At 39.2% G+C, this 65,231-nt stretch overlaps 2 protein-coding genes across 2 annotated transcripts in view; both read left to right on the top strand.

Annotated features, from left to right (window-relative positions):
- The window catches only part of LOC116045766 (neuronal acetylcholine receptor subunit beta-2-like), a 21,964-nt gene extending 10,631 nt beyond the window's left edge, over nt 1-11,333 (top strand). The window contains exons 3-8 of the mRNA XM_031293614.2: nt 1,738-1,782; nt 1,895-2,004; nt 3,063-3,589; nt 7,430-7,914; nt 9,380-9,525; nt 10,317-11,333. Of these exons, the coding sequence (XP_031149474.1) occupies nt 1,738-1,782; nt 1,895-2,004; nt 3,063-3,589; nt 7,430-7,914; nt 9,380-9,525; nt 10,317-10,332 (1,329 nt within the window). The 3' untranslated portion in view covers nt 10,333-11,333. The remainder of the gene's footprint in view (nt 1-1,737; nt 1,783-1,894; nt 2,005-3,062; nt 3,590-7,429; nt 7,915-9,379; nt 9,526-10,316) is intronic.
- A 12,857-nt stretch (nt 11,334-24,190) lies between these two features.
- Nucleotides 24,191-60,526, top strand: chrna6 (cholinergic receptor, nicotinic, alpha 6). The gene is made up of 8 exons (XM_031293613.2): nt 24,191-24,966; nt 36,770-36,909; nt 38,423-38,467; nt 40,479-40,588; nt 41,945-42,152; nt 44,861-45,472; nt 46,667-46,939; nt 58,888-60,526. Exons 1-8 carry the CDS (start codon nt 24,909-24,911, stop codon nt 59,011-59,013), a joined length of 1,572 nt encoding a protein of 523 aa, XP_031149473.1. The 5' UTR covers nt 24,191-24,908; the 3' UTR covers nt 59,014-60,526.
- The last annotated feature ends 4,705 nt before the right edge of the window (nt 60,527-65,231 follow it).

Genomic DNA, 65,231 nt, shown 5'->3' on the forward strand with positions numbered 1-65,231 from the left:
GTCCAGAGTCTTCCCCCACCCTCTGACCCAACTCACCACCAGATGGTGATCAGTTGACAGCTCTGCCCCTCTCTTCACCCGAGTGTCCAAAACATACGGCCTCAGATCAGATGAAACGATTATAAAATCGATCATTGACCTTTGGCCTAGGGTGCTCTGGTACCAAGTACACTTATGAGCATCCCTATGTTCGAACATGGTGTTCGTTATAGACAATCCATGACTAGCACAGAAGTCCAACAACAAACAACCACTCTGGTTTAGATCAGGGAGGCCGTTCCTCCCAATCACGCCTCTTCATGTGTCTCCATCATTGCCCACGTGCGCGTTGAAGTCCCCCAGCAGAACTATGGAGTCCCCCACTGGAGCCCCATGCAGGACTCCATTCAAGGTCTCCAAGAAGGCCGAATACTCCGAGCTCTTGTTTGGTGCATACGCACAAACAATAGTCAGAGTTTTCCCCCCCACAACCCGCAGGCGTAGGGAGGCGACCCTCTCGTCCACCGGGGTAAACTCCAACGTAGCGGCGCTCAGCCGGGGGCTTGTGAGTATCCCCACACCCGCCCGGCGCCTCACACCCTGGGCAACTCCGGAGAAGAAAAGAGTCCAACCCCTATCCAGGAGTATGGTTCCAGAACCGAGACTGTGCGTAGAGGTAAGCCCCACCAGATCCAACTGGTAGCGCTCCACCTCCCGCACAAGTTCCGGTTCCTTCCCCCACAGAGAGGTGACGTTCCACGTCCCCAGAGCCAGCGTCTGCTGCCCGGGTCTGGTCCGTCGAGGCCCCTGACCTTCACTGCCACCCATGTGGCAGCGCACCCGACCCCAGCGGTTCCTCCCACAGGTGGTGGGCCCATGGGTTGGAGAGAGAGGTGCCACGTAGCTTTTTCGGGCTGTGCCCGACCGGGCTCCGTGGCAAACCCGGCCACCAGGCGCTCGCTGACGGGCCCTCCATCTGGGCCTGGCTCCAGACGGGGGCCCCGGGCTTCCTCCGGGCAGGGTCACATCATCTCTACCTCGTTTTTTCATAGGGTTTTTGTTATTTATATTTGCCATCTCAAATGATTCTAAATATTACAATTTATAATGTGTTATATTCTCTAACTTATTTTTTATTATTATTATTTCTTTTTATTGAGCTACAGAGTATTGTACAGACAGTGAATTAGTCAAGTCAGTGCTCATTCATTTTTCTTTTTTTTAGAACAGTGAAAGTAAAATTACAACTATTAATCTGTATACATAAAGCATTCGTTACAGAAAAACACAATTAAAGCATACAATGTAAAACCGGAGAAGAACTACTAAAGAACGAAGGTAGAGATAAAAAAATAAAATAAAAATAAAAAAAAATGCATAGTGCATATAAGAGAGTTTCGTTCCTCTATACCCTACCCAATATATTCTCTAACTTATGACCACACATATTTACTCTGGGTGGATGCTCTGCACTCTAAAACTCCTGCACAATAAAACAGAACTCAGCTCTGTATTAAGTCTAACTTTGTGACATTTGTGAAGGTGTTGGAAGGGATGTTATTTTGCCTCAAAATGGTTACGTTATTGTGTCCACTCCCTGAAGGTGTGCTTTCACATTTTGGCTTTGACTTTTAGTGCGTCGTGCTAAAAGCCCTGCCGGTGGACAACACTGTAATAATTCAACCATTTATATTGAGAAGTAAAATCTTATGGACATGATGCTCATTGTTTGACAAGCTGATTGTTGTTTTCTTACAGAATGAGAGAGAACAGATAATGACGACCAACGTGTGGCTGTTTCAGGTACAGTACAATCTTTCTAACTGCCTAGTGCACATACAGTGTTCAATACACGGCATGTACATTAGGCCTATGTGTGTTTGTCTTTGTCAGTTTATAAACGCTCTCTCTGCAGGAGTGGAATGACTACAGACTGAGATGGGACCCAGAGAAGTATGAAGGCATCAAGAAGCTACGAATACCATCCAAACACATCTGGCTTCCTGATATAGTGCTCTACAACAAGTAAGTATGTGCATGTCATTCTACCAAAAAGAAGACCAGTTTGTCTGTATTTGAGTTAGAGGATCTGGTTCTATTATACTGTTTTTAAGTCAGTATAATGAAAAAAAACGGCATTAACATTAATGGATTACAGTATGGTATTAATAGAGGTACAGTATATTTTTCTACAGTATTAAGATATTTTCCACCATTATTGTCATTTGAAGCAGAAAATCTGCTGCTAAAATAAGCCTGTTTTTTCTAAGGGGATTTTGTAATTATCATTTTCTGCATTCTCTCTTCCGGTTAGTAAGTGCTTAACAGTGTGTGAACATCAATATTCGGGAGGGGGGGAGGGGGAGGGGGGGGGGGGGGGGTCCCCATCTCCGGATTGTTGCGCAATCTATGCTCCGATCTAAATGTTCTCAATATGCAGTAGGCCTATAACATTACAATATTTCATGGATGCAAGCCAAGACAATCAGTCTATAGCCTACATGACAACACACACATACGCACACACTTAACAATTTTTGATAATCCGATATGCTATGGTAATCGTAAAGCATCACTGACATAGGAGGTTGCATTGGCTAAAGTTGTTTGGATGCACGTTGTTTTATAACAAGGAGAGGCAAAGTTGTGCATTACAATGCAGACATGACAATAATTGGCACCAATCTGGCGCACTTACAAGAGCAATCAACTGAATAAATGCCAGGTGTAGCCTATCGGAGACTGGCACGCAATCAGTGCACTTGCAAATGAGAGCCTGCAGTATGACCGATCGTGTGACATTATTTAACCATCCATCTACAGCAAATACGATCAGACAGATACATCACTGAACACATACACAAAGCACATTCGCCTAACCGTGCAAACAGGCCATCTCTCAAATTGAAAAAAGCACCACAATGTCTGCTTTTATTATCACTTCAGACATTCATCAGCGAGAGTTTGGGTTTGTCTGATTATTATCATTGCAATGAAGGGGAAAAAAGGCCTACAGTGCTGCCTCAAACGTCTGTGAATCCGTACTCTCTTTAATCTTACATGTCACCCACAACCTTTTACAGTGCTGACGGCGTGTACGAGGTTTCCTTCTACTGCAACGCTGTGGTCTCCAACACAGGAGACATCTTCTGGCTTCCACCGGCCATCTACAAGTCGGCCTGCGCCATCGAGGTGCAGAACTTCCCCTTCGACCAGCAGAACTGCACTCTCAAGTTCCGCTCCTGGACCTACGACCACACAGAAGTGGATCTGATCCTCACCAGTGACTTTGCCAGTCGCGACGACTTCACGCCGAGCGGAGAGTGGGACATCGTCTCGCTCCCGGCGCGCAAAAACGAGGACCCCAACGACATCACCTACCTGGATATCACCTATGATTTTGTGATCAAGAGGAAACCCCTGTTTTACACCATCAATCTGATCATCCCGTGTGTGCTGATCACGTCGCTGGCTATCCTGGTGTTCTACCTGCCGTCAGATTGCAGGGAGAAGATGACACTGTGCATCTCAGTGCTGCTGGCGCTCACTGTGTTCCTGCTGCTGATATCAAAGATAGTGCCACCCACCTCTCTCGCAGTGCCTCTCATAGGTCAGTCATATTGATGTGTTATAAACCATGATACCTCAAGTGGGAAATTATTTTTTTTTAATTTTCTTTATTTCTATGCTATTTTGTGCAAACTCACATTAAAGGTCCTATGACATTCTGCTTTTTGGATGCTTTTACATAGGCCTTAGTGGTCCCCTAATACTGTATCTGAAGTCTCTTTTATATAGACCTTAGTGGTCCCCTAATACTGTATCTGAAGTCTCTTTTATATAGACCTTAGTGTTCCCCTAATACTGTATCTGAAGTCTCTTTTATATAGACCTTAGTGTTCCCCTAATACTGTATCTGAAGTCTCTTTTATATAGACCTTAGTGTTCCCCTAATACTGTATCTGAAGTCTCTTTTATATAGACCTTAGTGTTCCCCTAATACTGTATCTGAAGTCTCTTTTATATAGACCTTAGTGGTCCCCTAATACTGTATCTGAAGTCTCTTTTATATAGACCTTAGTGGTCCCCTAATACTGTATCTGAAGTCTCTTTCCCGAAATTCAGCCTTGGTGCAGAATTACAGCCACTAGAGCCAGTCCCACAATGAGCTTTACTTAGGATGTGCCATTTCTGTGTCTGTAGCTTTAAATGCTATTGAGGAGGAGAGAGGGGGGGCAAGGTGGAGGGTGGGGGTGTGGCCTTGACCAACTGCCACTTTGCTTGTTTTCAAGCCATGATGTCTCTCTCTTTCTCACGGGTGGGCCAAATTCTCTGGGCGGGCAAAGCAGAGAAAGGGGAGGTAACCTTTCCCCTTATGACGTCATAAGGAGGAGATTCCAGATCGGCCCATCTGAGCTTTCATTTTCTCAAAGGCAGAGCAGGATACCCAGGGCTCGGTTTACACCTATCGCCATTTCTAGCCACTGGGGGACCATAGGCAGGCTGGGGGAACTCACATTAATGTTAAAAAACCTCATAAAGTGACATTTTCATGCCATGGGACCTTTAATAACCTCAAGGGGCATAATCCCTTGCTTTCCTGGTAGGCTTTCAATATGAAAAATGTGCAGGAATTGCTGACTATTAATTTAATAGCAACTTAATAGCAAACAAAAGAACAGCAAAGTAAGTCAAGTTTATTTATTTATTTTTAAGCACATTTAAACACAGCTTATGCCAACCAAAGTTCTGTACAACATATATAATAGTATAAAAGAACATTAAAATGTAAAAATAAAAAAAGCAGAAAGAAAACATAACATACCAACGGCAACAATAAGCAGCACTTCACAAATACAGAATTATAGACATGATAGCACATTGAGGGATTAGTGGGCTAAAGGGCCAATGAATACAATTGTGTCTTTAGCCTAGATTTAAAAACAGAAACTGATATCTAGCTGGTTTCAGAGTTGTGGAGCAGCAACTGCTAAGGCTCTGTCACCTTTTGGTTTTGGTTGTGATCGTGGGACATACAAGAGAGATTTGTCGTCAGATCTAAGAGACCTTGGGGCTGAGTGCCGGTAAATAAGATCTGTGATATAAGACGGGGCTTGACCATTTAAAGTCTCGAAGGCGATCAGCAGGGTCTTAAATTGGATTCTAAAGTGAACAGGGAGCCAATGAAGAGAGACTAGCGCTGGGGTGATGTGCTCACACTTTTTAGTGCCAGTCAACATCCTTGCAGCTGCATTTTGTACCATCTGTAGTTGAGTTAATGAAGACTGGGGAAGGCCTGAATATAGGGAGTTGCAATAGTCCAGTCTGGATGTAATGAAGGCGTGAATTACTTTTGTTCATATCATGGAAGGACTGAATTGTGCTTGAGTTTGGAAATGGTTTTTAACTGATAGTAACTATTTTAACAACAGCACTGAATTGTTTGTCAAATATGACGCCAAGGTTTTTTGCATGTGACTTCACATATAGGCCTTTGGAATTGCTTAGTACATGAAAATAGTATTTTTGTTAAAATTTGAACTGCAGAGCAGCAACTAGGTATGATTTTGTTCAGGGGCGCTACTACCCAGTGTCAGAGGGGTATGCAGCAACAATTTTGGCGACATCACCATGTATGGGCTTTAAATAATAAAGGTTTATTTTAAAGTATATCAGTGACATTAACGGTTGCCCGGTTGCCCTTTGCAACCAAGTTGTGACAATTGGCAACCTAATCATCACCCCTGGTTGATGTGATTTGAGTGGTGAGTGGCTTTCCATCTCTGTCTGCACTATTTCTTCCCCCAAAAAGGACACAGTGAATAGGTTGGTCAACAGAACTTCAAACCATACTGGACATTTAGTTTTGTGTGGTCTAACTACTATCTGATGTCATCACTGGTCTCATCTCTACGTGATGTCATCACTGGTCTCATCTCTACTTGATGCCATCACCGACCTCATGTCTGTCTCATTCACTCCTTGCCTGTGTTCTTCTAAGACATATTGTCAAACAAACATTATGTAATAGATTTTTCATTAGTTTTTCCATATCAATAATATTAAGAAATGTATCTGTTGGTATCAAGTGGCTCCCCCTACACTTCCACCTAATGTTAGACCTACCTGTTGCCTTCCCCTGTCTTTCCTGATCCACCATCTTCACACCTGAATGAAATGAACTCACTATTAAATATAGCAGCCTAAATTCCATTCTTAAATCAGCCTAGTGATGGCATCAGATAAGACAACTAGTATGCAGTAAGGTTGTGCTGCTGTTGAAATTACATTCACGTTTTGTATTTTAAATATATATATTTTTTAAATATTTATTTATGTTTCTTCTTGTCATTTATTGTGCATGCTACCTTATATTTACCAGTTGTTATTTGACCTTAATAAAATTGAGATATGCATGCATGGGATTGATACCATAGGGTTTAACCAAAATCTAAATGTAGCTATCAGCAACATTGGTTTGCATCAAGTTAGCAAACACGAGCTGTTAACATGAATATTTACAAGCCTCCAAGTTTGGTAGCAAATATATGCATGATTCCATGGTAAACCAGAGTTATAGCATTAGTTATGTTTTCCAGATTCTTGTCATTTATTGTACATGCTACCTTATATTTACCAGTTTTCAGCTCAGCAACTTCGGTTTTGCATATTCTAAGCTAGCTGTAAACCCCCATTTGGCTGCTACATTCCCAGTGTTAGCAAACGCTAGCTAGTCTGTTAACATGGATATTTGCAAGCCTCCAAGCACAGACGTCACACTTTAAATCCTACCTGTTGCCTTTCACCATACACTTATTTAACTGCTTGACATGTCATCTCCTTTTCCCTCTTTCTTTTTCTATTTTTAGCCCCGACAGCTGTTTTGCTTTATCCATCTTTTTCCATAGACGACAACTCACTACTCGTACCTGCTTGCTCGGCGCTCAAGGCACCGGCCCCCCTGCCCCCCCGCTCCCTCTTCTATGTCAACATTCTGTGATGGAATCTTATGAGACAGGGCGCCTACTCTAACCTGTTAGTCCTCTAAAATGTTATATAATAACATTGAGGAAATGCAGAAATGATTTAGAAATGCACAACAGCAGCTACATATAGATAATACCAAAAACATATATATATTTTATTTTATTTTTTTTACTATTTTTTACCATCGCTTTGGCTACCCCCATGGTGCTGCGCCCCTATGCGCCGCATGTATTGCATACCCACTTTTTGCACCAGTGATTCTGTTGTACTGATGTAGTGATATGGAAATATACGTCCTGAAAAATGTGAGCCATGCGGTGCCTTTATTAGAGACTTATTTGTCCATGTTGGACATGCAGTCAGCAATTACTGTATTTGAGACTCATTATTGATTACCTAGAAACAAATGACAGCAACAATATGTATTTGTTCTTGATGGCATCTTGTCTTTTCTTTCTCTAAGGTAAATACTTGATGTTCACCATGGTGCTGGTCACTTTCTCCATTGTGACCTCCGTCTGTAACCTCAATGTGCACCACCGCTCCCCATCCACCCACCACATGCCTGACTGGGTCAAACACTTCTTCTTAGTCCGCCTCCCCACCTTCCTCTTCATGAGGCGTCCAGGCTCTTTCAACGTTCGTGATAAACTCCGCAGGAAGTATGCCAGTAGTGTCGGGAAAAACAATTCCCAGAGCGGCACAGAAAAGAAGCAGTACTCCAACATCAGACTCGGTGGGATCCGAACAGATGCCGACTCTATCTACGTGAATGAGGACTTGGCGCACAAGTTCTGCTGGAAGGATGATGACATCCCGGATGGGGGTGGTGGGTTTTCAGACCTCCGGAGGACTTTGCCTGTTCAGTGGGATGCGGATGTGGAGGAGGCAGTGGATGGAGTGAGATACATCGCAGAACACATGAAGACAGAAGATCACGATGATAGGGTGAGGACATAAAGCCGTGGTTAAAAGAATAATTAAGTGATGAAAAGCAGGAAGAGATAGGATCAAAGGATGAAAGAAAGGGAAGACAGAATATATTATTGGAAAGAATGGGGGAAGAAAAGAACTACAAAAGCAGATTATGGAGAGGTTATCAGGACTAGATAAGACACGGAACATGTCTTAAATCTTTTAGTATTTGCTTTTGTCCTTCTGTGGCATTATTACAACCTGCCAATCATCTATATTCTTTTCTGAAAACCTCAGAAAACCATGCACATACTCATACAAACACAAACTGACTGACTAACCCTAGCCCCAGATTTGTGGCTTTGGGTTTTTAAACTTTTACCAAACTCGCACACTTAATACATATCACAGACAAGTTTTGCAGCTGTAATTGCTCATGGCAAATTCTTCATCAAGCTGCCTCTCTTCCTTTCGGCTGCAGTGCTTTTAAAAATTATGACCTGATATGCATTTGGTGTCCTAAAAGCTTCATAGACACAGCAGCAGGTAATACAATACTGCTTCTTAATAAGCAGTTTGCTCATTTAGTTGGTTAAAAACATTGTCTCCGGTTGACTTTATTGTCTACAGCTGTCTTGTATTTAAACAAGAACCCAATGGTCTTAAAGGCATAGTCCGGATTCTTTGAAATGGAGTTGTATGAGGTACTTATCCAGAGTCAGTGTAATAGCTACAGTAGATGGCGGTCGGCACACTGGGGAACCAGACAGGAGTATCGACACGGATGCTAAGCAATGTACAGCTGTTGACGGGGGCAGCAGCAAAACATATTTAAGCCACCTAAAAAAGGCCCACCTAAGTGTACACCATTTAGAATATTTTCACCACTTTACCTTGCCGTCAGACAGCTCTTTCCGGCCGGAATTTTTTTATCGTGTTCGGTTAGTTAGTTTGTAGTCTAGACAAAGAAAGAGGAAGGAAACTGCACGGGAGCAATCCCGGAAGTTGAACGTCAAGGATATAGACTAGTTAGTTTGTGTTATTGTGTGACTTTGTGATTTTAAAAGGGTTATTTTGGATTCATTTTGAACCTGTCAAACAGTGGGGAAATGCTACACAGTGGATATGCTCATCTTAAATGGGTCTTTTTATTTTACGGAACTTATAACCCCACAAACTAATGTAGTTAGTTATTGATGTGCTCTGTGGCCTTGGAAGTAATACTAGGTTACTGCTGCTGGTGGTAAGCTGTTTACCTATTTCCAGTTGCTAAACTACCATTGCACAGTCACTGTTAGGGGGAGGGGTCTAGCAAATGATCAATTGTAAAATAGGTGGATTATGAGTACACAAACATTTAGAGCTCATGTTCTTCTGACCCATAAGTTAAAACTTTGCGTTTCCCTGAAGGTCTGTTCCTATACGTGCAAACTTTATAGTGATGCTTTGATCTGTCTTAACAACCTGTAATAATCTAAAGTTGTTGATTTTGTTCCAGATCATAGAAGACTGGAAGTACGTAGCCATGGTGATAGACCGTCTGTTCCTGTGGATCTTCATCTTGGTGTGTGTGGTGGGAACTCTGGGGCTCTTCATGCAGCCGCTGTTCCAAAGCTATAACACACCCACTGCTGATGACACAGAGTGAGTCACATACACATTAAAATTCATCACAACACATCTCTTAACTTGGCAAAGACTGTCATTTAAATGTCCAAAATATAAGTGAAACATACTGTTTTCTGTATACCCGTTAAAAGACTTGACCCCATGCTTCTACACAAAGAGGCTCAACATTTGTATTGTATTTGACATGTCAAGTCACTTTGTATTTAAGCAGTTTTACTAGTAGTAGGCCTTATTTGTTTGTGACATGAAGCTGCAGCTGCTTCACAATAAAAGCCATACTGGTAAGTGGAAAGTTTTGAATCTAAACTGGATCTGCATCTTAACGCTTCAGAGTGGATGAGATAATGGCATGTTATCAACCTGTATAATTGCAACTGTCTGTTGTTGATGCAGATTAATGGCCACTTGGTTGGGATACAGTATGATAGAATCATAAAATATCTTGTCATTTATGATACATGGCAGACTTTATGGCAGCCTAAATCAGATAAAAAAAAGAATTAATTATTGCTTTGACATTTTTCAGTTTGTTTTCTCGCTCTTTCAATTTGCTATTGAATGATTAACAATCGCAAGAATTGATGAGAACCAGAATCAATATGCAAATCGGAAGTGATAATGTCTAAACCATCGACAATCCTTTAGTAGTCTTTTGTGTTCATGCTAACTACTTAAATATTTCTTTTCACTTCAAACAAACCGGCTGCTGCCAGAAACATAAAACATAGCATTCATGCACCAGGTGATTTTTGCAGAATAGAATTGTCTTTGTTTCCATTCACTATTTTGTGTTTTTCTTTTGCTAGGTATAGAGATTTCTAGGATGTGTGGACATGAACTTTAACTGTAACAGCTATAACCGAAAGGCTGCACCAGGTCTGACTCTGATCTGTCTTTGCTCGTTGGATCTGATACATATCTAGCATAACCAATGCAGTCAGCTACATTGGTTGTGTTTGCAGCAGTGGACCTCAAACAAACACAATCATACTGGGACACTTTTCTTTTTGAACTGCATGGCTTCTATTTCTGATGGACTATGCCTCCATCCAAGCTCCGCCTTTATCACAGGCATGGCAATCTTGATATACTTTTTATAACTCTAAAAAGTGTGCAACAAGAATGACGTTGTTATGGAGCCAAGGTAGTGTCCGTGCAGTTTCTGACACAACATACAAGACAGTTTCAGGCTATTTTACCCAGCTTTTGTTTTCCAAATGTAAAGAACAACCACAAATGACAAAGCTGGTAAAAAATACTGGTCATCTGTTGTCTTTGTTTTATTTTGGACTGTCTGTGCTGCTGATGGAGCTCTTTACAGACTCAATGTGAAATGGAGGTGCAAAGGTTCATTACACATAACAACTCATATAAGACCATGAGGTCTTTCTTTTCTCCTCTGCAAATAAGACAATTTTCCAAATGGACCATCATTTCTCCTTTCACAATACAAGCTTTATTGTAACATTGTGCGGGCAATTTGTCCTATCCACCTTTTCTCTTCATAAACATATGAATGCATCATCTCTCTCTTGCTCCGTCCTTTTCATGTTCTGCTTCAGAGCTTTGTGTCTCATCTCCATCCTCCATCTCCCAAGCGGTGTTGTAATTGTTAACGCATTGTCTTATTTTGAAGAATGTGTATTCTCCTCTTGCTTTCTCTTCCTGTCTTTCTCTCACTTGCTTGGTTATTCTCCTGTTTTCTCCCTTTGTGTGCTATATCACATCACACTTGTAGCAACACCAGGTTACATACAGTACTAAGCATAAATATGACACTGACTGTATTCTATTACATGTTAAATAAAAAGCTCTGTATTTTATGTGTTTGTTCCCCAGTTTATTTCTCACATCTTGTTTCTTTACTTAAAGGACCATACCAGTCAGGGAAAATATAGTTGAACCACTCTCTCAGAAAGAGAGAGGAGGGGAGAAACTATTAGTGGAAGAGAAATCATTTTATTGCTTTTGTGGATGGGGATAACTGACATTGTTGAAAGACCCGGCTGAGTCCTGACAGTGCAGGATGAAAGGAGGTGTTCAGTATTCAGAAGGGGGCAGGCAGGATTGGCAGAAGGTGGTATAAGTATTTTTATACTTTTCAAAAGTTGGTATAATGACACTAATGTTTCATTTGTGACATGTTTTATCTGGATGACCTCAAATACATTTTGAACTTTTCCCACACTTGTTTTCATGTGTTGATCAAACAGCAACGGAAGACAAGCAGTTGTGTGTTTTGCGTGTGTGTGAGGTTTTGTCCTGTTTAAAATCAAAAATAATGTTCGTCTTCGTTATTAGTGAGAAAAAAATAACCACTTTGACAATTCATGGAGACATTTTGTTTTGCGAGTACACACACACACACACACACACACACACACACACACACACACACTTGAAATAAAACCCCTTTAAGAGCCTTTGCTCTGGTCAGTGGATCTATCAAAAGAAAGTTGAAGAAGGCCGAATCCACATGCAGGGTCACATTCTGTTAATGGACATTCTATTGTGTTTATATGTGTGTACGAGAAAGCCTCCTTTCTCAGTCTGACAGAAGAGGAAATGTGCTTGACACAGCACTAATGCGCCTGTGTCCCATTGCAGGCACACGTGTGTGTCTGTGTGTTTTAGAGTGTATGTGCCCAAAATGCGAACTCCATCTGCCAACGAAAAGGTAATATCAGGTGAAAATAACACCACCTTCCAACTGTCAGCAGCCTCTGAAGACAGAGCACACTGTTACTTTTGATGTACTACTACTAAATGAACACGCACACACATAATAGACTATGATAAGATTTAACTGGCCCAAATCCTTTATCTCAGCAAAAGTGAAGCACTGATTCCTGAAGTCAGCACGTCAGCAGAAATACTAGACTCTGCTGTGGGGACAGCTATCGACAAAACGCCTATTTACTGTGCTCCCTCTAGTGTGTGTGTGTGTGTGCGTGTGTGTGTGTGTGATATTTACCAGGTGCCCCACCCTATCAATATAAGGTTGACTGAAGCATTAAGGTGACAGATGTGACGTTGCTGTGTCTGGGGGAAAGGCAGAAGAGGACAGAGCAGGCCAGCTGTCAAACTGTAGGATTAGATTGTGAAATGTTATGTTGTTGTGGGCTGCATCAGAGACACATCACCAAGGGGCTGTAAATGGGGGGCCCTTGAATTTGCATATGTTATTTTTATCCATGAATATGACAATTTATGAATGCTTTAAAACTCACTCATAATGAAAAAAGGCTTGCAAAGCATCCCTTATACAATGCAAAAAAAATATTTATTATATTATTAAAAGGTGGTGTCACATTGCAATAGTTTAACAGGGGTATGTGAAAAGAGTTTGGAGTAGCTCAACTAAAGAAAAGTATAGATACATTATGATTTGAATAAAAAAATATAGTGAGAATTGAACATGCACACACATAATAGACTATGCAATTGAGAGTACATAAAAAACTAAACAAGCAGACATCTTAGAACAGAACAGAAAGCTAAGAGTAATTAATAGAGTTTGAATAGTAAGTTAAATTTAGAAGTAATCAAATGGGTATAAGTCAACCATTTATCCATAAATAGTTGAAATACAGTAGTTTGCTAAAAATAGAAAAATAAAATGGATAGCTAAAAGTAGCCTAACGGATACACAGTTGAAATAGTTAGCCAAAAGTAATTGATAAATGGTTAAAATAATAAGCTAAAAGTAATAGATACATGTTTAAAATAATAAGCTAAAAGTAACGGATAAACAGTTGAGATAGTTAGCTAAAGGTAATCGATGAATGATTGCGATAATTAGCTAACAGTAACAGATAAACAGTTGAGATGGTTAGCTAAAGGTAAGCTAACAGTAACGGATAAACAGTTGAGATCAGGGCTCTCAAGTGTCATGCATTGAGCGTGACAGTCACTCATTTCGGTCTTTTGTCACGCACTCCCGCCACACATTGTATTTCTCACGCTGAAAAACTATTTATTATATATTTAATATGCCGCAGTGCCCAAAATTTCTCTGGCGCGCCGCTCTCACTATGGAACCGGCAGGAATCAAGCGCGTCTCCCCTGGAGTTCTTAGTTGAGCCTGCCACTTATCAGCCAATCAAAAAAATCAGAAAATAGCACTATTGTATCTGGGTAAGATTTAACGCAACAACCAATGGAAAAAAGCATAGAGCAGCGTACAGACACTTCCCTAAACGTTCGCTCATTCAGAGGCCAGAGACCCAAACGGGGCTCTGAGTCTGTCAGACGGTCTGAGATCTACCGTCTCAGCAGAGCAATCACGTAATGCACAGCAGACTATGGTGCAGGTAGATTATTTTCTGAAATATAGTGAATATTATAACTTTATTTTTCTCAAAATGTCACGACTCCTCCAAATCTCAGAGAACACAGATATATTTTGAATGTGCACAAAGTTTTGAACATGAGCAGAAATCTTGCTCAAACTTAACAATATTACAGTCCAGGGGTTTATTAATAAATTAAAATGAATTAATGTATCATTGAGGTGAATAATTGACATATGCACATTTAAGGAGGTTACTTCCTTAACAAAAGATGCAAAAGAGAAGGGAGGAGTAAATGATGCCTAGGTGACGTGTGTGGTGACTCAGATATAATTAGAAAAGTCGATCTACAGGAGAATAAATAGATGAAAGCAATACAGAATGCCTGAGAGCCTTACTGCTAAATATTCCATTATGTTTTTATATTTGGATTATAATCTATGTTTCCCTTTACATAAAGATATTTCCAGCATACATTGATTCAGAAAAAGGTAGAAATAGGTGCATACAAATTCACCAGAATGCAGGAAATGAAGTGTTTAATGCTCAAAATTTTCTGGAGGAGGACGATGGATAAATGGTTGAAACATGCTTCTACTTCTACCACTAGCTTCTGCTAGTTAGTAGGCTTCAAATGCAAAGTTGACCAAAGCAACCTAAGCATGTCATGCATTTTAGCTTGTGTTGTGCTTAAGCCAAACTAACTACACCAATGAGCTAACTTGAGCCACTGCTTTCATTTACACTCACCTAAAGGATTATTAGGAACACCCTACTAATACTGTGTTTTACCCCCTTTTGCCTTCAGAAATGGCATTCTTCGTGGCATTGATTCAACAAGGTGCTGGAAGCATTTTTTTAGAAATGTTGGCCCATATTGATAGGATAGCATCTTGCAGTTGATGGAGACTTGTGGGATGCACATCCAGGGCACAAAGCTCCCATTCCACCACATCCCAAAGATGTTCTATTGGGTAGAGATCTGGTGACTGTGGGGGCCATTTTAGTACGGTGAACTCATTGTCATGTTCAAGAAACCAATTTGAAATGATTCGAGCTTTGTGACATGGTGCATTATCCTGCTGGAAGTAGCCATCAGAGGATGGGTACATGGTGGTCATAAAAGGATGGACATGGTCAGAAACAATGCTCAGGTAGGCTGTGGCATTTAAATGATGCCCAATTGGTACTAAGGGGACTACAGTGTGCCAATAAAACATTCCCCACACCATTACACCACCAAACACCAGCCTGCCCAGTGGTAACAAGGCATGACGGATCCATGTTCTCATTCTGTTTACGCCAAATTCTGACTCTACCATCTGAATGTCTCAACAGAAATCGAGACTCATCAGACCAGGCAACATTTTGACAGTCTTCAACTGTCCAATTTTGGTGAGCTTGTGCAAATTGTAGCCTCATTTTCCTATTTTTAGTGGAGATGAGTGGTACCCGGTGGGGTCTTCTGCTGGTGTAGCCCATCCGCCTCAAGGTTGTTCGTGTTGTGGCTTCACAAATGCTTTGCTGCATACCTCGGTTGTAACGAGTGGTTATTTGAGTCAAAGTTGATCTTCTATCAGCTTGAATTACTCAGCCCATTCTCCTCTGACTTCTAGCATCAACAAGGCATTTTCCCCAGAGGACTGCCGCATACTGGATATTTTTCCTTTTTCAGACCATTCTTTGTAAACCCTAGAAATGGTTGTGCGTGGAAATCCCAGTAACTGAGCAGATTGTGAAATACTCAGACCAGCCTGTCTGGCACCAACAACCATGCCACGCTCAAAGTTGCTTAGATCACCTTTCTTTCCCATTTTGACATTCAGTTTGGAGTTCAGGAGATTGTATAGACCGGGACGACACCCCTAAATGCATTGAAGCAGCTGCCATGTGATTGGTTGATTAGATAATTGCATTAACGATAAATCCTTTAGGTGAGTGTATCTTCCTACTGTGACTCTGATCTCTGAATGGTGCCACCGTTTTTCACAGAGCAGCACTTTTCCAGTACACTGCTTTTTAACTGATTTCTTTCCATCAAGCCCTTTGGTGCTACCCTCCGTATCCACCCCTCACCCTCACCCATCTGATCTCTGCTGCAGTGTTAATTTAGGTGAACCCAGCTTTGTAAGATCAGCACTTTTTGTCCAGCACACATATGTACACACTGAGCCTTTTTGTCTATTTGTTAAGGTACAGTAGCTGTAGTGACTGGCGTGCTGATTTGCCACATTTGCAATGGCCATAGCTCCCAGTGAATATCCAGCAGGCTGTCATGCAATAACTCAAAGTCCAATGATTAGCTCTGTGGAAAATAAAGCCAAATATATATATATATATATATATATATATATATATATATATATATATATATTTATATATATATATATATATATATATATATTTATATATATATATATATATATATATATATATATATGTAGTTCAGGAGATTGTATAGATTATTAGATTATAATAATTAGATTATTAATAGACATAAGCAGCTGAGTGATAAATTGTGGTTGGTGGACTGATGTAGACTCAAACTCTGGTCATTTAGCTATCAAAAATATTTAGATTAGTTTAAATTTGTAAGAAGACCTTATACATTGTGTCAGTTGCCTTGGAGGAATATGCTTTTAGCCTTCTTGCCAAGAGTGAGATGAGAAGATCAATACCACTCATGTCTGTGTGGTATCAATCATCTCATCTAACTTCAGCAAAGATGTTATTCCTTCCTAACCTGACTTTACATATATGCATTTATTAAAATGAGGCATCCAACGTATTGTCAAATACTACTTCTATTTACTTTTTCGCATCCAGACCACCATTAAATGGAGATTCCGCTCTGGAAATAATCTCCAGCACTCAGTTTTATTTGTTTCTTCATCTCACTTCTCAACATGACATTATGCCTCAAACAACAATCATCATATTTCTATTCTTGTCCCCTGCAATGTTTGCAAGTGTTAACAGAGGTCTGCACCATGGTGGATAATCCGGCTCCCTGCGTTGCTAAAGTTTCCTAAGGTTGCTCTCCTAAATAAGCAGTGTTTGTCAGGGCGCCCCTGCAGTCATGCAGAGGGCTCGTTCTGCTCTGTCTACCCGCACTGGTGCCTGAAGGCGGAAACACTACTGCTCCTTCACACACACTCCACCAAACCTGGACACGTGCCAGGCTCATTCTCCGTGGGCAATTCCTTCTTTTTCTTCCCTCTATCAACCGCCCTTCCTCTCCTTCCGCTACTCCTTATTCCTCTCCTCTCTATGTCTGCTCTTCCACTCTAACCACACTTATTCCCCCGCCCCTTTTCAGTCTGTTGTAAATTGCGTGTGGAGAAATGAGAACTAAAAATACGCCAGTGATAAACCCAATTATCTGTCCCTTTTCACGCTACACGCCCAAAAAGCTTAGAACGTGGGACAGGCTGTACGCCAGATACCAGCCTTCAGTGTGGATTGTTTGCAGTGGTGTAGTCTACGTGATACGCAGGTATACACAGTATACCCACTAAGAAAGCTCCAGGATGTCAATATACCCACTTAAAAATGCCCAATGACATGCAACAACATACTTTCCATTATATTTTTGATATATTTTGAATTGCCATCTGTGTTTTTCTTCTTCGCATTGGTTAAATAAAGGTATTTCCACTGTTAATTGGTGCATAAAAGTGTATCTGAATGCAGGAAATGAAGTCTTTGACGCTCAAAGTAACCCTGGGGGAGGACACCCAGACCCCTCACTATGATATGATTTCGGAATAGAAAAGTATTGTATATACTTCAGTGAAAGCTAGTAGAGAGAGCCACTATACAGCCTAAACAGCTACTATAAAGTTGTGGCAGCGTAGCTGTAGACCCCCTGAAGACCCTGCAGTATTATACTTTCTGAGTTTTCACTGTGTCTTTGTGGCTCCTCTAGATAAGGCCTGCTAAGCATGATGCCTTAAGTCAGCTTGTCCCATAGGATAACTCACTTTCAGTAGCACACAATATTTGATCAGCTTGCATGTGTGTTTATGTGTGTGTGTATGTGTGTGTGTGTGAGTGTGTGTGTGTGTGTGTGTGTGTGTGTGTGTGTGTGTGTGTGTGTGTGTGTGTGTGTGTGTGTGTTCGGCCTGCTGTCTGAAGATGACCAGAAAGGACATCAGCACAGAAACACTGCACTGAGAAATACATTCAAGACGACAAACGAATGCCTGACTTTGCTCTCCTGTGAATAACTTTGATTATTTTAAAGACTACAGATATTTCACAGTCTGCACAGCACTGATGCACTGTACTTGGCAGATGAGTTTTAAGTTTGGCTTTTCACTTCATTTCGGATATCCAAACCATGTAAAAACATCCCCAGTGTTGACAGTACATTTGGTCCCTGATTAAACTCCCCTTCCCCTTTCTGCCGCCACAGCGATGAATTAAAGATATCCAGCTCTGCAGACAGTAATCAGTGTGATGCTCTTCGACAGCACTTATGATGTACTAACAGAGGTTTGAGCTTGTTTAAGTATTCCTCTTGCCTGTAGCTCGAGTACGTATAAGTGTCAGATACTCCTTCTCTCGTAATCATGAGCTGCAATAGTCAAAGTACAGCCAAACTGGTGAGCTGCTGCATTTATTTTCGATTTATACCCATCAATCCCTGACTTGCAATCCCCTCACACAGAGACCTGTGGAGCTCAGTGATTTGCACGTGAGTGCCTGCATGTGTAGAATATCATAAGCCACACATGGGGACGCATTCCAGGACTTTAAACTGTTAAGCTGGGAGTTTTATTTATATAATTTGGGGCAAAAATTGGCGTCCCCAATTTGATTCATTGCAGTTATAGTCAGCATAAGCTAATCCACTTTTGGACTACATGCACTGGACCATATGACATTTACTGTCCCAGAGGAAATTTGTTTTGCAAGACCAGCATGTGTGTGTGTGTGTGTGTGTGTGTGTGTGTGTATTTCTGTGTATGTTTTAGCTTCAGTGTAAAATATGGTTCCTGCTGCTTATGTAAATTATCCCTATATAGGTGTACTGCACACCCTGGTGTTATTATTTTTGCTTTTTAATGAGACAAATGAATTTGTGTAGCTGTGTGTATGCACTTTTCCACCTGCATGTATTTGTGTGTGTGTATGTGTGTGTGTGTGTGTGTGTGCATTAAGCTGATAATCCTTAGTTCAGAAACACGACTGCTTCTGTTGGCAGATCTTATATCACATGATGTGTTAATAATATTTATGTAAAGTCTTTACTGAGGTCACTTCTATTGGTCTTAATGTACTCTGTGCTAAAGCATTGTTTGCTTCTATTCTTTTCTAAATTGCTTGAAAAAGACTTGCTCTCAGGTTTTTAGATTCAATGGTAACAATTAGTACAAAAAATAGCCATTTATTACATTACAGTAATATGGTGTTTTGTACCCCAAGCACAAACATTGGAGGGTACTTTGGGGTTCATTGTCTTGCTCAAGGACAATTGAACATGTGGACAGGAGGAGTCAGGGACTCCGGATGTCCAACCTGTTTAACCATTTGAGCTACAGCCACACAGTTCCATTGTAGGCATCTTTTTTTATTTACAAAAAAGCTGCGAGACAGATCTAGGAAAAAGTGACTTGTTTAAAATAACTCTTTTACTAAGACAAATATTTTCTCAATACAAGAGGATCTTTGGCATTCTTTGGCATTTATTTACCATCCCGCTGCGGAGCAATTCTGCTCTATTTCACAGTTATTTACCTACTTTACCATTCAGATGCCAAATTACACACACGATGTTCTCCATTTTCATTGACTCCAGTGAAGCATTTTGTTTAATAACAATTTAAATTAAACCATTTTAAACTAACTTTTTAAGAATATCTTCCTGAAATATAATTTTCTACATTACACCACATCTACAACCAGAAAGAGGTGAGCAGAGTGCAGATGACTACACGTAGACTGCAGGCTGGCTTTGCCATAAGGGCAGGTCATTTATGACGACAAAAACAAATAAAACAGTTTTCAGTGTTTCAATGATATCATGATTACGTCGTGATGCATGCAATAATCCCTTGTTGTTTTCAGAACCTATAAAAGGTCTTTTGAACAATCAAAACTGATTTCAATTGTCTGCTTTAATCAACTGATTTAAAAACAGATTCAAAGGGGCAGTCAGTGATTCTAATCCAATACACATTTTGGAACATTCAGTGAATATCTCATCACGGTCTGCTAGCTGTGTACTGAAAAAGCCCTGGCTCTGCAAATGGGAAACAAACAAACTCGAGAGAAAGGCAATGGGAGCGAGAGGCACAGTGAACCTGACTTCTGAAGGAGCACAGACAGGAGCGAGTGGGTGCTGAGTTCAAATATTGTCACGATCCTGCTATTAGTCAGCAGTGTCTGTGTGGTAAATTAATTGATTGGGTGATTGTGGGATGTGCTAGTTATCAGTGCTATCTGGGGGCACCTGGGCCTGGTGCTCCAAGATTATAAATTTAGGCTCTGCTACTAATTGTCTCTGTCTCTCTCTCTGTCTCTCTCTGTCTCTCTCTCTGTCTCTCTCTCTCTCTTTCTCTCTCTCTCTCTCTCTCTCTCTCTCTCTCTCTCTCTCTCTCTCTCTCTCTCTCTCTCTCTCTCTCTCTCTCTCAGGCCCCCTCCCTGAGTTTATACTCTCTTTTGCATATTTTGTAAACTCTACAACATGCACACACGCCACATTATCATACATGCTCACCCATTACTGATCCTACTGACATTCACATCCCACGGTATGTGTTCCTTTGCTATGCTTTGCAACCTACTGTAATTCCTTTTGTTAAATAAATGACTTTATTTTGATCCTTTAAATGTATGCATCTCTCATTTTTGTCATGGCCCAAGAGCCAGGTTATGACAATATCAACAATCTTTCACCAGAATCCAAAGAACTCCACCCACAACCCCCTGGGGTCTGAGGGTAGTTTCAGACACACAAATGATTTTGGCATGCTGTGATATTGTTGTCAATTTGAACAAATCCAAGCAGTATTTTTTAAAGTACCATCACTGTTTTGTATTCAGCACAGGTTCATCTACAATAATATGTTGTATTACCATGATACGTTTCACTTGTGTTGTGCGTTGCATCAGGGTGCAGCCATTAGTAGAACAGACTATTGTTTGGTGAGTCTGACTGACTTCCTGAATGCAGCAGCAATAAACCTCTCTGAAAGTCATGCCTTCTGTTCTGTCCATATTGTAACCCTGACCTATTTACTCTATACCACCATGTCTTTTCTCACCATATAAGGAAAACATGATATCCACCTCCCTGCATCCTGGAAGCTTCCAGAAGCCTCTGATCACCTCCGCTCCATTAAACCCCACCTCAGTGAGATTATCATGCCAGGGAGAATAAAAAGGGGCCATCCAGATTTCATTACTTGGGGTTGAAAATAAAAGCACTTCTCTTGGGGTCAGGGGATGTGGTGCAGATATGGGGATATGAATAATTCAGGGTGGTCTAAAAGTTCTAGTGAGCGAGGTAGATATTTTTATATGTTGTGTTTCACTTGAGGCAGAAAGATGGCACCAGTGTACGGTGTATGAATGAGAGCAGGTGCAGGAGGGAAAAAGCATGTTGGAGGTATGTGAGGTGAAAGTAGAAGGGTGACAGGAAGCACGGAAAGGAAGGAATGTATTGAGCAAGTACGCAAAATCAAGTAAAACAACCGAGGAAAAGCAAAGTATGAAAAGGGAGACAGAGATTGACGAGGACGATTGTATTGTTGGGATGACGACTGGAAAGAGAGGAAGTGCAAACGGAGAGAGGTGGAGAGACAAGAGGATGACACTAATGGCGCATCCAGCTTTTCCGAAAAACATGAATTAAACATTGCCCGGGGCAGAGCAGCAGCACAGGCCATGGTGCGTCACGCTAAACAATCCTGGCAGAAACATTGATTCTCACCTAGTTCCCCCTCTAAACTGCTTCACTAATGAGGCTGGCGAAGACAAGCGTGTCATGACGCCACACTGTGAGCTCAGCACTTGTCAGATGGCGACACCAGCAGCAGCAAAACCACATTATCCCCGCCGTGCTTATTCTGTTTTTCTTCATCCCTCCTTTTCATGCAGCGCTTGTCTGCCAGGATTAGACCCGGTAAACTCCTTCCAATCGCTAAATTTTGAAAGAGATGAAGAAATGTTTTGATGCTTTTACTTGTGTTGAAATGAGGGGAGGCTGATTATTGTGACAACACTCAGACATTGTTGTGAAGGTTGATTGTGTTTGTTCTGGTTGATATGGCCTGAGGGTAAAGGGGAGATCCTGGCATAAGGTGTGTGTATGTGTGTTTGTGTGTGTGCGTGTGCGTGTGCGTGTGCGTGTGCGTGTGCGTGTGTGTGTGTGTGTGTGTGTGTGTGTGTGTATGTGAATAAGCCCTGGTGTACACACACCTATGCTGCACACAGGATATTTATATCCACACATGCCACATCTGGTAGAGTTTCACCAGGGGCAAAACACCATATTTCACTTAGATATTGTACTAAATATTATTGTAATGTGGTAATCGTTTCATCCAGTCTCATAATGCAGTGGTTTCATTATCTTGGTAATTCATTTAAAAGATAATATTACATGAAACTAAATTGAATATGATTAGAAGGGGTGTATTGGATGGGTGGCACTGTGGCTCAGTGCCCCGTTAGTGTTGGTGGACTTTAAATATACTACATCAGGGGATGAAGTATATTGAAAAACACATCAACAGTAAAGCATTTGAACACATTATGGTAGTTTTTGAATGATAATGGGCCATTTAACTGTGGTATCTTTAGTTGCGATGCTGTGTTGAAGATGTGTGGAAGAGGAACTCCGCTGGACACTGTTCTTGATCATAAAGATTTTATTACATCAAGTTTTCAGCATCAATTACAGACCCTGCAGAGCCCGGAAAGTACACTGCCAATATGCACTCTGACTCTTGCTCTAAAACTCATAGCTTATATTGGGTATGTTTAGGTAACATGTTAGATAACATGGTACATTTAAGTTGACATAGCATGGGTTACTGTCCTCTTGGGGGCTCCCTGGCCATACATTATAGTTTGTTATGAAACCTTTATACCAGAAACATAATCATGATTCATATAAATAAGCCATTGGATACTACATAACAAAACAGCTCAACATACCAAATCATCTACAGTGCATTTTTTTATAGATCTAATAGAAAATAAACTAGTCAGCAAGGGTGAATTCTTAACAGGCCTACTGGGCCCAGTGACCCAATGGGTCAAGATACAAAAACCTCTGATTGTAATGATTGTTATTAGCATTTCTCTTTGGAAAGTCACAGGAATCAGTCGGTACCAGTGTCTGTGCCCAGTGGCCTAGTGTGTATGTGTGTGAGTGTGCGTGTGTGTGTGTGTGTGTGTGTGTGTGTGTGTGTGTGTGTGTGTGTGTGTGTTCTTGTTTAACTATATTCGTGGGGTACAAAAACCGAGAATACAGTATACTTGTGGGATCCGAACAGATTTATGGGGCCAAAATGCTGGACCCCACAACTTTAAAGGGCTGTTTGAGGGTTAAGACTTGGTTTTAGGATTAGGGTTAGAATTAGGTTATGGTTAGGGTGAGGGTAAGGGTTAAGGTTAGGCATTTAGTTGTGATGGTTAAGGTTAGGGTAAGGGGCTAGGGAATGCATTATGTCAATGACGGGTCCCCACAAAGACAGTGCCACGCACTTGTGTGTATGTGTGTGTCTGTGGGTCCATGTACAAAGTAAAAGCAAGCGCGGACAGGCACATACACACATGCACGCACAACCATTGAGTGAAGAGGTAAATTAAGTCTGTCTCTCTCTCTGTCCAGGACGCATCCACATCCAGTTGTGTCTTGCTCACTTTCTACCCACTCACTGACGTATTTGTTTGTGTCGACTCGGTTTAGCTCAGCTCGGCTAAGCATTACTCCCTTAATTACTTTGTTTAATGACGTCAAACCAAGCGTGGAAAATCGCGGGCTAAAATTAAACATAATCAGCGTGATCCGGAGGCACCTGGAGAGCATATCATACGAGCAGCGCTCCACAATGAGGCAGAGACGATGTCTCGGAGTATCTCAACTTTCCTCCTCAGCACAGCGCGGTGCTGCAGTTTAGTGGCTGGGAAAAGACACAGCATGCTATACAGTCCCTCTCTTATCTTGAATTTGGCAACCCAAAGAGTCTGAAGAGATGCAAACAATGTGCTTTAACTTATCAGGATACACTGACATATGTTTAAAAAAAAAATACGTGTCAACGTCTTAGTGTCATGCAACAGGACATGGTGTGAAAATGCTAACACTATCCCTCAAAATGAAGGAAGTGCGCAGCTGACTTCAGCACCGCGGACAGCTCTCAGTGAGGGGAAACTCAGTGGCGCTGTCCGTGGTCCTGAAATCAGATGCATTCACACAGAAGGAGCGATACATCATTCAGTCCTGCATTTACCATCAAACAGAAACTTTTCCACCACGTCTATATCAGCTGGAGATCTGGCTGTAAAAGCGGAGCACCTGCCGCAACTACCGACCACTGACGCAATTAAGTCAGATCTTATTCTGTTTCACTATTGTGATTACTGACCTCTTTGGCTCTGCCACAAAGTAATTAAGGGACATTCAAATGTGTGAGAGACTATTTTAGACGATATTTCTGAATCGACCTAAAAAAAAAAAAAAACCGTGGTGAGTGCAACACCTGCCTGTAGTTACTCGACACCAGTGCCAAACATTCCTCCTGAATATAACTCCATAGGCTCACTGTTTGTCTTTATAAATGAATGTTCTCTTCGTGTTAAATTACGCCTATTATCCTTCAAAGCAAGTGTTAGGACGGCTCTTCCCTCCCTGTGTGGAGTCCGTATTGATGCGCCGGAGGGGAGCTTTGCGCTCATAGGGGAGGGACGAACGAAGTGAAGTTCGGATCAGATCAGGAAGGTGCGCACCGGCAGATCGAGACAGACGGCACCAGGGGAGAGACGCACGTTTTCATGCCATTACGCATTATTTCTTTGGCTCATTGATTGAACCGATAGAGTTCATTAAGAAGAAAGTGAAGAGGATCCTCAAGCGACACGGGGGGAGAGATGCAGCCGGCGGCGAGATGGACTTTGCTGCTTCTTCACGTGGGTTTGATAGCGCAAGGTAAGTAGGATTTATCCCCGGTAGGCTTATATATGATGTACGGTACGTGTAACGTTTTTTTCTCGTTTGGTTTCAAAGAGTATTCGATGATACGGTGTGAGACAGTGCTCGATAGTTAACTTGGAGATTTTGTAATTGTTTAATTAAACGCGTGTTTTTTTGTTTTTTTTTAACTTTGTCTTAATCTTTGAGCTGTGTGAAGTCAGTAGTGGAGCTTCTGTCCAGTGCTAAAAAAGCCAAAGAAGTTTCCCAGCCGTTAGAGCTGTGGTCATCGATAGTCAGTCTCATTACTCTTTCAGTTTTAGAAAATGACAACATAGTTGCTAAAATATGTAATGCCAAACTGTCAATATCCGCCTTATGAATTCAAAGTTGTTTCAAATGTTTTTCTCTCTAAACATGATCGTGTCATAAAGCTCATCCATGACTCGGTTTCGTGTTAACTAGACCAACAAAATGAAATGCGGAACAATCCGGGAAATGAATTTGGATGAATGCAAATGTTGTTTTGAGGCGTGAGTCGTGATATCAGGAAACCAAAACAGATTTGTTTACAGGATCAGTTTGGCTGTTTACGGCTGGTGAGAGTATGGTTATACAGGGCCTGTGCCAACATTGTATTATTCAGACCAGACAGAGGGCAGATAGGACGGTTTCAGGCAGGGGAGATTGGCCGTCTGCAGGCATTTGATAAAAAACCTTTCGCACTGCCATGTGCGTCTTTGGATAAGTCTGATAACCTTATTCCGTTTTACCCTAATTATGATTAACATGTTGTATTGCATTTGTAGTGTTTTTGCTCATGTAGGCTACTGCTTTGTGAAATGGTATAAACATATTTTTTTAGAGCTTTAGAGTGAGGATATTTTGTAATTTTTGATGGATCCTTCCCTTTTCAAAAGGGGTATTATAGGGTTACAGGTTGTGACTTGTACTTTTTAAAACAAGAAAGAGAGCAGCTTTGTCTGTAGATATTGAGTTGAAATTGATGGGCGAAGAAGGGAGGAAGGAAGGAAAGAAGAAAAGAAAGAAGGAAGGAAAGAAGGGAAGAATGAAAGAAGCAAGGAAGAGAGGAAGAGAGGAAGGAAGGAAGGAAGATAAGAAGGAAGGCAGGAAGGAAGGAAGGAAGGAAGGAAGAGAGGAAGGAAGGAAGGATGGAAGGAAGGAAGGAAGAGAGGAAGAGAGGGTCAGAGGGAGAAAGAAAAGAATAATGCAAGGAAGGAGGAAAGGCAGGGGAAGGAAGGAAGGAAGGAAGGAAGGAAGGAAGGAAGGAAGGAAGGAAGGAAGGAAGGAGGGAGGGAAGGAAGTAAGGGAGGGAGGGAGGGAGGAAATGAATCTGGTATTGTTGAAATGCACCCAGCCTTAATCACTGACCACAGCTGAGGCAGAGAGCCTGCATGTGACCTGGAGCCTCTCTGGGAAATAGATGCAGAGACAGTAATTATGCTGCGGCATTTCAAAGCAGTAGCGTAAACATTTGCTCCAAGGGCATAAATAGCAGCTATCAGATTTATGCAAGGTGGCAGATAGGCTCTTTTATGGTTTATCAGGCTCCACACACATATTTCATTCCATGCATGACCCTCTTGGCTGCGAGGCGTCTGTGTGTGTGTTTATGTGTGTGTGTTTCCCTCACTCTCTTGTTCTCTGCAGTTTCAGAAGTCAAGTTTGTACCTAAATCATTTGTAAATGTTTGTGGAAAGTCGTGAACCTGAATCTCAATCTGTAAATGTAAATGTAAATGTAAATGTATACTCAAACACACTGCTATAGACAAATGGATCAATGTTAGCCAGTTAGTTAGTTAGTTAATTAGTTACCTAGTTAGTTAGTTAGTTAGTTTGCTAGTTAGTTAGTTAGTTAGTTAGTTAGTTAGTTAGTTAGTTAGTTAGTTAGTTAGTTAGCAGGCGAGCTGAAGACTCTAGGGATATTTTTGTGTGGTGACGTTTGGAGTGGTATGGTTAATTTACATTTTCAAATCTGTGTACATTTTCACAAATCAGAGTAAAAATGACAAATCTCAGAGCATACATTTTCAGCCAAACATCAACATAATAAGGAAACATTTATTATATTTATTTTTTTAGATAGATTTATTTTATATTTGTGCAAAATGTTGCCACCTGCCAACATGTTTTCAATCTTTGTTTTGCCTACAGTATCCAGTCGTGGCAACTGAAACATGGCTTTTCTGGTTATGTTTAGGCAACCCAAAGCACTTAGAAAGATCATGGTCTTGATTAAATGTTGAAAAGAAATCTACGCTGATTTAAAGCACAAGTCTTTTAGTAGATTAAACCTAAAATGTGGGAAATTAACCTTAGTCTGGGGCGTAAAGATCCTGTGCTTTGTACACACATCCATCCACTTAGACCTCCTCTCTATGACCTCTTTGCAATGTAGGGATAACTCACCCCTGGTTTTGAAGAAACATTGCCAATCGGCAGCAATTATGTTTCCTCTGTCACATATTTGGCAAAGCAAGTTAGTAGTATCGAAAACAATGTTGCGCATTGGGCCAGTTAAACTGTGATGCACTGTGTTTGGAGATAAGTCATTATTCTAGGGCTGTATCATCACCATGTTCAGTGCAACATTACACGACCAGACAATAAACTCTAGCATTGCTCTCAATCATCACATCAGCACTGTCACATCTTTTTCAGGGATGTGTGGGGAAATTCTGGCGAACAGAAGGCTAATGTGACCGTACTTTTAGCTGCAATTCTAGCCTCATGGCACCTAATATGCACATAGAGGTCCCCAATGCCTTCAAAATACATGAACACACAAAGAGTAAATAGCACGTACACATACAGTATATACCGTATATCTGTTGCTTCTGGTGGTTTCGAATGTGCTACTACTAATGTGTTACCGCAGCCTGTAGGTATATTCATGATGCTGTCCGCTGTTTTCAAATAGAGGCTGCTCTCTTAATGTCTTTGAATGCATGACTGATGATCCGGTCAGTGAACTGTGGTGATAAGGTGTGTGTGTGTGTGTGTGTGTGTGTGTGTGTGTGTGTGTGTGGCTGCGTGGTAACAAGGCTTATATCACAGCAACATTTACAGAGCAGAACACAGAGCAGAGGGGGCGTGGCTAAACACAAAGTGAGTCACAGATAAATAGGTTGAGAACACCTCACACTGCAGTGCTCACTTTACTGTAATCACACGCCTGTTTTCATGAACGCTCAACTTATCATTTGATCTCAACGTTTTACCAGAATGAAGTTTGGGAGTGTTTTATTCATTTCCAAAAAAATCTGGTGTCAGTTAACAGTTTTCTTAATAGCATATTTAGTGTATAATACCTGTACTATCCCACATTGTTGGTGCCTAATTTTTCTCCCTCTGGCTTCTCTCAGGGTTAAGATGACATTTGTTGAACCCCAGAGAGAGGATCACCACAAAAATGTAAATTTTTTTAATGAGAAAACCACTGTAGATATATTGAACTACAAAGGTTGAATGAATGAAACACATTCAAATTCATGTAACCCACTTTTTGGGTAATGTGCCTTGAGGGAAAGATGTGCAATTTCTACTTGATCTGCTCATTTTGAATGTGAAATAAAAGGCAATTTTCTTTCTGCATGAATATGTGTGAGCACACAAAGGCCTGTGCGGTGTCCTGTGAATGTCATGAGGCTTTTGATAGCACTATATTAGACCTATATTAGTGTTTATATCTGCAGAAAAAGAATGGAAGAAAGAAAGAAAAGAAAAATTAAAGGAAGTAGTTTGCAGGGTTTTGGGAGAGATGGAGCATTCTGCTTTCATAGACGTCACATCTTTTCCTATTCCATTTACTGGACACACACACATACACACACACACACACACACACACACACACACACACACACACACACACACACACACACACACAGAGTCCAAATTCCTGCTCCACTATCCTATCTTCTCTGGCTCTTTGCACCTGTCTCCACACTTTCACACTCACATATCTCTCAGGTTGTTGCCGTCATCAGCTTTCTACTTCATCTTACTCAGTTGTATCTCTGTCTTTTTTGCTGTCTCTCTCTACTTTTCTCCCCCCATTTAATCTCTGTCAGTTGACTTCAGCTCATTTCAACTCAGCTTTATGGGCACAATAGGAAAAGTATGAGTCGAGCATTTCAGCTCATCGCAAAGCAATTACTCCTTTATATAGTGTTTACCATACAAGCGTGGTGCGTAATGAAGATGTAAAAGTAAAAACACACTTTCTCTTTCACCCCTGTCTCTCTTTCTCTTGCCCTTTCTGCCTCTCTTGCTCACTCTCCTTTAAAAGCATTTGCATGCTCAGGGGAGAATGGAGGCTAAATGGCTTTCTAACAGTATCCTCTCAAATGGCCTATAAAAGGTCTCTTCTTCTCCGACACTCGTTATCCGTCCTTCACCTTCTCCCCCTCCCCCCGTCAGTATGCAAGTTGACCTCCAGCCCTCATGTCTTGGGTGCATTAAATATCTAACGGGATCTATATTTTAACCAACAAGCTTTCTACTGTAAGTGTTTTTAGACAGATTCTGCATAGCTAGTTGAATAATTGATACTGTACGTTTGAGTACATTAACCATACATGCTGCTGAATTTACTGTAATCACGAATTCCTCTTCTTTTCTCGATCATAACCTGCAGCTGGCTTATTTTTTCTGAATTCTGTTTTAAAAAAGGAGTCCGATTGAAACGATAAGCTCAACCAATAAACTACACAGTTGTACAGTAATGTCAAAAGACATATCAGACTGCTTCCTTTGAATTATCAATATGTTAGGACAAAGGTAGCCAATAAGCATATTTATGTCTTAGGGTCCTGACACACCAACCCGATTATTATCTGTTCGGTGTGTTCCGTGCCGTCGTCCGTTGGAGGAGCTGTCAGCCTTCATTTTGGCCGACCCGACATGTTCAGTCGGAGACAGGGCAGTCGGGACTCACCCGGAAATGGCGAGTGGATGAGCCTCTCAAAATCTGACGAAAATCTTTTAAACGGACCTTTGTCGATCTCAAGTCGGCGTCGCCTCAGTGTGTTCTGAGGCATTTTTTTGGACCTCGGGGACCCGACTGATCAGTCTGACTGCCTTTTCTGCTGACGGTCAGCCGTCTGGTTGGTGTGTAACAGCTCTTATAGTGGTCACGAAAGAAATGCTGGAAGGACACAGCTTCTACATGTTTGACGTGACACTGGACACTACAGAAATAATACAAACTAAAATTTGCTAAAATTAAAACCATGACACCAAACTTCTATTCCATATAACCCATCACTTACAGTAATGTCAGATGCTGATCATTCCAGTTGCACTAGCTGTTCATCTTCAAATCATATAAACGTTCCTACGTAGAGATTAGTTATTACTAAATATTTACACCCAGTAACAACCAGGCGTAACTGTTGCTTAGCTAAATGAATCAACTGACAAAACTAGTGTTAGTTTGCTAATATGCCCGGTTTCGGACAAGAGAGTGAAACAAGTAAGGGACCGTTCGGTATTTATGGAATGGCCCACCGGAGGAAAATAGGGGAGGGTCATGTCTTTTTATTCTTTGTTGATGGGAGGATCATCCAAATTTTTTTAGTCTAGGGGGGAGGGTCACCCAACTTTTGTATTTCGCTCACACATATAAACACAAAACTGCTTTGCTAGCATCTGCTGAAAAAATAATTTTATTCATTAGCATAATTGCCGTACTGTTTAGTTCAAAAACATCCAAAACACCATAAGAAAACATACCAGACGCAAGCTTTTATTTTGAAAAGTCAAAGCTTGCGGACTGCACCAAGCCGGGAGGGCATGCATGAGACGGGAGGTCTCCTGGCTGCAGCCATACCCGACTCAAATATCCTTTCGGTCCCGGTGATTATTTGTGAAATTGTGCAAACGACAGCCTTTTCAAGGCATTTGAGAAGGAAGGAGTGGTAGATGTAAGCTGCCAAATTGACGCTTGTCTGAGAAATGGAGTTTTGGATAATATTCAGCTTCGGCAGCTTTACCTATATGCTAAAATATACAATGACTGAGGAAGCCTAGTGACGAGTCCATAGCAACCAGTGTTGAATTTGTCATTACCCAGTGTCCTTTGTTGAATGGTCTCAATGTTTTATTGTTTTATTTCATGTGAATACTAATTTACTAGATACGTAACTTAGTATTTGAAGTAATGCAGTAATGCAGGAAGTGTGCATTTAGTTTCCATGCTTATTGTGTTTCCACAACTATATGGAGGAAATATTTATTCATAATTCAAATTGAAAGTCCAAAGAGAAAACGAAGCGAGATCAAATTAAAAATATTATTTTTTTTTTTAATTTTCCATTTGGCTTTTCCATTTGGATCTAATATTTGGCTTTTGAATTTAAATTTAACATTGGCTTTTCCATTTGGATTTAATATTTGGCTTTTGAATTTAAATTTAACATTGGCTTTTAATTTGGATTTAATATTTGGCTTTTCGATTTCAATTTAACATTGGATTTTCATTTGGATTTAATATTTGGCTTTTGAATTTACATTTAACATTGGCTTTTCATTTGGACTTGACACATGTCAATGTAAATGAGGAGGCGTGGCCCAAAGGCTGGTGGGAGGGTCTGAAACGAAAGGGGTGCAGAGGCACCTTATGAGGGGGAGCTTAGCAGGGGGAGCTGACTGCTGGGGAGCACACTGTTGAGGAGCATCTGTCTGCAGCTTGGCCACCAGGCTGGCTTATCCTCTTATTTCACATGATAGAAACTGATGATGTAGGCTAAACACAAACAACATTTCATGCAACAACAGTGAAGTTTTCATGTAGATACTATAATTGGGCCCGTGTTAGTGAGGACTAGATTAGCACTGTATTTAAAGCTGATTCTGGTTTCCAACTTCACCCCAGGTGTGTCTGTTTAAAACACGGACGGAGACAACACCTCTCTTTTGATGTTTTATTTAATTAAGCAACAGTACAAACATGGGTGTGGGTAGCTCTGCTACGTGTGTTTGTGTGTTGTCAGATCTCGAGGACACACACACACACACACACACACACATTGCTGGATTGCTGGTGAAGGGAGGGTCAGGTCTATTTTGATTAACGATCCTAAAACTCCTCCGGTGACCCCTGAAATAAATAACGAACAGTCCCTAATATGAAATATGGTCGACACATCTGACCTGACTTCAGAAAAATAACACAATAGTCACAGAAGACATTTTGACATGTTGTCACAGTAGGAAAATCACAGGTGTATATAATAAAATAATGATGGCTGGATTCCATTTAGCTGCTTCAGTTTCCGAGTCCTGTGTGGACGTGTCACACTGTCTTGGCTTACTGGGACACTTGTGTTTAATGTACACACCTGGGCTGTTCCTACTATGTCAAGTCAAACTGACTGCTGTGAAAAAGAACACGTATGTGACTGCGTGTGTTCCTTGCCCCAACTGACTTCTCTTTAGTGATGTTGACACGTTCCTAGATCTCAGAAATGTGCCTGGGGAGTACAATTTCAGTATAACTAATGAATTATGGCCAACATTATTAATCTGATCCATGCTGTGATAAACCTGGCTCTGTCGCTGATAAAATTGATCAACTCATGCTAGGTAGCTAATAATATTGACTCACATTTAATTCTAATAACATCCACACAGTAGAGAAACACAGCACAGTGGATGCATCCCATGGACTAATATTAACACTAGCTTGTCAATGATATGGTCTTTGGCCTTGGACGTAGCGCTAGCATGCTGTATGTAGTATGCTATTTAGCCAGACATGGCAGCGATTACAGCTCACATTATGGCAGATAAGAACACTTGTTTAGTCAATTCAAGACGCCACTACTTTAATGCAGAGTACCTTACTTACTACAGCCTCATGTACACCGCTTCAACATGTTGGGAAAGCCAATGCTTGACAGCCTGTCTAGGCACAGTTGCTAAGCTATGATTGGACAAACGCCACGTGGGTGGGTTTAGCGATCTGTCAATTGAAAAATTGTTTCATGCTTATTTGGTAGTAATAGATAGAAATTTGTGACATGATTCATTGATTGATTGATTTCTAAATTTCACGTTTGTACATGTTGGTTTTATTTATGCATCATGAAACACATTTTTCACTAGTATTGAGACTTTTGTCTTACATATACTTTTGTTTAAGTAAATCGTTTTTCGTCCCTTGATTTTTCACCTTTTTGCCACGTGATATGCTAATCCTAGCATGAGAGAGAGAGAGAGAGAGAGAGAGAGAGAGAGAGAGAGAGAGCGAGAGAGAGAGGAAATGTCCAGAGATGAAAGTGGGTAGAACCTGTGGCTCATAATTGGTTCTTTTATGATTCTCCACAGTGAAATGCATCTGACCATGTGTGTGTGAGTGTAGGATCCTGTTTTGATCAAAGAGCTGGTTTAGTCAGTGGTTTAGCAGCTCTGCCTTTGTAATTATACCGACAAGTATGCAGATGAAGCACCATGACGGTCCGTTTTAGTCCAACTAATTTCTCCACTTCTTTTCTTTTATCTTCTAATTAAAATCACCTTTCTTTCTTCCACCCTTTCTTCCGTCATTTCTTCCTCTCTTCCATTGTCTTCTATTTGATTCTATTTCTTGTACTTGTTCAAAAATACTACTGTCTGCACTGTGTATTGGAATATTTTGTTTTTGCCAAACATAGATCAGATGCAAAGTGTTGGGTATCATGCTCCTTATAAACTCTATTTAGCATAGCATTAGCACATGCTAGGCAGCTACCAGACAGAAGGCTATGAAGTCTGGATTCTCATAATCTTCTGAGTGACATCTTAAGAAGGCTTTGCTTTCGGTCTCCTCTCCTCTCCTCTCCTCTCCTCTCCTCTCCTCTCCTCTCCTCTCCTCTCCTCTCTCTGTCTTGCTGTTTTTTTATTCCTCTTGTCGTTCTCTCCAGAGGGCTGCCACAAGGAGTTCAGCACCAGCTGGGTTTCTGGTGTCATTGTTGTCTGCACGAACATGGTTATTTCTTGCCTTTGAGAAAGGGATCTTGATGTAATAGGGTCAGCACTGTTTCATCATTAGGATTTCAAGGCCTTTTTCCCAAAAGAAGTCCATTTTAATTAAGAGACTTTCCTCTCATCTATCCCAAACTCAGTTTGGCTGGTTTTAGTCAAATAAAGAAAAGTATTTCAAAAAAGAGTTTAGGGAAAAAACACAAGTACCTCAAGGCAAAATCTGCTGATGTCTTTGAGTTGACACAAGTAGGCACTGCAAAGTTCTCTATGTTGGTTCGTTACTTTGTTTGTTTGTTTTTTCTTTATTGCTTTCTTTATCCATTGTGTGTGTTCCCTCGCCAATCCAGCTCTCTCCTGCACCCTGTCCTCCATCCAACAACTCTGAGAGCTGCCCAGCAGAGAAGAATGTGGTATTGATCTAGATATTTATAGAGGGTGGAGGAGAGTGAGCGGGGTTTCTGCGTGACAACACTAGGAGCACTTGGGGTCTTGAGGCAGGAAGAGTAGGTGAATACCTTCACAAACGGCAGAGAGTGATAACTGTTGTGACTCAGTTGGCCTCAAGGCGGCAAACTGTGTGGGGAACTTTCAAGTCGTCACTTTGATATGGTTTACTTTGAAAACGTCTGTGGCTTGCACAACCTACAACAACTGGTTCATGTTGGTAACGTGTGCGGTTTAACTGTTATTCAATACCATAGATTTAAAAACATAATTCCAAAAATTTCAATCCTGGTTGATTTGGAAAAGTGTGGTTTAATACTACAGATCACAGGATTTTGGAGTTAGCAGACACTCCTTATGCAGCGTCTTTGTCAGAAATACAACAGATGTGTCTGTTTACAGTGCAGCCAAACAGACTTGTGTTGTTTTAATAAAGAAGTCAGTCAATAATTGCCTTTTTTTCCCATCATACCATGAGCAACCGCAATCGGATTTCATACTGCACACAGCACGCGTAGTTCTCAACACAACAGCAGAGCACAGTAAGTAATATTTAAAACTGACCTGCTGTTAGAAAATGCAGAAAATGACCATTGTCTGTGTTATAAATGCATTTTTTCAAACAATTGAGTTCACCACAACTCTGTTACCATGTTAGGAGTGAGCATCTCTCAGCTGCTACCTATAAGATTCAAACAGTAACACCTTTTCCTGTAAATCCCTCATACGTCGGAAGGTAATTTTAATTTGGTACAGTTCTGATTCACATGATAATATAAACCTGTGCCATTGTTACATAAGCCAGGAGAGTGCAATGTTTCTAAGTTTATTGTTATGGAAAAACTCAGGAGCAGCTTGACTATGGATATGTCACGTACCACTGCCATCCCAACTCTGAGTGTCTTTGTATTTCCAAGAGGCATAAAGCTGTTAAGTTTGGGTTATGCAAAGATGTTGATGGCGCCATAACATAGGCACCGCAAACACAGATGCTCACCCAAATCTTGTTGTTTTTCAAGTTCAGTCCATCTCTCTCCTGGAAATAGGCTAAGGTGTGTGTGAGGCCCTTTTACCCTTTTTCCGCCAACGGAGATGGTCCCGGAACAGAACATTCCCTTATCATGAAGCAGTATGGCTGAATAGATCTTCTTGGCCCTTGAGTGACCTCATGTTACCTAAGTTTTCCCCTTATCTCATCTTACCACAACATGGTGTTTCTAGACATTCTACCACATGTATTGTTTAAAGGAAAATGGGAATACAGAATGGGGAAAAACACTAACAGAACCAGCAACTCTTGCAACTCGATTCCTCACCTACGCTAAAAAAACAAACTTTCAGCACTTCATCTCCTGTCTCCTGTTAGGATACAGTCTTCAACTTCTCTGCACTAAGTTGAAGCTTGCCGTACAATTCCCACTTGGTGGACATGCCGATATTGTGCCTCAGGCCTTCGAGGCTCTTTCCTGGATAATTAGTAAATAAGGCCCGTCGTATTTTGGTTATGTTTACAGCACTTAAGCCGCAATCCAACCAAACACATACCTATATTCTGGTAAACAATAATATCTCACATACTTATACAGGATAAACACATCAGCTGCCACCACCTAAAAAAAGGCCATGCTTGTCACTGGGATTTATCTCCATTTTGATTTTGTATATTTCTATTCTGGGATATCTTGGATATAGTAATATACCACTCGCCCATACCGCTATCTAAATAAGCAGGCAGCATTACCCTTGGAGCTTTTAAAGTGATACGTATATGCAGCAGTGGTCAATTAATCAATTAATCAATTGATTCATGGATTTACAATGGTTTCCAGTAATGCCAATGACTTGGGCTGAAATGAAGCGGTGATCCAATGATCCTAAAGAAAACAGATATGATATACCCATACCATTCAGAGTGGACGCAGCTGCTTCCTTAGTTAGCAGTTTGCAATGCTGTGACTCCATTTTAAGCAGCCAGATCACACAAAGAAACACCCTAAACCTTTACTCATGTCATACATGAGTTCAAAGTAGACTTTGAACTTTGATGATCTAAGCAGAGGACCAATAATCCTAAGAGACTTTTTCTATAGACGATTCATCAAATTTAATAAAAAATTCATCTACTCACTCAAAAGGCTTATTGATGTGACGTTGTATCAAAACAAAACTGGAAGAGGCTAATGTCTATTTTTCTCACAGTTCTGTGATTAGCACTGTCAGTATAAGCCCTTCAGATTTTAGATTTCTACAGAATTTGTTGCATTCCTTTCAACTGTTCTTTGTGTTCACATTCACTCATCCAGTCACTGATCTCTCTCTCTCTCTCTCTCTCTCTCTCTCTCTCTCTCTCTCTCTCTGTCTGTCCCTGTCCTCTTTCTGTCTGTCCAGACTGCTTTTCATCCAAGGCAGAGGACCGGCTCTTCAGGAAACTGTTCAGAAGATATAACCAGTTCATCAGACCAGTGGAGAATGTGTCTGACCCCGTCACTGTGGAGTTCGAGGTCTCCATCTCGCAGCTGGTCAAAGTTGTAAGCTATACACCCAAACACACAGACACACACCGGAGTATATGTTCTAATTGTCCTAACAAAGCTTGTAAAGACTCAGTTCAACATGATGTCAAAGGTGTTTAAAGCACCTTTAGACATTCATTTCATACTTTTCTGTATAAGTGTGTATGAGCAAAGGTGAACGTTACCAAAATGTTGTTTCACTAATTGCATCCTCTCAACAGTATGTGATAGTCTGTGGGAATTCAGAGACTTTTTTCCAGCGAGCATCTTGATCATATTTCCTACCTTTCACACAGAAAAGGCAAAAGATAAGCTGCGGAACGAGGGAAGTGAAAAGCAGAAAGTAAATACAGTCTTTATTTAGTCCGTTCAATTTCACGGATTCCGAAAATGTCACACTGTGTTGTTATACACTGCTGTTTTGCTTTGGCAATGTTAAGTTGCAGCACATCCCCCGGTGAAAAGAGGTTTTCAGCTCTGAATGGAAATCCTCAGATTAAGAGAAAACTGCCTGCAGGAGCCTTTTTTCAGACTGGACTGATATGTAGCTATAGCTGGTGGGATGAGGTGAGAGGTGAGATTTATCTAAAGGTCGGTGGATGTGCACGCGTGGGCGTTGGTGCACTGGAATGTGTCACAATGTGCACATATTTTCACATATCTGCATGTATACAGTGTATGTGGCTGATGTATTTTTCTATGCAGTTTATGTGGATATCTGAGAATCACAGGACTGCAAATCAAACTGAATTAAGGTCAAGTAGAAGGGTGGAGACAAAGTGACATCTGTAACCTCTCCATCTATTATTAACTGACTCACAGTGGACCTTTTCAGTCAATCAACTCCTGCTCTAGAGGACAAAGATTAGAGAACAAATTCCATTTCCTTTTGAAAATGCTGTGAATTTTTATTCCTAGCTGTATTTTTCCTCTACATGGTGTGCACTTTGGTTGTAGTTATTTCGGCTGCTGTACCAACAAAACACACACACACACACACACACACACACATACACACACACACACACACACACACACACACACACACACACACACACACACACACACACACATACACACACACACACACACACACACACACACACACACAGTGCATTTCACTATCTTTGTGGGGACCCATCATTAACATAATGCATTCCCTAGCCCCTTACCCTAACCTTAACCATCACAACTAAATGCCTAACCTTAACCCTTACCCTCACCCTAACCATAACCTAATTCTAACCCTAATCCTAAAACCAAGTCTTAACCCTCAAACAGCCCTTTAAACTTGTGGGGTCCAGCATTTTGGCCCCACAAAGCTGTCGGGACCCCACAAGTATACTGGACTCCCAGTTTTTGGACCCCACGAATATAGTTAAACAAGCCTGCACACACACACACACACACACACACACACACACACACACACACACACACACACACACACACACACACACACACACACACACACACACACACACAGTTCTGCTTTCTAACAACTGATTTATTCTCCTTGTCTTTGCAGGATGAGGTGAATCAGATCATGGAAACAAATTTATGGCTTAGACATGTAAGTAACACACGCACACACGCACGCACACAGAGTTGAGTGAAGACAGAAGAGGGGTCATGCTTGTTAGCACATACATATAAATACTAAGCAGACATCAATATGGGTTGTCACACTCTCTCTACCTGTGTGTGTGTATGTGTGTGTGTATATATGTGTGTGTGTGTGTGTGTGTGTGTGTGTGTGTGTAAATGTCATACCTCACTGAAATGCTACACCACAGAAATAGAATGAGAGTAGAACGAATAATGAACTGTTGGCTGTGGTCTTTGACTAGTTCAAAAAGAAATGGCTCCACACTGTGCACTGACCACAGAAATAGAATGACTTATCCCGCTACAACGGTCAAAGTTGCAACAGTAGGCTACACATAAAAATGGCCACCACTCTGACCATCTTGCTATGTTGATTTGAGTGGGAATGTTCGTTCTACTCTCATTCTATTGCTTTGTGTTTAACACAGTAAAAGTAAAGGAGAGGGGACAAAAAAACACAGATATCTCAGGTAGACATTTGAATGCAATCAGGTAGTGATCAATGTTGGTGTCATGGTTAGTCACGCTTTGTCTCTAAGCAGATCTATAGCCACGGACCCCAAACTCCTGACCTCCCACAGCCAGCTACTCTCCCTAACAACACATTTTGTCTCTGTCCTCCAAACTGCTACTTAACTGATACCTTTTAGTTATTTTCATTCTTTCTCGCTGTTCTAAATCTGTATTTCTCTTTGAAAAAACAAATAATTTAAGCTGCAATTTATACAGTAATAAACATTATAGACATTGCCGTTTTAAATCATTGACTAATTGCGGCCAAACAGCTGTTGGATGCTGATGGGATTCAATGGTGGATAAGATGATCTCTGAGCTCAAATTAAAATGCATTGAAAGGCCTGTATAGGCTGATCTTATTTGGAATGGCTGAGCGGTTTATTTATAACAAGGCATCACTAATGAGAAGCTGTGTCAACACCAAAGTCACTGATAAAGACTTTGAATCGCAGCCAGTGGGTTTACAGTGTTAGCCGTTTTAGAAAGCCCCCCTTGATGAATTTATTGCATCTGTTCTGCAGTAGCACTGCAGGGGATTCCTTCTGTGGCAGCATACAGTATTTCTAAATGTGTTTGCTTTAAACTCCTAAAAACCAAGCTCCATTCACTACTTTTATGAAAGGAAAATATAACTTAATTTTAAACAGTACTAAATACTGTATAATTGATGTGTGTGCTTGCAACACAGAATAAGAATATTTTCTCACCCTTCTATAACTATAAAGAATATAGAATACATAGCCTCATTTTTTTTTAGTTCTGCTCCTTACCTTAGCTACTCTATTTTTCTGTTACTTCTAGCATGGTGACTCGTTTTCTTGTTGTCATTTTAGTTCTTTTTTTATCCCTCATAAGGCAGTCAATACTGATCATGTGTGAAAATGATGTAGAATCATCTATATGTGGTAAACAATAAGCCATACATCTCCAGTGAGCCACATTGTAAACACCCTGGATGAATAAATGAAAAAGCCAATGTAGCATGACGTGGTTAATTAAACAGCTCCCAGGTCATAGCTGGATATTAATCCGCCTTGCTAATGAATGAATTCATCTTGAATGACATGCAAATAGCCAAGACTAATGGATCTACGGCTCATGAAATGTTACCCTCAGGTATGTTGACAGCAAATGAACGCAGTCAGTCTTCTGTCTGAGCTATTTACTCATAAACTCCCCTCCTCTCCCAACTGCTCTTTATTCAGATGTATTTTCGATTTTTTATCATCTGCTTATAACTCTATGAGGAACTGCATCAATAAAATACATGTTTGCTTGATTTTTTTTGCTACCTTATCCTTATTTGGTTCTACTGTAAAACATCAAAGGAAGTTCTGCCTGCAGTATAAATATGTATTTCATGTCTCCAGTGACAAATACTGTCTGCAGTGTACAATGCAAAATACAAAACACAAAACAGATGGTTGACTTGCTCTCAATGTTTTTCGCTGCTCTCTCAGATTTGGAATGACTACAAGCTGCGATGGATGCCGGCGGAGTTTGACGGAATTGAGTTCATTAGAGTTCCATCGAACAAGATCTGGAGACCCGACATTGTGCTCTACAACAAGTGAGACTGTCACCATCATAACCATCATCATTAATTTTTAGCTTGTTAACTGTTATCGCAATTATTATTAGAAATAACACACCAGAAAACAACAGCATTGGTTGTTTGATCAAAATCCAATTTATTTTCCAGACAAGTGTCCTGTTATAACTTTGCATCCATTGCAAATTCAGTCTCTAAACTTAAAGCTGCACTCATCAATTTTTTAGCAATGGGTCAAATGTGAGAGGCGTTGCTTATAGTAATGAACCCACGAAGAATTTTGTCACCCAACTGCAGTTCCTGTCAGCTCTACAGAGTTTTAGTTTCTTTCAGCTCATTGTTTTGGTTTCATAGCCCATAACTTTACTGCTTTGGTCCACTTTCACCACTCTCACTCACCTTGTTTCCAGCAGCTTGAGGCAGCTGTTGGTTGTATGCCACTTATTCAGCACAATATGGCACACAGTTAGCGCATAGCTGGTGAACATAATGGAGCATTTAGTAGCTAAAGAGCCAGAAATCTCTCCTCAGGCTTTGGTGGAGACCAAAACAGAGCTAAAACAAAAGTGAATATTGGACTAACATTCATCAAGTCACCAAAAACACAACTCCAAATTAATGCTAATGCTGATCTGTGTCTGCACATGTGTAAATAGGTAACTGCGAAACTTAGAAAAATTGAAAATGACTGCTTATTTAACCACTAGAGCTTATCTGTAGAGATGAAAGGTCAGAAACCGCTCATGTTAATCATTTTGCGACAGTCAATGTGGATTGCACTGACAAAAACAAATTGTATTACTATTTTATCATTTCGGCATGAGAACATGTGTTATTAACATCATATATATTACATTAATGTCCAAATTACTTGAAGCACAAATGTGTTTTATACCTTTATCTGCTGCACTGTGCAACAGACTGTGCTGTAATTACACTGAAATGTGCCAACTCGATAGTTTATTGTTCACGCTCAGTATGTGCTGCGCTGAGCCTTTCCATTTTAATTTACCTAATTGTGGCCTAATTTATTTTTTCTACTTACAATAGTGACTCATTTTGTTAATCAAAGGCAATTTTGTATTTCACAATAAGGCATAATGCAGCTTCATTGTCCTCTGTCTTTTAATCCTGATTCTCTCTTTATTACCTCCATAACCTCAACTTTTTATCTTCTACCCTCTTTTGTGTTCTTCGATTTCATTTTCTCCTTTCATTTCCTCTCATTGTTTAACGTCTCTGCCTCCCTCTACTCTAACCTTTGTGTCCTATTTAAAACCCATATATGCTTGTATCATATCTCCTCATATCCTCTCTCATATGTGACTACTGCGTGATTACACACACATACACACACACACACGTCATATACAGTGCTGTAGGTGATTTTCTGGTGGAGGATAAGACCAAGGCTCTGCTGAAGTTTGATGGTACCATCACCTGGGTTCCTCCAGCCATTTTTAAATCTTCTTGCCCCATGGACATCACCTATTTCCCCTTCGACTATCAGAACTGCTCCATGAAGTTTGGCTCTTGGACTTATGACAAAGCCAAGATTGACCTGGTACTTATTGGGTCTAAGGTAAGTGTTTGTCTGGCGTAACTATCAACTTCTTATCTATTTCATTGTTTTTCTCTCTGTCCTACCTACTAGTAAAGCACTGCTTACACTCATCGGTTATTGCAGCTTTCCACTAGATCCAGCAACATAGGGCCTCTCAACGCTTTCTATTACTGTAATTTCCTATGGAGAGCAGGAGAAGCAGTCGCGCGGTGCATGGTGGGATCAGTGCGTTTGAAGGGGGGGTTGCAGTGTTTTTGCATTTGCATTCTTGCATATTTGCATGAGATCAACTTTGGTGAACTTTCAAGATGGAGGAGATAAATAATAAATGTTGCTGCATCTAACCCTCCAGTATCGCCTCAAAATGTGATGGTCATTCGCCTGCATTCCTGTGACCGTGTCTTAAAGTTGAATAGACCTCAGCTTTATGTAAATGAGTCCGTCCAGTGCAACGCGCCTGGCTCATGGACTTAGGACCAAACTGTTAAACTAGTCAGTGTATTTCTAAAATAAAATGATTTAGCAGTGGCATTGCCTACTTCTCTCCTCCTCAAGGTACTACGGGCGGAAAATAGCACTTGTGCTACAACCTGGCACAGTGCATCTCTCCTTGTTCTTATACAAGGTTAATGTTAACTTGTGCATTGTCCCTGTTTAAATAAAATGAATCAACTCAAATGTTTTAAGAAATAGAATTTAATGGATTGTTTAGATGGAATAACTAATAAAGTTTATGAGCAGGCCGCCATGTTGTTGCCTGTTTGAAAGGGGAGAACAGCGCATTTTTATCCAATCAGGATAGATGATACATTTCACGATAGAGTAAATCACCGACATGAGATGCGGCCAGTTGAGTGGAGCGGCATGTCCTCGCCTGACCTGGTGGAAATGCTCCGTAATTCCAAAGTAAATCCATCTGCGGCAATATTAGATGCTCAGAGCAACTGCTCAACCGCGCACCGTGAGATGACATAGTATAAAGAGCGACAAAGTCTGCAGGGATAAAGAGCAACAAAGTCCATGTATGGAGAAGGTCGGGCTGGATGGATGGGTCAAACAAAGACAGGACTTTCATCAACGAGACTGCTGCTCTGTCCTACGTCAAACCAAAAGTCAACGTTGACTTAATTAACTTTTGTACATAAGTTAACTTACTTGTGTAAAGTACTGAACAAACGTCACACACTTAAATTACATAACAAACATGCTTATTTGAACCCAAAACACGATCTTTTCCTAAACCTAACAAAGTAATTTTCTCACCTAACCCTACGATTGGTCAGGATCCATTGCCGTTACTTTTTAACGTGCAGGGTAGCACGTTAAAAAGTAACGGCAATGGATCCTGACCAATCATCCGTATGTGACAAGTTGAGTGTGAGAATGTATTCCAACGTGTATCTACTGTAGGGTTTATTATTCTGTCTTTTATTAAAGGGGTATTCCACCGATTTTACACACAAACGTCAGTTTACTCTAATGGAGACCACTACTCAGCATGTGAAAACAGTTATATAATGTCTTTTGTAGCTCTGGAGGGAGCTCTCTGAAGTCTGAGAAATTAACCATGATGATGTCATGGTGATGTAAAGAAAACTTGCCTCATAAACTTAGGGCATGGAGTTTGAAAGTGGAGGGCGCATGAAAAGATGTTACTGAGTTGCATTTTAGGAATATTAGGATTCAGCGTTTTTTAAGCAGGACCCATTTTAATCATTCTTTCTCTAATCTGTCTCTTGTAAGTGCTCCAACTTAATGAAAGTGCACTAAATTGCTGGAGTAGTAGGTAACTTATGTAAAAATAACTTTTTGTTATATTTGCTGAAACTGTCACCATATCTTGACAGTAGTAGATGAGACAGATTATCAGTGAAAAAAAAACCCTGCTCCTCTGGCTCCCCCAGTGCTTGTCATGGCATTTGCAAGTTTCCACCGCGCCTGAACATACAACAACCAATCAGAGCCGAGCAGTCTTTTATGAAAATGAGAGCGTTTTTGACCAAGAGGAGCCAAAACCAAGCACCGCCCAAATTCATTCATTTTATGTTAGAGACTTCACGGCTCTGAATAGTTATTTTCTCTACACCATTAGGAGCACCAGGAGTAGGCAAAGGAAGGTTTATGTAATACTCTTTGGATATAGTGACAGTTTGAGCAAATAGGACAAAAAGTTATGTTTTTATCAAAGTTACCAACTGTAGGTTTAAACATCTTTTATCAGTGTGTGTTTAAAATATAATTCCAGTAAGAAAAATGTAAAAATTTAATTTGAATTTTATAATATTTGGAACATAACCATTCTGTAGTTTAACCATTTTGTTTTTTGCTTGCCTAGAGGGACTTTGGTCGTTAATCGAGCCGCATTTGCATTTTCTCTTATTTTTTCTCTTTCTTCCTATAACTGTACGATTTTCTGTAAGATCAGTAAATATCACAAGACGGCCTTATTTACTGTAAACCACAGCGATCAGCGTCTTCTTGCAGCAATTTACAGTATGTTGGGTGCATGTGGACATGAAACAGGTGAAAATCAGTTTTCATTTGTTTTGCACATTCTTAAAAATCCATATTCATCAGGAAGACAACTGTAAAAATCAAAACCATGAGCCTAGTATGTATTGTACTGACTTACAGGAGCCTTGTAAGAATGGTAAGTTGAGCCTGAATGTTGTTCTGGTGGTAAATCATTGCATGATTTGATTTTAGGATCTTTATCCATCACCTAGGTGAACCTGAAAGACTTCTGGGAGAGTGGCGAATGGGAAATCATTGACGCTCCAGGCTACAAGCATGATATCAAATACAACTGCTGTGAGGAGATCTACCCAGACATTACCTACTCCTTCTACATCCGGCGCCTGCCACTATTCTACACAATCAACCTCATCATCCCCTGCCTCCTCATCTCTTTCCTCACAGTGCTGGTTTTCTATCTCCCGTCTGACTGTGGAGAGAAGGTCACGCTCTGTATCTCCGTCCTGCTCTCCCTCACTGTGTTCCTGCTCGTTATCACCGAGACCATCCCCTCCACGTCGCTGGTCATCCCGCTCATTGGAGAGTATCTGCTCTTCACAATGATCTTCGTCACGCTCAGCATCGTCATCACTGTGTTCGTGCTAAACGTACACTACCGCACGCCAATGACCCACACTATGCCGGATTGGGTGCGCTCTGTGTTTCTCAGAGTGCTGCCGAGGATTATGCTGATGCGGAGACCGATTGACGAAGACAGCAAGGCTGGGGGGTTGGACAGCAGTGGGGAGGCAGGAGGAGCTGGAGGGGGAGGAGGAGGCGGAGGAGGGAAAGGAGGGAAGAAAAGAAAGAATAGCTTGATGCAGGTAAGGCGTCCCCATCCTAAAACATCTAGTCCACTTGAGCTCTTAGACTCTGACCCATGTGTCATGTCTGGACCTGTTATATAAACCACAAAAAGTTTGGGGGGTTATGTCATCTTGATGTGGCTACACTGGGCTGGAACTAGAGGCCATGAATAATGGTACTACCGCACCGAGCACAGTTTTTATTGAATATTCTACAGTTTCAGGGGTTTCAGTCATTCCTGGAAGGTATTCATAGTATTGCAATCACTTGTTCATGGAAAAAAAGAGAAAAGGTTGTATCAGGAATGAAAAAGAGAGCTAAAAGTGTGAATGTCCAGTAAACTGGCCCATTGAGAATCATTTACAATTTTAACATCTACATTTTTGAAGTCAGTTTACTTGGATAGCTTTCTATTTCTTTGTGCTTCAATCAGTAGCCGTGTTTCCATTCAGTTGTCAAGCAAAGTTTAGTCTAACTTTTGAAATGTTGCAAAAAAGAAATGTGAATTAGGCGCATTTTCATTAACTGGTCTGGAGCGAATAAACTAGTTGAAGTTGGCGGTATAGATATATATTTCCATACACCTTTTCTAATGTGTACTTCAAAATGTGCATAAAAAATGATAAGGGAGAGGCAGGTGGGCTTTAGTACACTATAGCTTTGACTTAATCCTGCAGCTGCAGCGCTGAACTCAATATAATATCTATAATGTAACAGTTATAGCAGAGAAGAGCAGCAAGGGGAAGTAACTGAACTCTTTCCTACAGTAATACTCAAAATGTATTTCTGTATAAAATGAATTTCTCCTTCTAACAATTTGAAAGCTTGCTTGTCCGACCATACAACAGTCTTCCATCTTTGAGTACTAAAATCCTTTGAGATATAGCTTCTAACTTCCTGCCATAACTGCCAGGTGAATCTACTAAAACAAAATTCTCTACTGGTAAAGAATTTTAACAAAGTTATTTGATCCAATAAGTTCTTTATGATCAACACGGAGAGCTCAGAGTAAGCACTTCAACTACAACTAAAAGTTTTACTTCCCTAATCACTGGAAAGAAACAAGTATTTTCTCGATATAACCGTGATAAAGTTGCACCTACAGATATATCCCAGAGACCTCTGTTTTTTATGAAATTATGACGTGAGAATGTCGACTTTGAGTTGAAGCAGATGCAAACCTTAATCTGAACTCTGGTTGTGATCTCCAGCAGGTGGGAGGAGGCTCCCTCAACTGTCTGGAGTTCGGGGACAGTAAGTTCTCATCTGTGGAGGGCTGCACTGGGAAGAAAGGCTCTTGCCCCTGCCAGAATGGGAAGGAGACCCCAGAAACACCAGACATGGGGAAAATAACACGTCAGCTGAGTCCACAGAGTATCAACACGGTGGTGGCATTTTCTGTGGTCTCACCTGAAATCAAACAGGCCATTGAGAGCGTCAAGTACATCGCTGAGAACATGAGGAGTCGCAACAAGGCCAAAGAGGTGAGCCATTGTTATTTTCACTGTATTTTAAAGGGGCGCTATGCAGTTTTGGCAATTTCTTCGCTGTTTTCTCGCATTTGCTCGCAGGTTTCTCTATAGAGCTCCCCCTACAATTTCGGAATAGATATTTAGCAACACTGTAGTAAAAACTCGTTGGCGACTCTCCCCCCTCCCATCTTCTCCCTCTGGTCATGTGCATTTGTTTTCATAGAAGCCGGCGAATGCACGGAGCCATGTCCACTGAGGTAGACAGCTAGTAAGCTAGCTAGTAAGCCCGTAACAGACAGCGAGCATAATAAAAACCTTTACAGACAATAGCAAACATCCTGAGGTCACAATAAAAAGAAATACAAAGATTAAACAGAGTTTATCCCAAAGATACTTTACAAGTGCAACAGCAAGAACGCCAAGTCAGCATCGGATTTGCAGCCTTCTGTTTGTCTCAGTTCACGCCATTCTGAAAACGCAGGTCCGATGTTTACTCGTGTCTGACTCCTTGCTCGGTCAGTCTGCCCTTTCCTCTTTCTCTGTTCCTCCGACAATGCTTTCCTAGCTTTCTGCTTCTTTTTTGCCAGCTCAGCCATGACGATAGTGTGAAAAATTCCATTGCTACCTCGTTCTTATAGCTAGCGACTCACCGGCTGAAAGTTGCAAGGGTGTTTTTTCCGCTCACAGTCGCTAGGGGGAAGCGAGACAACCACCATTCAACTCGAGAAAAAAGTCATATAACCATTCCAATGACTCCAAAGCTGTTCAGTTAAGGTAAATTAAGCTAAAAAAAAATGCATAGTTCACCTTTAATCACTCTGATTGTCAATAAAAGTTAAGTAAAAATAAAATGCAACGCAGGCTTTTCATCAATAGCCGCTGCTGTTAGAAAGTCCTCCAACAAACATGCAAAGATACCCTGTCAAGGCAGCCATTTTTGGTTGTTTTCTTGTGTTTACTGTCAGATTCATACTGTGTATTTAAAATAAAAGCATCTATTAGACACGGAAAGAACAGAGGGAAAAGAATACTGTTTCTCCACAGAAAAATCCAAGTGAATTAAGTGAAATAATTATCTATTATTGGTTTAGATAATCTGGTTAAACTATTGGCTTGTTCACAACCTGTCTTACTGCTCATGTATTGTGCCCTTTTAGACTTATTCTTTAACACATAGTACAATGCCACTATAAAAGATAGAACTAATGGCCTAACTAAATAATATATAATAATCAGAATTATTTTAAAAAACCATCTACATAGTGTCACCTGATAATTGTACTGTAATTGTAATAAGCTATCAGATTTGAAAATATTGTGCATTTTATGAGAAAAGCATGCATTTCTAACATAGTTAGATATAATATGTATATAGTGCATACCATGAAGTTTATTTTCAAATATGGAGGGATGTCAGATTTGACCACTGAGGACCATTAAAGGTCAAATCCAGGATTGCTGCCAGTCCCCCAGGTCCAATGTTCAAAAGCGCTTAATTTTTGAGTGTAGAAAAAGATTTAAGGTGACATTTTCAACTTAATTGGGGATTCCTATTGGTGATTGTTTTTAGATCGTCAATGTTTCCGACATACTATACTATAACTTTTAATGAATTTTTTTTGACAAACTATACTATGACTTTTTATGACTTTGGTCAGCATACTAGCCTATGATTTTTTCAAGACTTTTTTTGACATACCATAATATGACATTTTCATGACTTTTTCGACATACTATACAATGACTTTTTCATTACTTTTTTATGACATACTATACTATGACTTTTTCTGACTTTTTTAACATACTATACAATGACTTTTATCGAAATTCTATGACTTTTCATGAATTTTGTAACATACATACTATGACTTTTTCATTACTTTTTACGACATACTAAACAATGACTTTTTCTGACTTTTTTCAACATACTTTAGTATGATTTTCATTTAAATACTATACTCTTTCATGACTTTTCTACATAATAATATATTACTTTTTATGACATTTTCAACATGACTATGACTACTTTTTATTTGACATACTATGCTTTAACAAAAATCTTTGCCATAATATGCTACGACTTTTTATGACTTTTTCAACATACTATACTAGGACTTTTTTATGACTTTTTTCTAAATGCTATACAATGACTAAACTATGACTTTTTAAGACATTTTTTGACATACTATAGTATGCCTTTTTTGACATGCTATACTATGACTTTTTCATAGCTTTTTTCCTGACATTCTATACTATGACCTACTTTGCTATACTACATAGACTTTCTAATGACTTTTTTTTAGCCAAACTATACTATGGCTCTTTATGACTTTTTTTTCGACATACTATACTATGACTTTTTCGACATGCTATACTATGACTATCATATGACTTTTTTCGACATACAGTACAGAATATTAGCAGTGTGTTTAAAAAAGTGAATAATGCTCAAAATCCTTTAGAATAGCTTTTAATTCCATAATATCAATGCATTGGGAACACTGCACATTCAATTCCAAATCAAAACATTACCAAAATTTATCAAGTTTGTGTTATACCTTTACAGAAAGTGAAGAAAAGGAATATTAGGCTGTTCAAAAAAATAACAGTATTTGCATTTTTCTTTACAAACTCAAACATTTACCTTATAAACTGAAAAATGTCTCAAGGGTTTGCTTTACTTTGAATCACTGCACTAATATTTAGTTGCATAACCATTATTTCTGAGAACTGCTTCACATCTGTGTTGCATGGAGTCAACCAACTTCTGGCACCTGTAAACAGGTATTCCAGCCCAGGACGATTGAACTACATTCCACAATTCCTCTGCATTACTGGGTTTTGCCTCAGAAACAGCATTTTTGATGTCAACCCACAAGTTTTCTATGGGATTGAGGTCTGGGGATTGGGCTGGCCACTCCATAACATCAATCTTGTTCATCTGGTGTGTTTTGGGTCATTGTCTTGTTGAAAGACCCATTTCAAAGGCATTTCCTCTTCAGCATAAGGCAACATGACCTCTTCAAGTATTTTGATGTATTGAAACTGATCCATGATCCCTGGTATGCGATAAATAGGCCCAACACCACAGTATGAGAAACATCCCCATACTGTGGCTTGAATTCAGTGCATGGGGGTCGTCGGACAAACTGTCTGCGGCCCCTAGACCCAAAAAGAACAATTTTGCTCTCATCAGTCCACAGAATGTTGCTCCATTTCTCCTTTGGCCAGTTAATGTGTCCTTTGGCAAATTTCAACCTATTCAGTACGTCTTTTTTTCAGCAATGGGACTTTGCGGGGGCTTCTAGCTGATAGCTTTGCTTCACATAGCCTTCTTCTGATCGTAACAGTACTCACAGGTAACTTTAAGTCTTCTTTGATTTTCCTGGAGCTGATCATTGGTTGAGCCTTTGCCATTTTGGCTATTCTTCGATCCATCCGAATGGTAGTTGACCGTTTTTTCCCACGTCGTTCAGGCTTTGGATGCCATTTCAAGGCATTTGAAATCATTTTGGCTGAGCAGCCTATCATTTTCTGCACTTCTTTATATTTTTCCCCTCTCCAATCAACTTTTTAATCAAAGTCCGCTGTTCCTCAGAGCAATGTCTGGAACGACCCATTTTGCTGAGTATTTCAGTGTGAAATGTACTATAACCAGCATGCACAACATTTGCTTCCTTCCTTCCTTAAATATGGTCCATAATTGACAGCTGTTTCTTCACAGAATCAATCACCTCACTAACTGAACACAACACTGCTATTATTTTGAACATGCCCCTTTCAATTACAGATTCAATTACACAGAATGAGCAGCATGTATGTCATGACTGTTGGGTCTGTTGGTTTTCTATGACTCTACAACACTTACTGGTAAATTATTTGCCATGTAGAAATATCACTTCTACCAAAAAATTTGATTTATGAGGCTAGTGATGTTGGACTGCTATTATTTTGAACACAACTGTATAACTGTAACTATACTATGACTTTTTATGACATTTTTCGACATACTATACTATGACTTTTTATGACATTTTTCAACATGCTATACTATGACTTTTTTGTTTTTTTTCAACATACTATATTATGACTTCTTTCGACATGCTATACTATGACTTTCCTATGATTTTTTTTGACATACTACACATGACTTTCATATGACTTTTTTTGACATACTACACATGACTTTCATATGACTTTTTTCGACCTACTATATATAACTTTTTATGACATTTTTCAACATGCTGTACTATGACTTTTTCATGTTTTTTTCGACATACTATACTATGACTTTTTCGACATATTATACTATGATTTTTTTGACGTTATTCGACATACTATACTATTCATTTTTAAACATACTATACTATGACTTTCCTATAACTTTTTTGACATATTATACTATGATTTTTTTATGACTTTTTTAGACATGCTATGCTATGACTTTTTCAAGTTTTTTTTGACATAATTTACTATGACTTTTTTCGACATACTATAATATGACTTTTTTATGACTTTTTTTTACATGCTATACTCTGACCTACTTTGACTTTTTTCGTCAAACTATACTATGGCTCTTTATGATTTTTTTCAACATACTATACTATGAATTTTCGACGCACTATATTGTGACTTTTTCATGACTTTTTTCTAAATACTATACTATGACTTTTTTGACATACTATTATGACCCTGTCATTGTTTTCTTCGACATACTATACTATGACTTTTTCATTGTTTTATTCGACATACTATTCTATGAATTTTTTCGACACACTATAGAAGAAGACAAGAAGAATACATACGTTTCTTAATATAACTTTTTATACATGTAATAACTATGTACTGTAATCATAACTTTATTAATCCTGCAAGGAGAAATCATTTTGTTAGTTGTTAGTTACACACAGACCTGAAATAAACACATAAAAAGAACCTACACATGCAAAACTGGAGAGGGCAAGGACCCCGAGCAGCTTCGAGGTGATGACATGGCACTTCTCCAGCTACTAGTCCACTTGGTCCATGCGGAGACTTGAACCAGTGACCCTCCGATTCTCAAGCCAAGTCGAGTTTTTTTGACATTTTTCCACATACTCTATTATGACTTTATCATAGCTTTTTTCAACATACTATACTACGACTTTAATGACATTTATCGACATACTAGACTATGACTAAGACTATGACTTTTTCGTCATACTATACTATGAGTTTTTCGACATAAAAAAATATGACTTTTTTATGACTTTTTTCGACATACTATACTATGACTTTTTCAACATACTTTGACATACTATAATATTATATATTATATATTTTTAATTACCTTTTTGGCCAAACTATACAATGGCTCTTTTTGACTTTTTCGACATACTATAGTATGACTTCCTCATGACTTTTTTTGACTTACTATACTATGACTTTTTTATTGCCTTTTTTCGACATACTATACTATTATTTTTTCAACACAATATAGAAGAAGACAAGAAGAAGACATACTTTATTCACGTCTCAACTTTATAACAATGTAATAACTATATATGTAATCATAACTTTTTTAATCCTGCATGTGGGAAATCATTTTTTTTACTGTGTTCTTAGTTACACACAGGCCTGAAATACACACATTAACAGAACCTACGCAAGCAAAAATAAAGAGGGCCCTGAGCAGGTGAAATGACACTTCTCCAGCTATCAGTCCACTTGGTCCATGCAGAGGGTTGAACCAGTGACCCTCCAATTCTCAGAATCAGAAATACTTTAATAATCCCAGGGGGAAATTATTAATGTTACAAACTCCAGATTTACAAACAACATATATTATACAGACAACATATATATTAGGAACAGAATATAAATATATATATAAAAAAAAAATATATATATATATATATATATATATATATATATATAGAAGAACAAATGTACAACAAACAAATTTCCAAATTTAAAACAAATATACAGTTGTAATATATAAAAGATCAAATGTACAGTATTAATGTGCAAAGAGTGCAAAAAAAAGTGATTGTCTATGTTTGAGATGATTACTGAGAGGGGGTGTTTGACTCTCCAAGGGAGGCGTTGTAAAGTTTAATGACCACAGGCAGGAACGATTTCCTGTTGCGCTCTGTGGTGCATCTGGGTGAGAGGAGTCTTCTGCTGAAGGTGCTCCTCTGCTGGGCCAGTGTGTCGTAGAGAGGGTGTGAGACATTATCCAAGATGGACTGAAGCCTGGACAGCATCCTCCTCTCAGCCACGGTCGTCAGTGTGTCCAGCTCCTCCCCCACGACATCACCAGCCCTCCTGATCAGTTTGTTCAGTCTGTTGGTGTCTGCGACCTTCATCCCACTGCCCCAGCATTTGACAGCGAAGAAGATAGCACTGGCCACAACAGACTGATAGAACAAAAGCCAAGTCCTTACCCTCTAGGCTAAAGCTGTCACTTTCTTCATGAATATTTTCAACATCCTATACTTCGAATTTTTGTTTTTTTTAACATACTATACTATGACTTTAAATGATTTCTTTTCCCGACATACTATACTATGACTTTATAGACATACTATACTGTCTTTTTTATTACTTTTTTTCGACATACTATGACTGTCCTATGACTTTTTAAACATATAATACTATGACTTTTTTATGACTTTTTCATGTTTATTTTCCGACATACTATACTATGACTTTTTCGACATACTATAGTATGACTTTTTCATATTTTTTCCCGACATACTATACTATGACTTTTCATGACATTTTTCCCCATACTATACTATGACTTTCCTATGACTTTTTTTGACATGCTCTACTATGACGTTTTCACGTTTTTTTCGACATACTATACTATGACTTTTTCTGACTTTATTCGACATACTATACTATGACTATGACTTTATGATTTTATAAAGTCATAGTACAGTATGTTACTGTACTATGACTTTTTCATGACATTTTTTGACATACTATTCTATGACTTTCCTATGACTTTTTTCGACATACTTTCCTTTGACTATTTCCTATTACTTTCAAGATACAATACTATGATTTTTTAATAATTTTTTTCGACATGCTATACTATGACTTTTTTGACATACTATAGTATGACTTTCCTATGACTTTTTTCGACATGCTATACTATGACTTTTTCATGACTTTTTTTGACAAACTATACTTTGACTTTTTCAACATACTATACTATTACTTTTTATTACTTTTTTAACATACTATACTATGAGTTTTTATTACTTTTTCCGACATACTATACTATGACTTTTCATGACGTCTTTCAACATACTGTACTATAACTTATTCATGACTTTTCAACATACTATACTATGACTTTTTTCGACATGCTATACTATGACCTTTTGTCATACTATACTTAGACTTTTTATGACTTTTTTTGACATAGTATACTATAACTTTTTTGAAATACAAAACAATTACTTTTTCATGACTTTTTTATGACATACTATACTATGACTTTTTTATTTTTTCAACATATTATACAATGACCTTTTTCAACATACTATACTATGATTTTATTCAACATACTTTACCATGACTTTTTATAACTTTTTCCGACTTTTTTCGACATGCTAGATTTTTTTTATAACTTTTAAAACATACTTCACAATGACATTTTTCGACAAACTGTACTATGACTTTTTCATGACTTTTTTGACTTTCTACTCTATGACTTTTTATAATTTTTTACAATATACTATGACTGTTTTATGACCTTTTTAAACATATAATACTATGACTTTTTTATGACTTTTTCATGTTTATTTTCCGACATACTATACTATGACTTTTTCGACATACTATAGTATGACTTTTTCATATTTTTTCCCGACATACTATACTATGACTTTTCATGACATTTTTCCCCATACTATACTATGACTTTCCTATGACTTTTTTTGACATGCTCTACTATGACGTTTTCACGTTTTTTTCGACATACTATACTATGACTTTTTCTGACTTTATTCGACATACTATACTATGACTATGACTTTATGATTTTATAAAGTCATAGTACAGTATGTTACTGTACTATGACTTTTTCATGACATTTTTTGACATACTATTCTATGACTTTCCTATGACTTTTTTCGACATACTTTCCTTTGACTATTTCCTATTACTTTCAAGATACAATACTATGATTTTTTAATAATTTTTTTCGACATGCTATACTATGACTTTTTTGACATACTATAGTATGACTTTCCTATGACTTTTTTCGACATGCTATACTATGACTTTTTCATGACTTTTTTTGACAAACTATACTTTGACTTTTTCAACATACTATACTATTACTTTTTATTACTTTTTTAACATACTATACTATGAGTTTTTATTACTTTTTCCGACATACTATACTATGACTTTTCATGACGTCTTTCAACATACTGTACTATAACTTATTCATGACTTTTCAACATACTATACTATGACTTTTTTCGACATGCTATACTATGACCTTTTGTCATACTATACTTAGACTTTTTATGACTTTTTTTGACATAGTATACTATAACTTTTTTGAAATACAAAACAATTACTTTTTCATGACTTTTTTATGACATACTATACTATGACTTTTTTATTTTTTCAACATATTATACAATGACCTTTTTCAACATACTATACTATGATTTTATTCAACATACTTTACCATGACTTTTTATAACTTTTTCCGACTTTTTTCGACATGCTAGATTTTTTTTATAACTTTTAAAACATACTTCACAATGACATTTTTCGACAAACTGTACTATGACTTTTTCATGACTTTTTTGACTTTCTACTCTATGACTTTTTATAATTTTTTACAATATACTATGACTGTTTTATGACCTTTTTAGACATACTATACTTTTTCATTACTTTTGTCGACATACAATATACTTTGACATTTGTTTTCTATACTATGACTTTTTTTGACATACTATAATACAACATTTTCATAACTTTATTGATATGCAATAATATGGCTTTTTTCAACATACTATACTTTGACTTTTCCTTGACTTTTTACGGCATACTAAACTATGACTTTTTCATAACTTTTTTCGTCTTACTATGCTATGACTTTTTAAACATTATATACTATGACTTTTTTCGCCATACTATATGATGCCTTATATGATGCCTTATATGACTTCTTTCGACTTTTTTGAAACACTATGCTATTACTTTTTAATGACTTTTTTGAAATACTATAATTTTTTCACCAAACCATACTTGGATATTTATGACTTTTTTCGACATACTATACTATGACTTTTTATGACATATTATACTATGACTTTTTATGACTTTTTTCAACATACTTCTATACGGTGGCCGACAGGGGCAAACACCCTGCAACTTAAGAAAACACACGCAAATAGACAAAACACAAGCAAATTAAGAAAACATCTTCATTAATTTGACAACACATGTGCAGCATTCAGCAAACGCACTGCAAATACCACAACACAACCAAATACATAAACGCGCTGCAAATAAAAAACGATGCAAAAAGAAAAGCACGCAAACCCCGAAAAACGAAACGATGCGAAAAGAAAATCAACTTCATTAATTTGACAACACATGCGCAGCATTCAGCAAACGCACTGCAAATATACACAACACAACCAAATACATAAACGCGCTGCAAAGACACACAACACAACCAAATAGATAAACGCGCTGCAAATATGAAATGATGCAAAAAGAAAAGCTCACAAACCCAGAAAACAAATGCAACAAAAAAACGCAGCATCCAGATTACACAACGGAAGTTCTCCAGGCCTCTAGAGGGAGCAGCTAGTGGAACAGCTGGATTTTCGATCCCACGGGAAGGGAGGGAGGGAGGGAGGGGGAGAGAGAGAGAGAGAGAGAGAGAGAGAGAGAGAGAGAGAGAGAGAGAGAGAAACTGCATAGACTGTAAATATTAAGTCTATGTTTGAGATATGTTTTCTCTCGTTTGGTGGGTGTGTCTCGGCTCAGGTCACAGATTATACTCAATCAGCTGAGACGTCTGTAAACTCGTGGTGATAAAACATTTAAAACTGCATCAGCGTTTAACGTTGACGTTTGTTTAAGACATATGAGAGGGTTTAATTTCGAGGTCCGAAATGACTGAAGTAGGCTATAGGCCTCCTCAAGTGTAATATTGTGATTATACAACAACGGTTACCAACAAAATAAGAGATTAATCTGTATTCATATTATGGAGCAATTCGCTCTTGAAATACAAAAAACAGACAGGATTTCTAGTCCCTCCCTGTTTAGTAAACCAGCCAGTTTACCGTGGGATTTATCAAACTGAATAAATCCCGCTCGCACATAAACACAAAACTGCTTTGCTAACTCCATCGTGTTGTAAGTAAGACATCTGCTGATTCATTAGCATGATTGCCGTACTGTTTAGTTCAAAAACATCCAAAACACGAAAGTACGAAGACATAGGGACCAGACGCCAGCTTTTATTTTGAAAAGCCGAAGCTCGGGGACGGCACCAGCCGGGAGAGCATGAGACGGGAGCATAGACTGTATATTAATAATATATTATCCTATTAATAATAATAATAATAATAATAATAATAATAATAATAATAATAATAATATGAATTTAATATCGGTTAATAACGGTCGAAAATCCAGCTGTTCCACTAGCTGCTCCCCCTAGAGGTCTGGAGAACTTCCGTTGTGTAATCAGGATGCTGCGTTTTTTTGTTGCATTTGTTTTCTGGGTTTGTGTGCTTTTCTTTTTGCATCGTTTCATATTTGCAGCGCGTTTATCTATTTGGTTGTGTTGTGTGTCTTTGCAGCGCGTTTATGTATTTGGTTGTGTTGTGTGTCTTTGCAGTGCGTTTATGTATTTGGTTGTGTTGTGTGTATTTGCAGTGCGTTTGCTGAATGCTGCGCATGTGTTGTCAAATTAATGAAGTTCTTTTTCTTTTTGCATCGCTTCTTTTTTCGGGGTTTGCGTGCTTTTCTTTTTGCATCGTTTTTTATTTGCAGCGCGTTTATGTATTTGGTTGTGTTGTGTGTATTTGCAGTGCGTTTGCTGAATGCTGCGCATGTGTTGTCAAATTAATGAAGTTGTTTTCTTAATTTGCTTGTGTTTTGTCTATTTGCATGTGTTTTCTTAAGTTGCAGGGTGTCTGCCCCTGTCGGCCACCGTACTTCTATACTTCTAGAAGAAGACGACATACTTTCTTAATACGTTTTAACAATATAATAACTATATACTGCATTCATAACGTTATTAAAGCATTAGTTAATGTATTGTATTTTTGAATTTAATAACAACAACAATAATATCCTTCTTTTGTGCTTTCATATTGTAAATCCAATTTGACTATTTTGAGCTTTGCTATTTTAAGAAAAACAAAACTTTTGGATTAAGTCACATATGAAATAGAATATTCCAGTGTTTCTAAACTTCATATAAACTTAGAGCTGCTCATTGAAAGCAAACACACAACAAGCGTGTTGATGCATAATGTAGGCTATTTATGCAAAAACACAGCAGCGCTGGCCTGGGGGAGCTGTATTGTGATTCTGGGCAGCATTGGTGCAGATCCTAACCTGCTCTATAAGTTAACAATAGTGTAAGTTAGAACCAAATCATTTTAGATGTGAGCCGAGAGCTCTGCCTCCTCTCTTTCTCTGTTATGAATAAAGTGGGTGAAATCTCCCAATGGGGAGAAGCAGCCTTTGATATGTAAAACTCCTGGCTCAATCAGCTTTGTCAAAATGCCTTTCGCTTATTTTGACGCTGTGGTTTGAATGTGATTATCATAGAAATTTGCTCATGTTTAAATCATGTATCAGTTTTACGTTGGCTTACAGTCTCTGTTCACTTTTCATCTTTCATTTTTCACCACTGACACTTTCCTCTATCTTCTCACACTTGTTGTTTTGTCCCCTCCCTCTCTCCCTCACAGGTGGAGGATGACTGGAAGTACGTTGCTATGGTGATCGATAGAATCTTCCTTTGGGTGTTTGTGACCGTGTGCGTCGTGGGTACCGTGGGCCTCTTCCTCCAGCCGCTTTGTGGCTTTGTCTCCTAACTGACAATCGATCAGGGTTCACTGTCGCCCTGTGTAGACCAATCATGAACAAGGGACTAACTCTCAGTTCACAGTTGACCAATCAGAATACAGAGTTTTGAGTCCTAAAGCACTACTTGGTGTGCTGGTTTTACTTCTTGCCTATTGCAGAGAACAGTAATATAGAAACAGTGAAGTTGAGAAAAAGGGTTTCATATTTTAAGATTGGCTGGTAAACTGCGTAACTGATACATAATGCCTTCATTTTATGCCTTTTAAGAATGCTTATTTTACTGTATCTGCACTCTGCCTTTGGATAATCTTAATGATATCAGTTGGATAACACGATATCTACAAAGTGGAACACACTTTGTAGATAGCTTTCTTGACTATTCGAACATTTAATAATAAAGTGAACTTTATTTTATTTAGTTGCAATTCATAGTTAACGGGAATAAAATGTATCTCTGTTTTGTTTCCCAGTATGTGTAACATGGTATAGAGCCCTAGCCAGAAATATATGCAGTTGCTGTGTTATTTTTCTTCTTTTTTTCCTAAATTTTACATGCTGTCTTCCCTGAAATTATTTCTATTGCATAATAAAAAAGGTCTTACGGTAACTGAAATTTGAACCAAATATTTCGTTGCTGTGTTTTAGCCTTGTAGTGTTGATTCCTGCAAGAGGTAAGTTTGGCTAGGATCAAAACTTGGCACATCCAGTAGTCCTTCAGGACTGGAACCTGAGAATTAACATCCAACAGATGTAAGTGAACTGGGAACTTTCCACATCCAGTAGACTTGACACAAACTCTCTACCACTCTGAACTCAATTCTGCAGCAGCCAGTTAACTCTCTCCCCCTTGAGCTGACTGATGACTGTCATACCTGCTCCCCAGTCTGATTCAACAAGCTGCTCACTGTCAGAACCAATCGCCAATCACTGCTTTTTTGTGTCATTTACAATCAGAGTTCTGATTTCTGGCACACTTGGCAGCGCTTATAACAAATAAGGGCAGGCTGTTCTTCTTTTTTGTAATTAGAAACCATGTGTTTATAAATGTTCTCTCTGATTCATTTTCCAAGAGGTAATTGGTTAGCCTGGTAAATACTGGATTAAATGCTACTTGATTAGTTGCTCCTAAAATAGCATTACATCTTTTAATTCATTAGAGGATTCTATCATCCAATTTAATGGCTATTAATTTAATCTTTTTTTTTTTCTTGTCACTTCTGATTAAGTTTATAATTAAGACCAAACATACAACGCAAGAAACATGCATGTCAGACAGTTTAATTGCTTTGACCACAAATGTTGTTGTTTGATTACAGTACTATAAAGGTACTGCTTAATGTATTCCATTTTATTTTATCCCGATACTTTTTGGTTATATGATGAAGAAATGCACAACTCATGCTGAAGGGAGCAAACATGTTTGTAAAAATGATTTTTGCCTTTCCTTTGTCTTTGAACTTAAAATAAATGCAATATTTGTTCAAATAAAGTTAATAGCATTTGCTTGTAAAGGTTTTAAAATGTGCAACTTAAAAAAATCAATAACTACCTTGTGAAGGACATTAAACATAAACATTTTACATGCACATACACACAGACACAGGGGGATTGCTTTGTTATTTTTGTTGCCATTATGCACAAACACAGCCACCAGAGGTATAATTAAGCCTCCAGTTGCAAAGTCTAATTAAAATTCAGACATGTTATTGCTATTCAGACATAATTTTGGTGTTAAGATAAAATGCATTATTACGCATGACATTGCCACACAATCACAAATATCTATCAGAGGGTCAATCTCCCAGCTGTAGAGTACATGTTGAGAGTCAGTTGTTGCAGGTTGTGTCTGTAATTCTTGAATATACATATTTTAGAACATATGATTTATATTTACAGTTGCACTCCTGGCTTTTGTTTCAGAGTATTTATATTTGGACTACACGTGCAAATAGTATAGTATATATATATATGTGTAAAATACATATATTATATATTTAGTAATATAGTATCTCTAAGCTCTCTCTTCTTATCTACAAATTAGTACTTTTGGTATGAGGCATAGCCCATGGTTTGCTATAAGCCCATTGGTTTCAATTAAGGGAATGATACATATTCTCCCGACTTTGTGGCAACAGTTTGGGGAAGCTGCTTTCCTGTTTTGACATCACAATCTCCTCATGCACCCAAAAAGAAATGGTTTCCTAGTTTGTTATCGAATAACTTGACTGGCCTGCACAGAGAGTTTGTATTCCAACTGATTTTGTCAATAACTGATGTGTAATTCAAATAACACACATAATGGAGGTTGGGTTTAGGAAAAGATTAACAGGGAAAGCAAACATCACACCCCGGGACACGATCCGCGGTCTCTGGGGGTCTCTGGGGGACGCGTCACATGCCGGGAGACGGCCGCAGGGAACGCGCGACAATAATGGGATGGCGGAGGTTGGGTTTAGGATGCTCCACGCCCTTGACCGGCAGCTGATTGGACGAACGCCTGACATGGGTTTGGCTTCTCGAGAATTTCAACAGTGTCATGGCAGCTCGTTGAGAATACGATCTAGTATTTTACGAAAATAGTTCACCGAAATGTGTTTCTGAAAACATTTTAAGTGAGAAATAGGCCATACAGTTGCTGAATCTGTCTATATTTCAGATCGACAAAGGTCAGTTTAAAAGATTTTCGTCTACTTCTACTGGATAGTCGCGTTCAACGGATTCATTTGCATAAAGATGGGCATCGGCCAGCAAATCAATAGATTAAATAACATGACCATTTCACGAACTGCCGTGAGACTGGGTTGAACTTTTAGTGCATTTTGCAACTGAAAGTTAGCACCTAATGAAGCAACTTTTATAACGATGGTATTAATCAGAATTCTATTGAATCCTTGCAGACGTGTTATGGTCATTTTGTGCCGAAATTCCGAATAATACCTTATTCACTACTATTAAATTGAGATTTCAGATACTAATAATCATTGTCAGTTTCCACAACAGTAATTCTTTTGCATTTTGAGGAATTAAAGAGCACTATATAGAGCAGATATTGACGTGACACCAAATTGGTCCTGACCGGGTGTCCAGACGAAGTACGTTGATAAATTATGCCAAAGGGGTACCCAGAGCATCAAATATCGCCGCGGATGGGGTGTAGACACCTCTGTCAGACTGCCAACATCACCCAACATCAGTTTCCGACATCTATAATGCTCTTGCAGCTGAATGTGAGCAAATCTCTACAGCCAGGTTCCATGCTCTTGTGGAAATCCTTCCCAAAAGAGGTGAGGCTGTTATAACAGCAGAATAATGCCCATGGTTTTGGAATGAGATATTCAATAATCACAGCTAATGTAACAAAAATGTAATGTTCAGGCCTTCACATTCTTCTGGCATGTAGTACTGTATATCTTAGGGGATTTTTTTGTTTACATTTTTTAACTGTAAACTTCTTGATTGATAATAATATAAAGATTGTGATAAAACATTAACATTTAAAAGCAAACACATACAGTATATGCTCATCCACCACCACACTCTTTTAAATGCTCCCTTTGTGAACACAAAGTGTGCACTGAATTCCTGCATTGGCTTTGAAAATTGAGCATAAATCTCTAATGCAGAATAGTTGTATATGAACGTTAATTCATGGGAGACATGGCTGCACACACACAAACGCACAGACTTGGAAGAGATCAGAGAGCAGTTTGACTCACTGGATAATCTCTTCTATGGTAAGTTATGGTGCCATTGGAGCATGAAACACATGGCTGTAGCCCAGGGGCTGGAGAGGCCTCAGTGATGCAGTACTGTAACAGTGCTAGAGAGCAGGGACAGCTAACAGGGACATGGAGGCTGGTACAGAAGAGAACACACTGCACATGCTGAGTGGGACTAAATGCCACATTACACAACTAATTGTTGCCCAATGGATATAACCTTAAAAAAAACATCCAAATTAAATAGTTTTTCTTATTTTTATATTCAAATGGACCCTGTTTACATACACATGTTACAGATACCATCTGTTTTTGTCTGAACAGCCTTCAAACAGTTACAGTAATATTGTCTCAATAACATAACTGTGTGGTACAAGGTTAGAACTGTGTTTTCAAGACCCAGTGTGGTCTTGCTGTCAGTTATTATTTGCAAGCAATGGGGTTCATTTCTTTATCTTTGTCTACAGTGTAAAGCGTGAATATGGATAATGCATTAGGAAGAAATCTTCACGAAGCAAATTCCATATAAACAGACTCAGTGCTTTTTCAATAAGTCAACCAACCAAAAGCATTGCATATAGAAATAACAGATGTGCTCTTGAATTAAATATATTGTTCATCACAATACAATAGTCTGCATCAAACAAGAGCAGCCTTCCTTGCTTAAATACCTACTGTATAATAAACAAATATTCAGTATGCAAAATGTCTCTTATGATTCATACAGTCACACAGGAGATTAATGGCTTCATTTGAGGCGATAAAGATAAAAACAGAATATCCTGAACTGCCCCCCTGAGGCTTGTAATCATGCAACATTATGTGTGCGTGTAATCGAGAGAGAGAGAATTTTAAAAATAACAATCCAGCGACGTACATGTTGATGTGAAAGTGAAAGCTAGATGCAGACAATTTCAAGTACACACTGAGTATTGCCAGTTGCTCTAATCTTACAATATCGAGACTGAGAATATCCAAGACTTCAAGAATGACAATTTTGTGGTTGGTTTGGCAAATGTACGCCTGGCTAACTGGTTAGCTTTTCAATGGAAAGCATTTGGGACAGTCTTCCATGCACTGGATGAGACAATCCCAAACATAACCTATAACCCTAACCCTCACCCTGACCCTGACCTAACCCTAACCATGAAAAAAAAAAAAAAAAACTATCTGCTTTAAAAATTGGTTAAACACATGAATAATTCAATTACAAAGACACATCAGTATAAATATTCATTTAAACTTGGGGGACTCTATTTAATTTCTTTGTAGGTTGACAGACAAACACATTTGATCTTTGTGGAGCCAGTAATTGTAAACCTGTGTATGCTGAGTAGGGCAAAAGCAGGGTGCTTTTTATACTCTGTGATGTACATATTGAGTCACCTGGCCAGAACAATCCATGCATGATTTCCCAATTTGTATAAAAGTGTGCAATTTCATATAGATTTAATTCAGAATTACACATAAAGGCGGAAGACACATGGATAAATGAAAAACATTAATGGAGCAGCGTAACACAGTACTACGGACTGCCATCTACAATAGAAGGCTGTTAGTAACGGAGGTCAAATGAAATTGGGATGTCAAACGGAATTGGAATTACATTGTATGGGGTGATTCATGTTCTGTTTTCCATGGGATTTGCAAAAGGGAACGGAGCTCAATCCTAATAGGAAACATTATCATATGTAACACAAATTTACATCTTACACAGTCCCTTTAGAAAATGGCCTTTCTATGCTGCTCTGGCATATTCAATCACATCATATGACTTTGTGAAAAGCCACGTATTGCAAATGGATGAAGCAAAACAACCTTTAGCTTGGTTCAGTGTGACTGGTGATATTTATATATGCAACTGGTTTTATATGCTGCAAAGGATTTATGATGAGAAGATGAAGAGTTCGCAGAGGGTGAATAAGAAAGCACATTTGATAAGAGGGACTCACAATGTTGAAAATTGTGTTAGATGTCCTAATGTTAGCATTGCAATAAAACAAGTACACAAATGTATGACCCCAAATTGTGTTATCTGCAGCTCTGCTGCTCTCAGAGAAATTGCCCACACTGATATAGTGGCTAACAGCTGCACATCAGTTTTAATTTAATTTTCAATGGTTGGTTTAATTTTATACACACTTGAGTAAAGTGGAATTAAAAGTTATGAAGGGGCCAGAAACACAGAAAGCTTATCTAAGACTCATATCCACTCTGAAATTGGGTCTTTTACAGCATTACACGATACAAGATAAATATATGCAAACCAAACTTTCCTTTTTTAACCCTGCGTTGCTGTTAGAGGAAACAAGTATTAAAGATGTGCACTGACTTTGATACCGAAAACATATAAAAGGTGTTTTTATGTGTGGAAATACTTCCCTTACTTTTTTTCAGCTGCGCTTATGAGGGCGTTTTTGACTTTCCCTTTTTGAGACATGAGTTTGCTTGTGGGATACTGGAGGAGGAAGAGGTAGAGAGGAAGAAGACAGACAGAGATGCGGTCC

Source organism: Sander lucioperca, chromosome 4, assembly GCF_008315115.2.
Source record: "Sander lucioperca isolate FBNREF2018 chromosome 4, SLUC_FBN_1.2, whole genome shotgun sequence".
In the NCBI taxonomy this organism is placed as follows: domain Eukaryota; kingdom Metazoa; phylum Chordata; class Actinopteri; order Perciformes; family Percidae; genus Sander; species Sander lucioperca.

What these genes read in the sequence shown, in the direction of transcription:
- chrna6 (XM_031293613.2), top strand. Translation starts at nt 24,909, where the DNA reads ATGCAGCCGGCGGCGAGATGGACTTTGCTGCTTCTTCACGTGGGTTTG. An exon ending in GAAAGAATAGCTTGATGCAG is followed by an intron (nt 45,473 to 46,666) that starts GTAAGGCGTCCC and finishes TGTGATCTCCAG; the next exon opens with CAGGTGGGAGGAGGCTCCCT. An exon ending in GTCGCAACAAGGCCAAAGAG is followed by an intron (nt 46,940 to 58,887) that starts GTGAGCCATTGT and finishes TCTCCCTCACAG; the next exon opens with GTGGAGGATGACTGGAAGTA.